The sequence below is a fragment of the Cavia porcellus genome, unplaced genomic scaffold (genome assembly GCF_034190915.1).
Source record: "Cavia porcellus strain 051 isolate PalLab524CR breed Dunkin Hartley unplaced genomic scaffold, mCavPor4.1 scaffold_25, whole genome shotgun sequence".
NCBI lineage: Eukaryota > Metazoa > Chordata > Mammalia > Rodentia > Caviidae > Cavia > Cavia porcellus.
Window position 1 is genome coordinate 19,979,360 of NW_026947508.1, and position 70,643 is coordinate 20,050,002.

Below are 70,643 nucleotides of genomic sequence, written 5' to 3' on the forward strand. Positions count from 1 at the left end.
TGTAAAAATATAAATTTTAAGGCTAAATCGTAGCACTCAGGAGGCCAAGGCAGGAGAATTGCCCTGAGTTCGGGGCCAGCCTGGGCTACACAAGGCGTTCAAGGTCAGCCTGCATTACATGGCAAGACCCTATGTCAAAATAAAACAAAAGAAAGGCTAAATCCTAAAAGGATACCTAACGAAACCTAGCTCTACGGCGCCTTCCAGCGTAAAACCTGACTGGTTAACACCTTACCCCATTTCTCTAAGTAATGTCAGCGGCCGAGAAACCACTCAACTTCTAACCGTACTTCGAGAAGGCTTCCTCCTCTCCCTACTGCGCTCCAACTGGCCCTCCTTTCCCAGTAGCCCGCACAAAGTCCGGAACGCGCACATCCGCTCCCACTAGGTCACATGATCTGGGCTTTCCCGGAGCCACGCCCACACCTTGCGGGAGCGCGCGCCAAGAGGCCGGGAACGCTCCAGTCGCTTCCCCAACCTCACCCGCAGGCGCAGGGTGGGGCTCCGCCCACTGGGTGACGGAAGGGGCGAGGTCCAGCCCCCAGAGATGACGTATTTTCCCAGCGCCACGTCGTACGGAAGTGTAGAGGCTCAGCAGCAGTTGAAATACGCCGGGCAGATCCTCCCAGGTGCTAGATCCCAGCAGATGAGAGAGGTGACAGAGAGAGGAAGAAACTGTGGGAGAGATAAAAGTAAAACTAACAATAATTAGGAGACCAATAAGGTATGAGGACACGGTTGCAACAGCTGAAGGGGTTAGTGACTGGGAATGCAGAATGTGAAGTGGCTGGTGGGGGGAAAGATTGAGAGGGAAGGTGCGGGAAATGCTCAAGAAGTAGGCACTGTGATGTGGCAGGAAGCAGACTTAGATGTTAAGTTAGTTCAGATCAGGAAAGAAAAAAGTGAAATCAAATTCCACTAAGAACGAAACAAAGACTTTTTGTCCCAAAGGTACGTTTGGCTTGTACATCTCTGGGTGGTAAAAGATTAGCGGTTTCGACCAGTATCTTTGGATTCTATTCTATTTTCCACAGTCCACGCGAATCTCTAGGAGTCAGGTGTAGTCTAGGATCTTTTTGGAAACACTGGTGATTTGTTATTTTCTGCTTTCTTTTCCAAAGTTATATCTGGCTGGTAGCTTGTTCTGCGGTGATTTTCTGACGGGATAAGAATTATGTCATGGATCAAGGAAGGAGAGCTATCACTTTGGGAGCGGTTCTGTGCCAACATCCTAAAGGTGAGTACCAGTTGTCCTTTTGATCAGCTGGGTAATTTTTATCAAAACCTGTTATTAAAGTTGAGCAATTAGTGATTTTAAGTGGAATTTAGCAAGGGAGCTAACCCTTAGAATTGTAAGGTAACTTTCATGTCTACATTTCTGGTAATTGTTCCATCTGACATTTTCAAGCAGCTCAGGGTCTCCTGATGAGCGAAATTGGGCAATATAGACTGTTAAGGCTTCCTTTTAGAGTACTGAAGTTTGTTTCCTTGGAACTTTGACCCACTGTTTCTAGTACTGTCCTCTGGGTGGTTTTGTTTGTTTGTTTGTTTAGACAGGGTCTCTGTAGTTCAGGCTGACCTTTAACTCCCTTTTACCCCAGGCTGGCCTCAAACTCCCAGCCATCCTCCTGTGTCTGCCTCCCGAGTGCTGGGCTTATTGGTAGGTGCTGCCAGTTGCCCTTCTGGGCAACTGGGTTTAAATAAAATAATCTTTATTTCAGGTGGTAGTACAACATACTGGTTAGCAGTTTGGGCCTTGGAGGCAGCCAAGCATGAGTGAAGCTCTATTATTTACTATCTGTCTGACTAAAATGTAGAGTTAGCAGGAAGATGAATTTAAACATACATGTAAACTATGAATGGAGAACAGAGTTTAAAACAGCATTTTTGGAAGAAAGATTGTACCTAGGGCCTCATGATGCTAGGCAAGTGCTCTACCTCTGCTTTGCTTTTGCAAAGGCTATCTGTGGGAGACAAAAATAAAAAATGTTAAAGAAGCATTGGGGAAACACTCAATGATTAACCCCTCCAAGTGAGGCAGGATATACTAAAGACTCAAGTTTTGCAGTGGTAGGCAACACAGAACTGCTCTGTGCCAAATAAGGAATTTTGTCTGTCTCAGAAAATACCTTCTTTTTTATTTTGAAATGGCTTCTGACATTGAATTTTTGTTTGTTTATTTTTTAAAGTTTCCCAAGATAGCTTTCAACTCTGGGGTTTGAATGATCTTCCTATTTCAGCATCCCAAGTAGCTGATACTACAGATGTGTGCCACTGTGCCTCTCAATTTTTATAAAAATCCTGATATTTGGTTTCTTGGACCATTAGAAAATTAGAATAGTATTGTGTCCCAGCTCCTGTGTGGCAGTGGTTGGCTAGAGTTAGGGAGTGAATGCCTTTTTTTTGGAGGGGGTGCCATCTGTCTAACTCTTGGCTCAAACAATCCTGCTCAGATGCCTACGCAGCTGGGACTACAGGCATATGCCACTTTTCTGGCTTGGTGCCTCTTTCATGTGGAAGATGCCCTCCTCATTTGATTCCTCTGCCAATCAATGTTCTTCCTTTTTTATCTTTCTGAGAATCTCAGGAAACCAAGATGGTAGCAAAGAGCATACTGGTGCTGGGTGTGTTGGTGTGTGTGTCATCCCAGCACTCTGAAGATTTGAGGCCAGCTTGTACTACACAGTACAGTTCAAGGCCAGCCTGAACTTCATAGTGAGATCCTTCGCAAAAAACCAAGAAGAAAAAGAGCATATTGTTGAAAGATGAGCTCAGGCTGGGGATGGTGGAGCATGCCTGTATTACCAGCATTTAGGAGGATGAGGCAGAGAGATCACAAGTTCAGGGCCAAATAGAGCTACATAGTGAGTTCAAGGCCAGTTTGTATTACATAGTGAGACCCTGTCTCAAAAGAGAAAAAGAAAGAGAGATGAACTCAGGACAGACAGACCTCAGTTTGAATCCCTGTTCTTTTCTTACAGTGCTGTGTGTAACAGTAAGTCACTTGAGCTCTCTAAGGCATAATTTTTTTTAACATATAAATGAAGATAATACTATTTACATTATAGAGTTGTATGATAAGGTGAAATATAAAAAGCCCACCATAGTATTTGGCATGTAGTAGGGCTCAGTGAACATAAATAATAAAATTCTTGCTGGGTGTTGGTGGCATACACCTGTAATCACAGCACCGAGAGGCTGAAGCAGGAGGATCCCTTTGAGTTTGAGACTAGCCTAGGTACATAGAGAGTACAAAACTAGCCTGAACTACATAGTGATACCCTGTCTCAAAGTAAATAATAAATAAATAAATAAATAAAGTCTTTAATGCTGTTGTATGGAGCCAAAAGTATAAAATATCTAATTCCTTTCCTCAGGGTTTTTATCCTATAACTGAAATCCATCAGTTTGGTTTGTAGCACCTGCTGTCTCTCATCCCTGAAGAGTATGAATTGGCTGATTATTTATCTTTTTATTTCACAGGCAGGCCCAATGCCCAAACACATTGCGTTCATAATGGATGGGAACCGACGCTATGCCAAAAAGTGCCAGGTGGAGCGGCAGGAGGGCCACTCGCAGGGCTTCAACAAGCTGGCTGAGGTGGGTTTGAGGTGGCTCAGGAGGTGGCAGAATCTGTGAAGAATTGAATTACGGCTAGAAAATGAAGCTCTGAATTTGCTGTGGTTTAAATTATTTGTTTGGTACTGGGAAACAAACTCAGGACCTTGTGCTTGCCAGGCACTATGCTGCTAAACTATATCCCTGACCTGAAAAAGTTTCTCAATTTTTTTTTTTTTTTTTTTGGTACCAGGGATTGAACTCATGACCTTGCACTTGCCAGGCAGGCTCTTATGCCACTGAGCTAAATCCCCAGCCCAAGTTTCTCAGTTTTATTACTTGTTTGCTCAGTATTGATCTCATATTGATGTTAATAAAAATAAAATTGTCCAGTGAATTGTCACAAAATACTAAAATAACAAAATTGCTGCCTCTTGCCAGCACTCGGGAGACTGAGGCAGGAAGATCATTGCAAGTTTGAGACCAACCTGGTCTATAAAATGAACTCAAGCCTGACCTAGCCTGACCTGCATAGTGAGACCCTGTCTCAAAAAGACAAAAAAAACAACCAAACAAATCAAACAACCAACCAAACAACCAAAAAATCAAAACCAAAATTGCTACCTCCTATTACCATAATAAATTATTAGTTTTTATTGTTCTATACCTCCTTCATTGCATATAGTATGTCCTATATGACAGTATTTATAGAATTGTCTCTATAGTTCAAATAATTTTATTTGACATTTTGGCAGCTATTTTTCTAAGTTGATCTATATCCTTTTTAACTATAAATTTTATCATGGTATCTGATATGATGTTCAGTAGCTCAACTGTTACGGGACATTATCAATAGATGTTGTAAATAGTGCTGATTTAAAAAAATTTGTGCTAGCTGGGTGTGGTGGTATAGGCCTCTAATCCCAGGACTCAAGAGGCTGAGGCAGGAGGATTGTTGCAAGTTTGAGACTAGCCTGGGCTACAAAGTGAGCTCAAGACCAACCTGAAACTGTAGTGAGACCCTGTCTCAAAAAGACAAAAACAAAAACCACATAGTGCAGATTTAAGATAATTTTTTTTTAGTAGTATATGTTTTTAGTAGAATAAATTTTTAGAAGTGCCATTTCTGGAGCACAGGTTGGGTGTTTACTCTTCCTACTTTGCCAGGGCTGAGGAGTTTCTCAGGATGCCATCTAGTGCTAAACTAGGGAAAGTCCCAGGCCAGCTGGGACATTAGTCTTCATAAAGGTCATGAACATTTGTTGATTTCAGTGCATATTGCATATTAGAAAATACTACATTTAACAATGAGAATGGAATATGACTGTCTTGGTGACACTTTTATTTTTCTGGTACTGGGATTGAACCCAGAGCATTGAACTATATCCCAGGTATTTGTTTGTTTGTTTGTTTGTTTATGGACAAGGTCTTGCTAAATCACTTAAACTGCCCAGGGTGGGTTTGAGTTTGTGATCTTCCCCGAATGCTGAGATTATAGGCTTGCAGCATGACATTAGTTTAAACTAACTTTTCTTTTGGTGCTGGAGATTGAGTCCAGGTCTTCATATGTGCTAAGTGCTCATTGTACTAAGAGCTATACCCCTAGCCCTTTATGAGAATAATTTTTAAGAAGAATGGAAATAGGGGCTGGAGATTTAGCTCAGTGGCATAAGCACCTGCCTTGCAAGCAGACAGTCGTGAGTTCGATCCCTGGTACCGATTAAAAAAAAAAGACCTGAGAAGAATGGAAATAAAGTCCTTAAGCACAAGAACATGCCATGATTACATGGCAGTAATATTTTTTTGCCGTAAGCAATTGGCAGACCACTTCTCTCTCGCACACTGTAGAAATCTTTAGGTTTATTAACCTCTGATTCTCTTTTGTAATTAAGAGGCAGTTTTGCCTAGAGTTTGGAAGCTTAACCTCAGAATTCATTAGTATAGACAAAGTGCTTTTTGGTGTGGTTTTTTTTTTGTTTTTTTTGTCTTTTTCATTTTTATCGGTACTGGGGATTGAACTCACGACCGCCTGCTTGCAAGGCAGGTACTTATGCCGCTGAGCTAAATCCCCAGCCCTTTTGGTGTGTTTTTGAGACAAGATTTTACTATGCAGTTTAGGCTGGCCTTGAACTCACTAAGCTGACTCCAATTTGCATTGATCCTCCTGCTTCAGCCTTCTGAGTGCTGGCATTAACAAGCATGTGCCACCATGCCTGGCTTGGACATAGTTATTAACCTCCTGTAAAGAAAAATAAAAAATGGACTCCTTACCACTTTTGCCCTGCCACTTCCTGGCTTTGTGCCTGTAGTAATATATGCCAATTCCTTTTGCCTCAGTTTCTTCATCTAATACAGTGTTGGCAACCTGTATTTTAAGAGATTAATGTAAAGATTAAGCAAGATGGCAGGATGAAAAGCATTTGGTATAGAGCTTGACATAAACAAAGTGCTCAAAAAAATTAAACTTTTGTTAGTAGCAGCGGGTTCTGACCCAGATGTGCTATTCAGAGAAGCTGCCTTACAAGGGCTGTAGAATGTGAGCTTACGCCAAGCATGGTGACACATACCTGTAATTACAGTACTCTGAGAGGTTGGGGCAGGAGAATCACAAGTTTGAGGCCAGGCTACACTGCAAGGGGAATTTAGGGCAAGCCTGGACTATATAGTGAGATGGTGTCTCAAATAGCCACACTCCCCTCCGAAAAAGCCAGTCTGTTCTATGTGTCAAGTTCTTACTGGTATTTTCCTAAGATATTAGTGGATTTGTTTCCATGCATATCTGTCTATTAAGGAATTAGAGCAGTAGCTATGAAGTTTCAGGATTTTTGTTCCACTCAAATGTCTTTTGGCCTCTGCCTTTAATCTTCAGCTCCTTAATATTGTTATTCTAGCTGGGCATGGTGGCTCATTCCTGTAATCCCAGCACTCGGGAGGCAGAGGCAGGAGGATCATTGCAAGTTCGAGACCAGCCTGGGCTACAAAGTGAGCTCAAGGCCTGCCAGAACTGCATAGAGACCCTGTCTCGAAGACAAAAAAAAAAAAAAAAATTGTTATTCTAAGATGAAGCTTCTTTGCCTAATGTTAGTGGTACTGGATTAGAACAACCCCCAAAGAACTGAGTATGAATTTCTTTTTTTTTTTTTTCCTCAGACGGAGTTAGGGATCAAACCCAAGGCCTTGCACATGATAGATAAGCCCTTTATCACTGAACAACATGCCCAGCCCAATTTTAAGTTGAAGTGTGACCTATTTCATACAGTGAAACGTAGATTTGGGGTTTGGACAGTTGCATTCGTGTGTCTAACCTATACCCATGTCGAGATACTGAACCGTTCTCCAGCAGGTTCCTTTGTGCCCCTTCACATGCAATCCCTGTTCTGCCTCCTCCCCTCACCATGTAACCATTGTCCTGATTCCTGTAACTGTAGATTTGTTTTTCCTGTTCTAGAACTTCATATAGTGAAATCATATAGTAGAGTTACAGACTTTTGGCATGATTCTTCAACTCTCAGAGCCAGTTTTATTGTCTGTAAAGTAGACATGGAACTATAATGCTACTTTTAAGTGGCTGAAAAAATCAAGTGAAGTAATGTATTTGAAAAAGCTTTACTGATTATAAATGCTACATGGCCATCCAGTTGTTGCTTATTTTTGTCACCCTTGAAGCTGGGTGTAGTGGCACATACTTCTAATCCCAGCAGACAGGACACTTGAAGCAGGAAGATCAGGAGTTGGAGGCCAGCCTGGGTTACATAGTGAGTTTATGGCTTGCCTGAACTACCCAGTGAGACCCTGTCTCAAAAACCAAACAAAAATTTGGCTACCAGACTAATGCAGTTATGCTTTAGTAATATCTTATATTTTTATATTGTTTATTAGCCACTTGGTGAGAGATGGATTGCAATAAGGAGACTTAAGCCCTAGGAGGTTAAATGATTTACCTACTGTTCCATAGCAAGTCCATGATGGGATAAGGTACTGGAACCTGTGTTTACATTCTTAGTGAAGAGTTGTTTCCCGTGAGCCACAATGTAATCGGTATAGTGGCATTCACTAAAATCACAGTTTTTAGTTTCTGCCTATTTAATTATTCTGATATAAGCACTGATGTGATCCTTGCTTCTCCCAAGTTTGGGTAGGAGAAAAGTCAGTCTTCCACCTCCAACTCTGAATAGGGTAAAAGAATCTTATTTCCTTCCCACTGTCCTTGTACCCAGCTATTCGCCTTCTCCCCTCTCAGACTCTGCGCTGGTGTTTGAACCTGGGCATCCTCGAGGTGACAGTCTACGCATTCAGCATTGAGAACTTCAAACGTTCCAAGAACGAGGTTGACGGGATACTGGATCTGGCTCGAGAGAAATTTAGCTACTTGATGAAGGAACAGTAAGATGCTGTCCCAGGAGAAAATGTTCTTCCACCACCTCCAGCAATTCTCTGGCCCTCACAGCTCTGTTATCTGGGGCTTATTTGAAACATTCTAAATCCTTTTATGTTAGAACTCTTTGGCAAGTATAAGAAATGCAAATCATTCATTCTTTGTTTTCTTTATCCCTTTCCTTTTCCTCTCTCCCTGTCTCCTCTTCTTTTCCTCTCCTTTCCCATTCCCCTACCTCCCATGCAGGGATTGAGTCCTAGGTCTCATGCTAGACAAGCTGTATACCACTGTGCTACGTCAACAGCCCTTTGTTTCCCTTTTTTTTTTTCTTTTTTTTTTTGTACGGGGGATTGAACTCACCACCTTGCACTTGCCAGGCAGGTACTGACACCGCTGAGCTAAATCCCTGGTGCTCCTTTAATTTTGAAAGAGGTTCTTGCTGACTTGCACAGGCTGGCCTCAGACTGAGTCCTCCTGCCTCGACCTGAGTAGTTGGGATTGCAGTTCTGTGCCACCACACCTGACTGACTTCTGTTTTTGTTTTGTGGTTTTTGTGTGTGTGTGTTTGTGGGAGGTACACATATTTGAGAATAGTGAGGTATTTCACAGAATTTAAGTATAGCTATCCTCAAACAAAAATAAAGTCAGGTATTAATCTGAGTCTCTTTATACATTTATTTCCTTCTATGTCTGCAGAGCAACTTTCAGAGAGACAATCCAGAGCAAACTAAATCTCTTAATTGGCCCACCTCTGTTCAGATTTCTACCCCAGAACCAATAAACTGTGGCCAGAGAAGTAGAAGCAAAGAGGGAGAAGTCATTTTCTGTTGTACAGAGATTTACTGTGCAATTACTATGCTCCTTCTGCAGTCTTGGGTAGGATGGAATGATACGTAAGAGACTCTGGGGAGGTATCAGTATCTTCCTTAGCTATAGTGTCAGCTATTGCTGTTGTTGAATATAGGCTTAACAAGCTGGGCGTGGTGGCTCATGCCTGTAATCCCAGCACTCGGGAGACTGAGGTAGGAGGATTGTTGCAAGTTTGAGACCAGCCTGGGCTATAAAGTGAGCTCAAGGCCAGCCTGCACTCTACATAGAGTGACGCTGTCTCAAAAAGACAAAAAAAAAAAAAAAAAAAAGGCTTAACGTAGGGAGCAAAGCCAGAAATGGGCAAAAGGGAATACTGATATCATTTGCCTCAAATTGTGGAGCCTTCTGTCAGAGTTACAAGTGTTAACTACCCAGCTCTTACTACAGCAGGACTAGCAAGATGACAGAACAGAGCCTAGAGTTCCACCAGAGAATGGTCTAAAAGGATACTCTGGGAAGCTGGTTCTGTCATTGCTGACCTTTTATGGGTCAGGACAGTAGGGAGGGTGGCAAGACTCCTCTATTCATAAGAGGCTAAGATTCTGAGCCACATATATTGCTCTCTGGTTCCTAGCAAAGCCCTGTGAGGCAGAGTTCATCCCAGGCAATGCACTAGAGATGTGAGGAATACTTTCAAGTGTTCAGATTCTTACCTTTTTATTTTATTTTTTGTCCTTTTGAGATAAGGGGTTCAGGCTAATCTTGGGCTCACTTTGTAGCTCAGGCTGGTCTCGACCTTGCAGTGATCCTCCTGCCTCAGCCTCCCAAGTGATGGGATTACAGGAATACAACAACACACCCAGCTTGAAAATTCTTACCTTCTTAAAGTGCACATTAATAAAAAAAAAATTTGTCATTATAGGTAATCTAAGAAAAATAGGGCCAGGGATTTAGCTCCGCAGCATAAGCACTTGCCTGGCAAGCACGAGGTCACGAGTTCAATCTCTGATACCAAAAAATAAAAGTGTACATTAGTCTTTTTGCCAGGCCTTTAGCTAAAGATATATTCTCATTTAGTAGTCATGTTATCTCATGAGAAACAGATATTAGCCCAAAATTAGGGAAGAAGAAAGTAAAAGCCAGAGAAGTTAAGGCATATTTTTTAGCTCACACAGTAATCAAAAGGGCAGAGCCACAGTGTCCACTGGGTCTTTCTGGCTCCAGAGCTGACGGCTTGTCTGCTACACTATGCACCTGGAGACAGGAAGCAAAAATTCCTCTAGGATCAAGATGTTTGGCAATAGAGATGCTACTGAGATTAGTTAGCAGTAGAGAAAATGATCTTGTCATGAAGTCCTGGCCAGAGCAAGAAGAAACCTCAGAGGTGCTTTTCTGACAGTATACCACAGAACTTCAGAGTTCTAGAGTGGACCACCCCAAACCTCACCAGCACTGGATATAAGATGCTTATTTGTTTTTACCTATTTTATGTATTAAGTTCGTGTATAGAACTGATTTAAAGAAAGAGTTTGTTAGTAAGAAGCTTGAAAATTCACTGGCCTACTTCAGTTCTTCTGCTGGGAAATTAAACACTAATGAAGAGAAGCAAAGGGCCTGCCTGAGGTCACAGCAAGCTTTGCTAGAGCCAGTTTGGGAACCCAGGTCCCCTGATCTTCCAGGCTTTAGCACCTCCCTGTCTACAGACCTCACTTAAGTACTCATCTGCATGCTCACATATTCTCACCTGACAGATGCCCATGAGGATAGTATGGCAGGGCTCATTGTCACCCTTTATTTACAGATTTGGAGGGTGGAATGGGCAGGTAGAGACTGACCTCAGGTCAAGCGTTTATGCAATGTCCACAAGTGAGGTACTAAGTCTTGAATCTAGAGTCCATTGCCTCCATTTCCCATGGAAATTGAACCCATGGCTTACATCACCTTTTTAATTTTTATTTTGTGAAGGGGTTCATGTTGCCAGGTAGTACTCAAACTTGTGATCTTCCTGCCTCAGCTTTCTGGAGTGCTGAGATTACAGGTGTGCCCTTCTTACTCAGATTTTTCCTTGGTTTAACTGTGTTTGTACACTACAGCTCCAGTGGGTTCTCAAACCTTAAATCTTCCTTCACAGCCTCTGAGCAAATGGGGTTAAGGTTATATAAAATAAAAAGATTGTGCATGTGACCTTCAGTTCTGGATGAGAGTCTTTTGGAACATACCAGAGACTATCCCATACCACATTAAATTACCACTTCCCAAACATGAAGCCTTCAGTTTCTACATAGTACTACGCACCATCCTCAGGTGAGAGAAGCTGAGTAGCAATACAGTGAATTATTCTCACTGTGTGAAGATTAGAAGTTAATTGTATGGAAGTGCTATAATGTTGTGGTTAAGAAGGCAGGTTATGTGGCCAGATTCCCCAGTTATCCATTTACCAGCGCCTCAACAGATCACCTGATTTCTCTGTGCTTTGGTGTCCTTACGTGTTAAAATAATTACAGAATGTACCTCCAGAGATTTGCCTAAGGATGGAATGTGTTAGTACATGTAAAGCACTTAGACTACTGTTTGGCACCTAGCAACAATGTTAGCTGTTACTATTTTTGCTATTTTTTGAGACAGGGTCTTAGGTTGGCCTTTGCCTTGAATTTACTATGTAACTCAAGTTGACCTCAAGCTCTTGGTGATCATCTTGGCTCAACCTCCCAAGTGCTGGATTACAATTGTGTACCACCATGAGTGGCTGTCAGCTGTTATGGAGCATAACAAAAATAATCAATAATGTAACTTCTGCCTTTGAGCAGTCTATTTTCTTGTCAAAAAGGCATAGACATACCAAAGAATTTGTACAGTGCAACCCAGCAGCAAGAATACCTGTGGTGGTATAATACGTACTTAAGGGCTTAGGTTTTCTGTTTTCTTTTTGTTGTTTGTTTGTTTGTTTTGATTTTTGAGATGGGGTCTCCCCAGGCTAGCTTCAAACTCATGGAAATCCTGCTGCCTCAGCCTCTCAAGTGCTGGGATTATGTGCACCATCACAGCCTGCAAGAGTTTACATTTTTCAAGGCAGACAGAAGTGAGGTTCAATCCAGCATAAGATGACAGTGTGATCTTAGACTGTTCCTATCTGACTGTCCTGTCTTGTCCTGTCTGAGCTCAATGTTATAGTAAAGTCCTTTTAGAGCTGTGAAGGGGAACAGAGAAATAACATGCATAATACAGCGCCAGACACAGGGATGCACTCGGAAACAGGTGATAGTTTTTTTTTTTTTGTCTTTTTGTCTTTTTCATTTTTATCGGTACCGGGGATTGTTGATTGATTTTTTTTTTTTTTTTTTTTTGGTCTTTTTCGTTTTTGTCGGTACCAGGGATCGAACTCACAACTGCCTGCTTGCAAGGCAGGCGCTTATGCCGCTGAACTAAATCCCCAGCCCCGGTGATTGGTTATTATAGGGACACCTTTCTCCAGCTGTGTCCCAATACTACCTTCATTTTCCTTACCAGGGAGAAGCTGCAGAAGTATGGAGTGTGCATCCGGGTCCTGGGAGATCTACATTTATTGCCCTTGGACCTGCAGGAATTAATTGCACAAGCTGTACGGGCCACCAAGAACTACAACAAGTAAGTTCCCAGATTCCCCTCTATCAATCTTTGACTCCTTAATAGTTTTAGCGAGCCATTCTGAACTTCCCTTGGTCTGCATTTTGTGTAATGGGCAATAAAGGAGTTGTTTGGGATGCTTGCAGAATTCCTTTTTTGCAGGGCAGACTGGAGCTCTTACTGCAGTACCATGTTATATCAAATAATAGACACAATTTCTTGTCAAACATGGTGGTACACACCTGTAATCTCCACACTAGGCAGAGGCTGGAAGATCACCATAAATTGGAGGCTAGCCCGGAATATATAGTGAGTTCAAGGCAGCCTGAACTATATAGTGAGACCCTGTCTCACAAAACCAAACCAAACAGAAATATAGCACACTTTCTCATCCTTTACCCACCCCATCCCAAAGTTGTATACACATACACACACACTGTTTTTTAACTTGACAAGGATTTAGGTGAAAATGCCATAGCCATCTTGTTTTGAAAATGGATCTCCTGAGAAATTATTTTTCTATACCACTCCTTTAACCCATGGACAGGATGACCTTTGAAGATGACACACATACAGAAAGGAATGGAATTCAGTAATCCAAGTGTGTGGTGTTAAAACATAATATGTACTCGACATTGCATTTGTTCTGTGTCAGGTCTCCTTTGTGTGTGCTGGCTTCACGGTGGACTCACACCCTCTGTGAGCTAGCTGGTTGACAGTAGAAGGAGGACAATAAAGACTGCTTGGTACAGTATTTATCTTATTAATGGCATATTTCTTCCCAAAAGTCTTAGAAATAACCAAAAATTTATAATCTCATCTTCTGGAAGTATAAAAAGTTAACATTTGGTGTGTGTGTCCTTCCAGGAAGAGGCTTCTGTGTTATCAGGGACTCCAGTGCTCAGTCCCTATGCCTGTTTGATAAACTATTCTGTTCTCCTCTCTGCAGGTGTTTCCTGAATGTTTGCTTTGCATACACGTCCCGCCATGAGATCACGAATGCTGTGAGAGAAATGGCCTGGGGAGTGGAGCAAGGCTTGCTGGAGCCCAGGTATCCTGGGTTGTTTCTTGTGGCGATTGATAGGGAGAAGAGGAATACAACAAACCGTAACACTTCCACCTTGTGCCAAATTCAAAGATGATTTTTTTCAGGAGTGCATGGACAGGATGTTGTTGCGGAGATACTTTTAGATATATCATGTTACATTTCATAAAAGATTAAGGTATTTTTCAAAAAAAAATACATATATATATAAAAAGGGGCTGGGGATTTAGCTCAGCCGCATAAGCGCCTGAGCAAGCAGGCGCTTGCTTGCAAGCAGGCAGTCGTGAGTTCGATCCCTGGTACCGATAAAAAGGAAAAAGACCCCCAAAAAATTAATAATAATAATAAGATTAAGGTATTTTTCAAAAAAGAAAAATTTTAATCATTACCAACAAAGTGGAATCCTAATAATTAGAGCTAGGAGGTAATTTATAAGTCATCTATCCATTTGTCCTTTTTATTATTACTAGTAAATCTTTAATCTTTAGTAATAATATTAGTAAACTAATAATAGCAATAGTAAAATAATACTAGCAGAAAATAACCTAGGTGATGTGTTACATTCTGGATTTTTTTTGTTGGTTTTTTTTTTTTTTTTTTTTTTTTTTTTTTTTGGTATCAGGGATCGAACTCATGATCTCACGCTTACCAAGCAGGCACTTATGCCACTGAGCTAAATCCCCAGCCCTACATTCTGTATTTTATTAATTCATTATTGTCACATGTGAGAGACTGAAGTCCTGAAATCTTGTGACCCAGGGACAGAAGGACAGACGGATGGACTGACTTTCTTTCTTTTTTGTGGTGCTGGTAATCAAACCTAGGGCCTCATGCATATAAGGCAAGAGCTCTACTACAGAGCCGCATCCCCACTTCTCTGATTCACTCTTGAATTTAATTCATTTGCCTGAAAACTAGGTTAAAGAAAACCAAGAAATTAGGGCTGAGAACACAGCACTGCAGAAAAAAGCAAGAAATTGTTAGGTGAAAATGGAAAAGTAAGAAGATAATTTTAAAGACTGTTTTATGAATGTCCCCAACAGCTGAGTGATATTTCTGTGCCATTTGGTTCATCCAGTCAATCATACTTTTCCACAATTTTTTTTTTTTTTTTTTTTGGTACTGAGGATCGAACTCATGACCTTGCACTTGCCAGGCAGGCGTTTATGCCACTGAGCTAAATCCCTGGCCTCAACAAATAATTTTAAGTACCATCTATTGGTAGGCACATTCTTGTCCATGGGACATACAGTGGTGAAAATAAGAGTGTATATTTTCTACCTCATGAAGTTCTGGTAGAAGAAACATGCTGAAATTATACAAATAGCATAAACCATGCATGTAATTCCAGCACTTGGAAAGCTTAGGTAGGAGGATTGAAAGTTTAAGGCCAACACGGACAATTTAACTTGTCTCAGAATAAAAAAATAAAAGGGCTGGAAGACACACCCTAGAGATAGAGTGCGTATCTAGTATGTGCAAGGTCCTGGATTCAATCCTTAGCACCATTAAAAGAAAAAAGCCCACAAAACTATAATGTTGATAAGTACTTCAAAGACAATGTGTGCATAGTACAATAAGAGAAAGGGACCTGTAGGAAAGACTCCCCCAACCCCAGGAATTGGTAAATACAGTCATCTAAGAAGGAAGAATAAGCAGGAATTAGAAAATATGGCTGGAATATGAGGACCTCATTGGTTAGAGAAAAACTGTTAAATAGTTCAAGTAGAATAAGTGGAAGAGAGCCTGAATTGTAATGGTACAGCAGTGGATAAAGCAGACAGCTTCAAGGGCTGTGAAGCAGGTGAAATCAGGAAGGCTCAGTGCACTCACCAGGGGAAAGGATGTGTTGAAAGTGACTCCAGAGTTTTTAGCAGTGCTCTGCACTATGGTGCTCTTCACTGCGCTTGGGATCCCCTTTAAGGAACAGAACCAGAACTCAGGTTGTAGGTCTCTTGCACATGTTGAGCAGAGATGTCAGGTCATCAGTTCAAGAGAAGATGGTGTTTTGCAAGGAAGACATGAGGACACTAAGGAAAGTTCCCTGAGAGAAGAGGGGGCCTGAGATGGAGTTTGAGAAATTGTCTTTACTGGCTGAGTAGAGTGAAGTAATCCTTACAGGAAAAAAAGACAGTGAACAACCAGAAAGGTAGAAGACCCGGGAGCCAGTGTTACAGAGTCTAGGAAAAGATGGAGTTTGGTGCAAGTGAGGGAGGGACACAGACATGGTAGCAGTGGTGTCACATGCTATAAACAGATCTGTTAAACTGCCTGAAAATTAAATGTGGGGGGGAAATTTAGGTTACCAATAAAGAGTAGGAGTGTGGACAGTCAGGAGGGTGAGGTAGAGTGGGGAGCATGTAAGTAAATGCAAGTTACTGATATTTTCTAATTTTTAGCTTGGGAATGATTTCATAGTCGTTCATTATATTGTGGTTTATAATATGTTTTAAATAATCTTTTACATGTTTAATCTATTAAAAATAAAAAAGGGTATGTGTTTATAGTAGTAAGCATAAGCAAGCTCTTTACCGAGCAGATTTAAGATGCATTCATGTCTAGGACTAGAACTCTGGTCTCAGTGCCTAACCCAGCAATCTTTACTCTCACACCACACTGTAGTGTCCACTGATCTTACCTCCTACTTCTTGTCCAGCAATTTTTCCTCATCCTTTTTCTCTGCCTTCCTTCATTTAATAACTTGCCTTTGTGGGGTTATCATGCAGACAGTGTGTGGGCTGGGCAAGATTACCAGGGTCAGGAGGCTGATGTCTCAGCCTACCAGCACCTGCAGCTTGATGTGCAGCTCAGGATGGCTCCTGAGCCTGAGGCAGTGTTCTGTACATTATTCAAATTTAGACAAATCTGCATTTATATCAGAAAGTCAGAGAGTTACTACAGTTAGGCTGTACTTAGTAGCTGGACTTTCCTATTGTCTCATTACCACCATTTGGCTCCTCCTTTTGGTTTCTGCCAGGGCATGTTTTTTTCCTTCCACATTAATAAATTGTTTTGTGAGATTGGAATTTTAAGAATGAATAAGATTGAGCCTGAAGGATAGTTAATAAACTTTCTTCCACTGCATTACATTGAACACCTCACTTGACAGGTCTCCTACAGATCTCTGTCTACCTTGTAAAACAGTAGCAACAATAAAAACAGTGACTGCCAACATTTATTGACTATTTAGGTAGTCATTTACTAAGTATTCCATGTACATTTAATCCGTAGACCTTTTACAGTACTGTTAACACCCTTTTTATCTCCATTTTAAAGATCAGAATACTTGGGGCTGGGGATTTAGCTCAGCAGCATAAGCACCTGCCTTGTAAGCAGGCGAGTGAGTTTGATCCCCGGTACCGATAAAAAGGAAAAAAAAAAAAAAAAGAGATCAGAATACTGAGAAAGGGAAAGTAATTTGTCTAACTTCACATAGTTGGCAAACTTAGCACTTATCCTGTGTTCTCAGTCATTGTGGTACACTGAATGCAGCATAGGAAAGTTGCAATTAACAGAAGGGAATCATAACAATCAAAATTAATAACATATTTACTGGATCTAATGAGGTAGGCATTCGGCCCAAAGTTTATCATTTGTGGCCTCATTTAATGTGCATGTAAAGTAGGGATTACAGGTGTGTACTCCCGGGCCTGGGGCGGGGGGCTCTGGGATAAGGCTAACATGTTATAATGGTGTCTCTTGTTTTTGACATCAACTATATGACCTTGGCAAGTTTTTTTTTTTTTTTTTTTTTTTTATGTTATTATTTTCTTTGAGCCACCGTCTTTTTATCTATAAAATAAGATGGAAACGGGGCTGGGGATTTAGCTCAGCGGCATAAGTGCCTGCCTTGCAAGCAGGCAGTCATGAGTTCAATCCCTGGTACCAATAAAAACGAAAAAGACAAAAAAAAAAAGATGGAAACACCTTATGTAGTTGAGACATTTAAAATCACTCTTGGGACTAGGAATATAGCTTAGTGGTAGAGCAATTGCCTAGCATATGTGAGGTCCTGGGTTCAGTCCCCAGAACTGCAGAAAACCAAGAAATCAAATTCTGAAAAATCATTTGCAAATTTAATAAATGTTTATAGAGAGCTTTCTCTTTACCAAGTAGTACTAGTGAGTATATTTGATACTGTTCTGTTGAGATGCGTTATGCATGAGCGTTCCCCAAAGGAATAGTGCAGAAAGAGACATATGTTTCTCTTTGTCTCCTGCTTACTCCAGTGATGTCTCTGAGTGTCTGCTTGATAAGTGCCTCTATACCCACCACTCTCCTCATCCCGACATCTTGATACGAACTTCTGGAGAAGTGCGGCTGAGTGACTTCTTGCTCTGGCAGGTAGGTGGTTTCCAAACCCTATAGTGTTTGTTTTAAGACTGAAGACTGACTGTACCTACATAGTGGTTCATCTTCACTCTCAACCATGCTGGGACCAAAGAAACTTGGGACAGGGGCTAAAATCTGGAGATAACAGTTGATTTCCCTTCCTCATCTGACCTTGGCTTTACAGACCTATATGCTTCTTATTTTCTAAAGTACAAGACATCCAACTTAGAGAAAGAATAAAGGCTTTCCAAACATGGTGAAACCTTGTAAGCTGCCGATTGTCTTAGCACCGCAGAACTGAAACCTTCCTTTCAGTTACCTGCCTCTAATTCAGAAAAAGGACCACTATCCGTGTGTGGACCATGAGGGACCTAAAGTTTTTGTACACTTTCAGGGCTTTGCTCTTAGCTCAGTTACCCCAGTGTAGGTTGTCTTCATAAAGTTCATGTGCAATTAAGTTTGTTTTTGCTTAAAAATCTCTCCTCTGTTTTCCTGGTCCCTGGATAGTATGTGACAGGGGAAAGTCCTTGTATAAGAGGTTAGCCAGAAGGTGGGCATGGTGGTGCACACTTGTAAGTCTGTCACTCAGGAATCTGGGGCAGGAGGATCACCATGAGCTCAAAGCCAGCCTGGACTATCTAATGAAAACCTGTGTCAATAAAACAAAACACAGCCAGACGTGGTGGCTTACGCCTGGAATCCCAGCACTCTGGAGGCTGAGATGGAAGGATTATTGTGAATTCGAGACCAGCCTGGGCCACAAAGTGAGCTTGAGGGCAGCCTGAACTGCATGGCAAGACCCTGTCTCAAAAAAGACCAAAAAAAAAACAAAAAACATAGAAAAACAAAAAGAGATCTAGCTAGGAGTGGTGACACATACCTGTAATCCTAGCACTGTGGTTGGCTATGGCAAAGGGACTGCAAATCAAGCCCAACCTGGGCAGCTTAACGACTTAGTGAGACTCTGTCTCACAGTTAATGAAGAGCAGGGACTGTAGCTCATTGCAAACACCCTGGGTTCAGTTCCCATTGTCACTAAAAAGGAAGAGATTGGTACCAGACTTATCTTGGATGTCTAAGTTTTAATGGGCCACAGTCTCAAAAGTGAGCTAATAATTAGCTGCTGAAGATGCTTTCAGTTGTTGGCTACATTAAAGGAAGTATAATATGCACAAAGTGATTCTTTTTTTGGACAGGAGTTGTTTTTATTGTTGTTTTGAGACAGTCTTATTATGTAGTTCATGCTGTCCTTGAACTCAGTATAAGTGCAGGATGGTCTCAAATTTATGGTGATCCTCCTGTCTCAGCCTCCCAAGTGCTGGGATTACAGGCCTACGCCACTACACCTGTCTTCACCCAGTGGTTCTGTGACTCACTGTGCCACTCAGTCACATTTGGAAAGTTTAATTTGGACACTGAGTTTAAAGAGACCACATTGGTAAACAAGAGGACTTGCTTGAAGAGGCAACTTAGCAAGGAATCACATGTCTCAGAACAAAAGAACATGTGCTAATATTGTTAATATATGTTGTACTCTGAATACTATCAAGACAATATACAATGTATTAATTAATTATTATAACTCTCCCTAACCTGTTTTGAAACTTTTATTGTTATTTTTATCTTCATTTTTATTTTTTTTTCTCTTTAAAATGAAAAAAAGATTAATGATCTGGAAAAGCTTCTTTATTGTAGAAAAAAAATGTTGAGTTCCTCCCATGTACTATAAATATGGCAGTCAGAAGTGATGCCTCCAGAGAAAACAAACTGAACAAGTCACTACAACCTTAGGGACAGGTAATAGGCAGTTCTAATCTAGCCTTCAAATATTTGAAAGAACGTCACTTGAAGAAACAAACTTGCTCAGAGAAAATACATGGGACCTTGGTGGAAATTGTGGGAAGGTGATACTGGCTGAGCACAGTAAGCTCGCTGACAACGAAGGTTACCCTCCATGAGGCACTGAATTGCTTACCACTAACAGTATCAAACAGTGGCTTTCAGTAGTGTTCCAGGGGCTAAGGCTGTAACACAGTGGGAGAGCACTTGCCTAGCATGAACGAAGCCTTAGTTTGGCCACACTGCCCAAAAAAGCGTTCCTGTGATTATTATTCAAGTTCCCTCTGCTGTGTTCTACTTTGGGTACATTTAATCTTTATAGTATCCTAAAAACTGTTATCCAATCTACACTCAAGGAAACTAAGGTCCAAAGAGGTTATATAACTTATCCCAAGTCAAATAGATGGTAAATTATAGGGCCAGAATTCAGAACCAATAACTCTGGCTCCAAAATCCATTAATTTAACCACAGGGTCCTATCACTGCTACTTAAAAATTACTAGTAGCTACCATTTGTTCATTGCTACTTGTGTCTCTCAGATGACTTAGAAGGGTCAGAAGCTAGTAGCACAGTCCAGATGTTACTTCATAGTCCTAAAATTGGTTCTGCAAAAAATCCTGGTGGAAAAATGGTCTCTTTTCATTTTAGTCCAGATTTGCCACAGGCAGGTGATCAGACTGCCCCAGGTGACCCCTCTGCCATCAGTGAGGGAGTCAGGGCTGGCTGCAGAAGCAGCTGCATTACAGAATGCCTGTACTGTCTCATTTCTGGGATTCTTCCTGCTCCTCCATTGGAGAACTGATCAACATTGTGGCCCAGAAACATGTTACTAAACTATGTATCTCTATTTTTCCCAGACCTCTCATTCCTGCCTAGTGTTCCAACCTATTCTATGGCCAGAATACACATTTTGGAACCTCTGTGAGGCCATCCTGCAGTACCAGATGAACCACAGCATGCTTCAGGTAAGAACTTCCGGTCGGCTTGACTGAATAGTATAAAATAGGAGCTTTAGCATGGATACCTTGCTGTATACCAGGTGCTTCCTGGAAAGCATAGTAATGATGACCATGGTGACAATATTTACCACTTGCAAAGCATTTGCTGTATCAGGGATTGTGAACCTGTTACACACAGAATCTCATTCAGTGCTCCCAAGAACCCAGTGAATGGTGGATGTGGAGGTACTACATCACAGTACTAGAGAGGCTGAGGCAGGAGGATCACTGTGAGTTTGAGGCCAGCCTGAACTGCGTGGTGAGACATTGTCTCAAAAAAAACTACCCAGTGAGTAGGTCTTACTAGCCTTCTTGTGCAAATGAGTAAGTGAAAGAATGACCAAGTCAAGGACATAAAACCAGTAAGAGATGGTTGAGGAAGCTGGTGAAGGTAGGTAATCCCAGCCCTCTGGGAGGCAAAAGCCAAAGGACCACAAGTTCTAGCCTCACCTAAGCAATTTAATGACTTAGTAAAACCCTGTCTCAGAATTAAAAAATAAATAAAGCTGGGCAGGGTGGTGCCCGCCTATAATCCCTGTTCAGGAGGTTGAGGCAGGAGGATTGCTATGAGTTCAAAATCAGTCTGGGCTACATAAAGATGAGAGAGATGGGAGTCAGTGTAATCTTTAATCTCTGAAAGACTCAGGAAAAGCCTCAAAGACATTGTTTTTCTTCTTTTTCATTTTGTGAGACAGGGTCTCGCTATGTAGTTAAGGCTGGCTTGAACTCAGCCCTGGGTGATCCTCCTCTTTCAGGCTCCTGAGTGCTGGGACTACAGGTGTGCCCCACCCCACACCTGGCCTGTTCATTATTTCTTTTCTTTTTTTTTTTTTTTGTACCAGGAATCGAACTCATAACTTTGAGCTTGCTAGGCAGGCACTTATGCCACTGAGCTAAATTCCTGGCTGTTCACTATTTCTTGAAGATAATAGCCTAACAAATGTTGTAGCCAGGTGGGTGGTGTGGGCTTATAGTCTCAGCTAATTAAGCTGAAGCAAGAGAACTGAAAATTAAAGGGAGCTTCGGGTAACAAAACAAGACCTTGTCTTAAAAAAAAAAAAAAAAGGCACACGGGCACACATCTGTAATCCCAGCACTCATGTAGGAGGCTCTGAGGCAGGAGGATCAGTGATTTTGAGGCCAGCCTGAACTATGGAGACACTGCCAAAAAACTATACCGATATAAAAAAAGGGGGGGATGGGAATGTAGCTCAGTGCAAAGGCCCTGAATTTAGTTCTCAGTGTTAGTAGTTGATGGTGGTAGGGATTATAGAAGTAGAAATATACAAAATCCAAGCCTCTTACTGAAAGGATTAAAGATAAAATAGTACTATCTTTTGATTTTGTAAAACTATTTTCTGCTTTCAGTTTGATTACCAAATCTTGAAACAGTTTTCGTTAGGAGGCAGTCACTTGCATCTGATGAGCATAAATAGTCATGGTGGTGTGGGTGATGTGGCTAACAGGTTGAGGGTTTACATTGGTTACTTCATGTACATTTCCTTATTTTACCCAATAATCCAGCAGGTTTAGTGTCCTCAGTTTTCAGACATGAAAACAGAAGGGCAAAGAGAATAAATGATGTTCCAAGCCCACATAATTAGGAATCTAAATCTAATATAATTTATTTTTATGTTTTTTAAATTTTGAGACAGGAGTCACCTTTTATCAATAAGTAGCCTAGGCCAGGCTCAGACTTTAGATTCTCCTTTGTCAGTTTCCCAGAGTGCTAGGATCACAGGTAGGAACCGGTAACCCTGGCTCTGAAACCTGAAGCTGCCCCACCCTTTGTCCTGGGACCTGAACCCAGGGCCTTCACTCTGAGCAGCGTCCCCTGTCCTTTTTATTTTTTGGTGTTTTTTTTTTTTTTTTTTTATCGGTACCGGGGAACGAACTCATGACCGCCTGCTTGCAAGGGAGGTACTTATGCTGCTGAGCTAAATCCCCAGCCCCATGCCCTTTTTATTTTGAGACAGGGTCTCACTAAGTTACTTAGATTGCTAAGGCCATGTAGCCTTTCTGCCTCCTCCTCCCAGAATGGCAGGATTGTAGGTGTGCACCATCATTCCCCATTGCTATTTCTTATTTCACTTTTATTTTTGCTTCAGTTTAAAGAGATAATGGCCATGAAGAAAAAATTTTGTAAGTTAGGGCTTCTCTGTCTTCTTGGTCTTAGGTTAGAATATGAGGAAACTGAAATAATGAGATTAGAACAAGTGAAAAGAAAAATAGCAAAGCTTCAGTTATCCACTGTTGGGAATGAACATCAGTTTTCCACATGATCAAAGCTACCCCTAAGAACTCAAACTTCAGAAAACTCTCTGAAATGTATCTTGTACATAATTTATCAACACCTACTCTATACCAGGTACTTGTTAATAATCATCATGATTAGAATAATCACTTCCTAATGGTGGTAATGATAATGGGACCTACCATCTTTCAACATTGCTGTGTATAGCCATGACCTTGGACTGTTTACTCCAAGTTAAATGGTCCCAAAATACCTGGCTTTAGGATGTATTTAGTTTTTTTTTCTTTTTTTTCTTTTTAAACACAGAGGACTTCACACTGAGCTGTGTTCCCCTGCCCTTTTAATTAATTAATGTTTTAAAGGCAGGGTCTAGCTAACTTGCCCAAGCAGTGCTCTAACTTGTGATCCTCTTAATCCCAGAATGCTTGGATTATAGATATTTGCCATCACACCTGGCTTTCCTATATATTTTTCTGTGTCTTCCCTCTTTCATTTCTTCCTGTTATCAATGACTAGTGGCATCCTGCCTTCTCTTCCTGTTTACTACTTCAAATCCGCAATAGCCAATTAATCAAGCATGCTAGAACTGTGTGTGTAAAGTAAGGGCACACTGGCTCTGCCTGAAACCCTGAGGACCTGGGCGTGGGCTTTTACATATAGCTGTGTATGTATATGTATATGGATAAATAATTTGCCTGCCCAAAAGTCTTATAGTAATTTCAGGTTCCTCATTTTGCACATAGTTGTCAATGGAGTCACCTCAGGTTTCATCCATTCCATAAATGTTTATTGAGTCCCTAGTATATGACTCAGGCACACTGTTAGGCACAGGAGGGTGAGCTGCTAGCCAGTCAGACAAGATCACTGCTTTCATGGAGCTTATATTTTTGGTTGAGTAGATAGTAAACAAAAAATATATAAGATAAACGGTGTGGTGGTGCACACCTGTAATCCCAGCCCTCCCGGAGGCTGAGGCAGGAGGATCATTGCAAGTTCAAGAATATTCTGGGCTACAAAGTGAGCTCAAGGCCAGCCTGAACTGCATTATCAAAACCTTGTGTAAAAAAGACCAAAAAAATTCTTATTTATAATAAGGCAATGAAATACACAGATTGATGTGCTAGAAGGTAATGAAAGAGGGCAAGGATGTTGAGATTATAAAGTTTGGATTTTGAAAGACAAAATCCTAGCATGCCTGAAGGGAAAGACAGAGGTGAGTCTGAAGAGAACAGGCTTCTTAATTCATGCAAAGCTCGTAGGTCATGGTAACAGAATTTAAAAAACTAAGTCGGGAATGGCTGGATCTGATTGGCATTTGGTAAAAATCACTTGAGAACCAGGCATTGTGGTACACAACTATAAACCCAGTTGTTCAGAAGACTGAGGCAAAAGATTGCAAGTTTGAAGCCAACCCAAGCAATTTAGTGATCTTTAAAAAAATTTTAAAAAGCACTGGAGATATAACTCAGTGGTAGATCACTTGGCCTAAATTGCCTGAGGTCCTTTAATCCCCAGTACAAAACAAAACAATCAGGCAGAGCCAAGAGACAAAACTCTTGCCATAGCCAAAGTGAGAAAGGATGTGCCTCGCGATAGGGTGGTGGTGATTGGTCAGGGTAAGGCCAAAGGTAAAGATAAATTAAATGTTAAAATAAAGGCAAATGGAACTAATTATATCAAGATAATAACATAACCCCCCAGAAAATGTAAGAAATCAGTTCAGGTTTCTTAAACATAATTCTTAGGTTGCACATTTTTAGTGAAATCTGTTCAAAGGGTAATACAAATAAAAATATAATAGGCCAAGGATATAGCTCAGTGGTATAAGCACCTGACTGGCAAGTACAAGGTCCTGAGTTTAATCCCTAGTACCAAAATAAATAAATAAATAATAGCAAATTTAAATGTCAGCCTATTGTTAGTGGTCTGTTGATAATGTAGTTTTGAAACTGTTAGCCCCCACGTGTAGTGATGCATACTTGTGATCCCAACACTCAGGAGGGTGGGTCAGGAGGATTGCTATGAATTTAAGGACAGCCTGGCTAACCTGAATTACAGAGCCAGCAAGACCTATCTCAAAAAGCCCCCCTACCCCGAATGAAATTTTATAGGTAAAGCAGGATAAAGTAGGATAGAGAAAATACATACAAACATTGACATTATTCGGAACCAAGTTTCAGCTTGAGCAGTTAGATAGGTGGTTGTGCTGTTTCCTGGAATGGGATAGAAAATGTTCTAGATCACTGTTAAGAGTATCATTTTGTAGTCAGGCATTGTGGTACACACCTGTAATCGGCACTTTGGGAGACTGAAGCAGGAGGATCAAAGTGAAACTCTGTCTCAAAAAAGACAAAAAAAAAACCAAACCCACTTGATAGGTCATTATATAGAATAAACATAGGGAGATACATTGACCTTTAGGACTTCTGTTAGCTTGAGTTTTCTGATGGTGAGTTCCTGAGAAGGAGCTGAAGCACTTCCGAGCTTGGGAGAGTAGATCCAGACCATGTGGAGAGGGGTGTATTTCCGATTCCCTCTCAAGTCACCACAGAGAAACCAGAAGTACTCAGGTCAGCTATGTGACCTGGACCAAATCTCTTCTTGGGTCTGCATCATTGTCCTTATCTATAAAATGAGGAGGCTGGAAACAGACAGTTTTAGGAGCTTTCCCAGCTCTGTCATCCTCTGGTTTCTGGCCCTCGCCTGGCACTGTCATTCTTCCTCAGTCCAGTGAGGTGTGGGTACTGTCATCTCCATTTGTAGGGTAAGATTCAGCCTTAGAGGGGTAACGATTCCTCACGCCTCAGTGCTCCAAGCAGAGCTCCTCTGGCCTAAGCAAGCTTTTCCCTTTTGCATGACTTTGCCTTTTGTTTTCCCTGTCAGAATATCTTCCTCCCTCCATACACCCCATTGGCTAAAGGGCAGCTCAAATTCTGCCTGTCTGTGAGATTTCACTGCTCCTTGTCTTTCACCAACTACAACTGCTTTCTCTTCTGAGTTTGCTTGGCTCTTCCTCTTGCCTCCTTATGACTTCTGCATTCTATCTTGGGTTATGTTACTTTTGTACAGGTGGCAGTGTCCTAATTACGGCTAGATTGCTGAGACCATGTCTTGGGCAACTCCGTAGCCCCAACAGACTTATCCATAGTACCCAGACATCATTCTGACCAAGGCCATGAAGAAGCTCTTTCGGCAAAATGGAGAACTGTGGAGCAACTGTTCATGCCTGTAGTCTTTTGTGTGTGTGTGTGGGGGGGGTCTTTTTGAGACAGGGTCTCGCTATGCAGTTCAGGCTGGCTCTGAACTCACTTTGTAGTCCAGGCTGATCTCAACTTGCAGTGATCCTCCTGCCTCAGCCTCCCGAGTGCTAGGATTACAGGTGTGTGCACCACCACATCTGTCTCACATCTGTTGTTTTAACTAGGACTACTCAGAAATGTATAGGAAGAAGAGTCTAGAATTCTTCTTTGTCATCTTCATTCATACAGTAGACTTTATTGTTAAAGAGACTTAGCAAACCATTTATCTAAACTTTCAACAGATAGGTAGCACTTCCCTTACAGCTCCATCGTGAGGATCAAGTGAAATAACACAGTGCTTGTACATTCTTTGTAGGTCATTCTTTGCTTTTGTTTTTGTTTTCATTTTTGAGACAGGGTCTCACATGCAGTTCAGGCTAGTCTTGAACTCACAGGAATCCTCCTACCTCAGCCTCAAGTTCTGGGATTACAAAAATATGCCACCATGCCCAGCATGTGGGTCATTCTTTGAAGGATGCAGACAGCTAAGGCTAATTGGGATAACTCCATGAATATAATACAGGATAAAATACGGCAAGGGTTGTTGAGGTATGGCAAACCTTTTAGAGCTTTCAGTGATATAAATTGCCCACTGCAGTGCTTGTACCAGCCCTGCTATAGGAGAACTTCATTACTCACTTAGGGTATAGGTTTGGCAGGAGTTCTCATGCAAAGGCTCTGTGGGCCAGACAGACTGATACACAGCCAGGTTCTGGTTCTGCTCCAAAGTTAATTTCCCCCTTGTCTGCCTACACACCCAACCTTACCCCCTGGGATCACAAGATGAAGCAACTGAGTATTTCCTGTGTACAAGGTGTCCCAAGTGCGTCAGGACAAAGCAGTCTCTGTCCTTTAGGAGTTTATGGTTGGTCTGAAGACACCGAAGGTCTGAGAAGTGCTGGCAGGGTCAGTATGATAGCCACCTGATGTCAGAGCTTGTTCCAGGCACCCTTCAAGGGCCATGAGGGGGGTGTACTGGGGGTTCAATGGAGGGCTTTTGTCCTTTTGTCCTGAACTATGTCTGTAGTCTTTATTTACTTATTTTTATTTTTTTAAATTTTGAGATAGGGCCTCACTATGCAATACAGACTGGCATTGAGCTCACTTTGTAGCTCAGACTGTGTCAAATTTGCTACAGCCTCTTGCCTTCGCCTTCCAGGTGCTGGGATTACAGCCACCATGCCCAGCTTCTTTTTCATTTTTTCAGACAAGATCTCACTGTGTACTTGAATTTATACCAACTCTCCTGCCTCAGCTCCCAAATTCTGAGAATACAGGCATGTGCCATGATACCTGACTCCCAATCCTTTTTTTATAGTAGGATTTTGTTTTTGTTTGGGTGTTGGGGGTCTTTTTGAGGTAGGGTTTTGCTATGCAGTTCAGGCTCACCTCAGAGCTAGGCTGTCCTCAGACTTCAGTGGTCCTCCTCCCTCAGCCTCTGTACCACCATGTCCAGTCTCCAAACTTTTCAAAAATCTCTTTTTCCCCTGAAATTTTGAGGCAGAATTTTAGTAAGTCTCCCAGGATGGGCTCAAATTTATGTTTCTCCTGCCTTAGCCTCCCAGAGTGTTGAAGTGACACGTGTACACTGCCACAACCAGTAAAGTCTTCTTTTCTAATAGAAAAAGTAGACTGGACACACTAACATCTGTGGTAGACAGATACAGTAAGTGGTTTAAGAGAGCTGAACCTCTTAGTGTGTTCATGAGAGTGTCCTTTGCTCCAAGAGTCATTTATCTCCATGCAGGACATAGATTGGAGCTGAACCCTAAAAAATAATTTAGGGAGGTGGAAGGATAAGTATCCTCAGAGTAACCTGGGAGAGCACAAGATCTGATGAATAGTGCCCCAGACAGAAATAGGACCTTTCTTGCAGCAGACGCTAGACAATAATAATATGTGAAATTGCTGTTTTTGTCTAAGAGCCTGCTAATATGCTAGAGAGGATTTTGCATATATTATCTCTAATCCTTAAAACCACTCTTGAAGGTAGTGCAACCCCCACTTTACAAGTGAAGAAATGAGGTTAGGAGAGGATTTGCCTAAAGCCATGTAGCTAGTTGGTAGGGAAATCAGAACTCAGACCCACATTTACATGCCTCCCTTCCAAGTGTAAGGCTGAGAAAAACTGTAAGGGATCAAGATGCTTCCACACAAAACTAACCAAGATGAACCCACAACTGCCACTGCCATGTCTGTACAAGATGAACACCACCTGGTGCACCCCTACCTCCAAACCTTTGCAAAATTGGTACAAACTCTCTTTCATTGACCCACCCCGTGCCCCACCTCTATCTCCTCCATCTATTCTATCCACACCTAAAATGATTTCCCTACCCCAAACTCCACTTTTCTCTAGCAGAAGGCCAGAGACATGTATGCAGAGGAGCGGAAGAGGCACCAGCTGGAGAGGGACCAGGCTGCAGTGACAGAACAGCTGCTTCGAGAAGGGCTCCAGGCCAGTGGGGATGCCCAGCTCCGACGGACACGCTTGCACAAACTCTCAGCCAGACGAGAAGAGCGAGTCCAAGGCTTCCTACAGGCCTTGGAACTCAAGCGGGCTGACTGGCTGGCACGTCTGGGCACTGCATCAGCCTGAGTGAGGCTGGCCACATGCCACTTTGCCCTGCCCTCTGCCTCCAGGGCCCCACTCCCCTTTCTTTTCTTGATGAGAGGCACGTACCCTCTTAATGATGAATTATGCTCCCCTGCTTGGCAGGGGAGTCCCCAAGGTCAGATCTGCTGGCCATAGATTTGTTTGGGCTGCCTGTGGCCCCTGGGCAGGACTGAGGGTGAGAATTTTTCACAAGCACACTAACTGTGGCCACCAGTTGTTTTTTCTGAGGGGGGCACAACTGATTGGCTTCCTGTTCCAGCTGCCTTTGCCACCCCGCCTTGTGCCCCTAGGTGTACTTTCTCTTTCCACTAGCACGTCCTTCAGCATGCGGAATTGCAGGGAAGAAGTCTCCTCAAAGCCTACACCTTCACCCTTCGTCTTCGTCTTCCACCTGACTTTCACAAAAGATTTGGCTCTACCTTAAATCTGCTGGTAAATAGCAAATAGGCAGCCAACATTATTTGGGCAAGAAAGAAAGGGCCGGGAGAGGCAGAAGAAAATTTGCCCATCTGCTGCTCCTCCTCTTGGCTCTCCACCTGGGATTTGCTATTGAGTCTCTATCCCTCCCACCATGCAGTACTGATTGCTCACTGAAAGGCTGGGCGCCCCCAGTGGTGCTCAGAAGCCAGGCCGGTGATTACAATCCAATTACCTATTGTTGACTCAGCCCACACAAGCTTTTCTCCGCCTCTTGCAAGGCTTGGAGCCAGGCTCCACTCCCCAGTGAGACTGGCCCCTTCCATGGCTACAGGGTAATATTGGGGCCTATTGGTCCTGGTGGTCTAGTGGAACACAGGCCTCTTTCCCTGTGACACATCAAGACCGCGTAGAACCAAGCACTTAACCATCTCAAACACTTCCAGTCTTCAAGGCTTCTCTCAGCTCTCTGACCTGGCTCCCTAAGTGGGCCTTGAGACAATTTAGTCTCAGCATGGCAAAACTTGTTCCAGGCCTTCTCTGCCAGTGAGGGCCAAGACTTCCCAGCAGGAAAGTGAGGGTAGAGTCAAGGCTGTGTCCTTTCCCTTACCTCCCCCTGCCAGGCATCCATGCAGAGTTGCTGAGAGGATTAGTGCCTTTGAAGCCTGTCTGCCTGAGCAACTCTGCTTCAGGTGCTCCACAGCAGCAAGTACCGGTCAGTAATACCAACCAAATGCTACTCTTCAGTTTTCTCATTTTACTTTGTACCGTCTGCCCAGCAACTCCCTCGGGAGAGAGGTGGGACCTTAGCAAGCTGTGTTGAGTGTACTCTTCAGACCTGTAACTTTTCTATGCCCTAGTATCTTCCTCCCTTTCTGTGCTTGGATACCTGGCACTAGAGACCCTTTGGCCATCATTCCTGCTTAAAGAATCAAGCACAAATGCCAGCCGCTGTGATTGCAAAGCCAATCAGCACACCCTTTGGCAAAGCCCCCTACACACCTGGCACTCCCCACTACCAATCCCTGGCACAGGGTTCCCAGAGAGCAGGTGCTGTACATTTTCCAGCTTTACAATGGGGCTGTTGACAGCCTTAATTAGGGAGGCATGAATTATTCGGCTATAATGCAGAGCCCTACAATTAAGGCGGGAATGAGGGGCTGCAGGCAGTAAACGGAATGTGCCCTGTGAGCAAGGCTGTTGGGTCGTCTTTCTGCAAGTCCCTTGTGATGAGGGTACAGTAGAGGTGATTAATGGGACTGGCATCTCTGGCCTGAGGTCCTGTATTCTGGGAAAGGTGCTCCGGGTGGAGTAGGGAGGAGCTGCCCCAGGAGACACTGCAGGGAGTGGAAGGGGAGAAGGTCCAGTGTTGTCCAGGAGCAAGAACTGCAAAATACTTGCTCTAAACTCCTACTTTGCTTTCAGCTTCTACCCTTGCCTAGTGAAGTCAGGGGAAAACCTATTTATATGTCCTCCCACCTGTAAACCAAACCCCCTCTTGATATTTATCCTGTTCTTGTGCTCCCCTTGGCCTCAAATAGAATTTTTTAAATTGTTAGCTTTGTTTGCTAATTGCAACGGGAAAACACTTTTTTTACTGCTGCAATTGCTTAGCTTTTCTCGGTGTATTTGGTTAGCTCCAGGATCCCATGGGTTTGAAGTGGGGGACACTGTAAGAGCCCTTTTGCCATCACACCTGTTTCTCTACTTGTTTCCTAATCCCCGGGCGCTATCCTCCACCCTCTTCCTCGCGCAAGTAAAAGGAAGCCAGTCTGACAGGATAGAAGGAGGGATTTCACCAGCTGCGGTGTCTGCAGCGCCCCAGCTTGGTGGCCGTGTCTGGTGGGGGCAGCGAGGCTAGCTGCATCAACATCGATAGTGCTAGGGGGAGGGGAGTAATCAGGCCTCTTGGAGGCCCCTCTCCATCGTTCCGTTACGGGGTCCTTGGGTCCAGGCATGCAGGGACCTAAGGGAGCCACCCAACACGCTTTGGGGGGCTTCATTAGCCTTTGGGGAGGAGGCTGTGCAACGGGTGCTGAAAGGACAGCTCCTACCTGCCCCGCAGTACCCGAAAGGCACCTCTACGTGTGAAGTCTCCCTAGCAAGCCCCGACCCCACCTCAAGCGGACCGCCATCCAGGTGAGGCGCACGAAAGGCTTCCCTCGGAGTGGCAGCTTGGAAGGATGCACGTCCAGCTGTGCCAAGCTGGCCTCCCCGCTCTTATCCCACTCGAACGTCAGGCTTGGCCTCGGTCGCTGCAGCCTTTGCCTCGACTGGCGTGCTCCTCCCGCCCGCAACGGAGCAGAGCAGCGCGGCCAGGCCTCCCAAACCCCTCTTCTGGGGCCCCAAGCGGGAGCGGGAAGGAAAACCGCCGAGATGCGCCCTAAGTGTCGTACGGCTTAGAGAAGTGGGCAGTTTGGTTGCATAAGGTGGAAGGAACTTAGTTTGCAAAAGCTAGCTCTCGGCGGGAGCGAAAGCCGGAGCCCGCCGACTCCGCACCCCTCCTCATTTATTGCTGCTGACGCGCGCCTCCCCCACTGCGCCCCCACCCCCTCGGCGCGCCGCCGTCTCGCTCTCCCTCCCCCCCTACTCCCCTCCTCACTCCCTCCAGAGGAGGTGAGTTTAAACCCCGCCCACGTGACCCCAACTGGGCCAATGAGCGGCGGCGGGAGGTGAAATCCGGTTCTAACCGGTCCGGGGCTCCCAGCGCTATAAAAACTTTATAAACCCCCCGGAGCCTGAGCAGTGTGAAGAAGAGGCGAGAACGACCCCCGGACCGACCAAAGCTGCGCGCCGCTGCATCTCGCGTCCAGCGCCTGCGTCCCGCTGCCGCCACCACCATGCCCAAGAGAAAGGTACGTGGCGCGAGGGCCGCAAGCAGCGGGTCGCCGCTGCTCCCTCACTGCCTCCGCCGCCGTCTCTCAGCTCCGGGCGCGAGAGTCGGCGCGGGCCGAGCATGCCGTCAGCTCGGGGCTCAAGGCGGGGTCGGCGGCCTCAGGCTACCCCTGCGTGGCGCGGCTGCCCGCGGGCGCCAGAAGCCATGTTGGAGGAGCGGCGGCCGCGGCGGGAGGAGCCATGTTGGTGGCTGTTTATCCTGCTCCCCTCGGGCTCGTCGCTCCCGCCCTGTGCCCCCTCCCCCACGGCCAGGCGCTCTCCCGCCCCTCCCGGCGGGCGGGCGATTCAAACCCGAAAGGGCGGGAAGGCGGCGCTCGGGGTTGGAGGGCGGGGGAATGCGCTGCCGCCAAAAAACCGCCGCCGCGAGGGGGCGTGGCCGGCACGGTGTGGCCCCGCCTCCGCCCGCCCACGCTCCCTGCGCTGGAGACGCGCGCCGCCGCCGCCGCCCACGAGTTGAGTCGCGCGCGCTCCCTTGGCCCCCTCCACGGCTGCCATGGCAACCGCGCTCGACTCCGCCTCCAGAGGGTTTGTTTGCACCAGCTGCAGCTGTTGCTCCAGGCTGGCGCGATGGCGCGGCCGGCCTCCAGCTTAGCGCGCGCGGGCTGGGTCCTCCGTGCGCGCCTTCTGCGCTGAGGCCGAGCCTGCGGCGTCCTAGGTGCTGTGGCTGCTTGCTGGACGCTGGGTGTGCGTGTATTACAAAAACTGTCGTTTCTAAATTTTGTCTTAACACCTCAAGTTTGGGGACTCAACTGAGGATTCCCTCAGAAGCTACAGGTTTTTTTGCCTTTGTATTTTCTAGGCTGAAGGGGATGCTAAAGGTGATAAAGCCAAGGTGAAGGACGAAGTAAGTCTCTCGAGGGTTGTAAAGAGCTTTGGACAGTAAGGATGACAGGATTCTGTTGGTGGGAATTAATCGAAGCCTGAGTTTACCTAAAGCGACACTGCGTCCTCTTCTTGTAGTCTAGAAAATATTGGTATAAAACTTGCTTGTTTTTCTAACTTTCTTGGTTTTTATTTAATAGCCACAGAGAAGATCTGCAAGATTGTCTGCTGTAAGTGTGTATGCTTAAATTTTTTTATATTCATCCTTGAAACTGAAAGACATTGGAAAACATAATCTTACTTTGTGTGGATTGATTAGAGGGTTAATTTGAGTGTCTACCTCAGGCTATATCGCTCATGTGGAGTTAAGGGTTCTGAAATTCTGATGACCAGCCAAGGCAGGACACTTACATGTTACATTTCTAGAAGGAAGCTAGCCTTAAGAACTCTGACAAGTAGAAAATTCTAAGCTGTTAGTATTGTGGCCTGGTTGTGGGTGGTTATCTTTGGGTCATTGTATTAATATTCTCATCTTTTCTGCCTGCCAAAATAAGAAACCAGCTCCTCCAAAGCCAGAGCCCAAGCCTAAAAAGGCCCCTGCAAAGGTAAGTAAAACAGAGACAAATGTACTAACACTGGAATTGATATTTTTCACAGAAAAATTGTCTTTTTGAGGGTTGGGGCCCTTTAACCCAGCACAAGGGAGGCTGAGGCAAGAGGATCATGAGCTTGAGGCTAGTCTAGGCTACATAGTGAATTCACAGTAGCCTGAACTGTGAGACTTTGTCCTGAAAAACTCTTTTAACTAGTTAATCAGGCATATGGTGTAAGCCTGTAATCCCAGCATTTAAGAGGCAGAGGCAGAAGGATCGCTGTGAGTTCTAGACCGCCCCTGAACTTGTCTCAAAAAAACAAAAATCTTTTTCACTACCCTAACAATTCAGCATATTTATCAGCCCTGTAAAGTGGTTTTTTGGGGGTTTTTTGTTTTGTTTTTTGTCTTTTTCGTTTTTATCGGTACCAGGGATCGAACTCAGGACTGCCTGCTTGCAAGGCAGGCGCTTATGCCGCTGAGCTAAATTCCCAGCCCCACATTTACTTTCTAATCAAGAGTTTTGTCATTTTAAAGAAAACTTTGCCTTAAAATCTTAGGGGTTTGGTTTTATTCTGTTAGTTATACTTTTGAACTTTTCTATACAGAAGACCACATAAAAAGAACAATTTAATACAGTTTTAACATGTCTTAGAAAATATAAACAAAAACCTTGTGCAGAACTTTGCATGCATATGCTAGTAATATAAAAGGAGGAGAAACAGTTCTGTTTTTCCTCACTTTTAGAAGGGAGAGAAGGTACCCAAAGGAAAAAAGGGAAAAGCTGATGCCAGCAAGGATGGGAATAACCCTGCAGAGAATGGAGATGCCAAAACAGACCAGGTATGGTTGTGTTTATGTATGGTTATTCAATTGGTTACTGACCCTAAAAACTTCTTACTGCCCTTTCCTTTTATCTACATCACTGTAGATGTGTTATAATTTTACTGTTAACATAGGATTCTTCAAAAACTTGATTCTTAATCTGTGCTTTTACTTTTAAGGTACTGTTTTGTCCTGTCCTAAGGTACTACATTCATAGTACACTGCACCATAGAGTTTTTAAATTGGGAATGATCTCAGGTAGTCTTGTGCTCTTTTTTTCCTCAGTTCTGTAGTAAGATGTGGCCAGGAGAGGTACCTTAGCAAAGTTGCCCAGCAAGGTCATTCTCAAGAGAAGCAGAGTCTTGGTATTTTAAGTACTCCAAACCTGAGTTTTGGCTTAGGAACAGAATGATGCTATAAGTGAAATGTGGACAAAGTTTTAAAATCTACAAGTGTTAATGTGGTTTGTTTGTTTTGTTTTGTTTTGTTTTGTTTTTTTCTTTTAGGCACAAAAAGCTGAAGGTGCTGGAGATGCCAAGTGAAGTGTGTGCATTTTTGATAACTGTGTACTTCTGGTGACTGTACAGTTTGAAATACTATTTTTTATCAAGTTTTATAAAAATGCAGAATTTTGTTTTACTTTTTTTTTTAAGCTATGTTGTTAGCACACAGAACACTTCATTGTTGTTTTGGGGAAAGGAACATATGTCACTAATACAATGTCTCCAAAGCTGAATCGATGTGCGGAAAGCACCTTTCCCTGCTAGTTTTGAGAGACTTCCTCTTGGCTCCCAGGAGGGAGGGGTTCCCTGATGTTGACACATGTAGCCACCTTGGCATAAATGCCTTGTGGTATGGGACAACACCCAGTTCATTTTATGTCCCCCTTTCCTCTGCCATCAGCATAGACTTAACTCCCTTAAGCCCAGAGACCTGTCGCGACCTGATTCCCAAAAATTGATGTTACCAGTGTGTCTGGCAGTCTGGACTTGCCAGTGACATTGAGGTGGTGTCCCACAAGAGCAGTGATTTCCTTTTCTAGATTGTGGATCTTCAGATTGATAATTCTGCCATTTTCATTTCCTGAAAGTCAGGGTCGGCTTGTGAAAAGTTGTTAAACAACATGGAAAATGTGAAATGTCAACCCTCACTCTAAACCTTCCCTACTTCAGAGCCTCAAATGAAGACTTCATTGGATTTTATAGTGGCTTTCTGATTTTTGGTAGTCCATCTTAAGAAGGGAGTTTGAAAGTTATTGTATACTGTTAACGATTGTGTGCCCATGTCCTGCCTGAAATACCATGATTGTTTACGAAAAGTATCTTTAATAAAGCTGGATACAGTTTGGCTTGGAATACTGCCTCTGATCTTTTCCAACCCATATGAAGAACCTGGCTTTCTGTGTCTCCAGATTGGATGCATTCAGGTGTAAGGAATAGAAGTTCCATTGTGAAATACAGGGACCCTGTAATCCTTCATTGATGTATAGTTGGTCTTCAAGTTGGGAAGGATTCCAAGAGCAGACTGGTATTGATAGTCTGGGAATGGAGAAGTGGTTTCTGTATGTGGTTATGCAGCATCCCTGAAGTTTATTTTCTGACAGGAAAATTTCCACTGCATTCACAGTGACAGCTTCTAAAGTTGGATTAAAGGAAGCTATTATAGCTCTGTCTGATGTCCCTGAGTGTGAATGTAAGCTGCGTGTGGTGTATGACACTAGGCTCCTGGGGAGATTTACAAACATGTTAATGGGAACTGTTAAAGAATCTATAGAGAAAAAAATTTGGAGACCTGTTTATGGTAAAAGCTTGACTTAGCATATGAAACTTCATAAATTCATAGTTGCAATTTAAGAGCTTTAACAGGCTATCTGGTTGTAGGTTTGGGAAGGGAGTTAGTAAATTATAGACTACAAAACTGCCTTGTCCTGTGTCACAAAGGTACAACACTTGGCCCGTCATGCACAAAGCCCTGGGTTTCATCTCCCATGCCCTCCCAGTCCAAAGAAAACCACCTAGTTAGCCTCATTCTTTTTTTAAGGCTCATTCTTGAAAGTTTTTTGTGTTCTAGTTTACTGTCAGGCAGACTTGATCCATGTGTCACACATTTTATGGGTTAGAAAACATTGAGGAAAGTTAGGTTGTTTGGACATCTGTGAGCAGCAAGTTTATAAGGCTACTCAGAATTCAAACTCTCAAATAGCCAAAAGCATTGAAAGCATCTATTAGGGGAGTCAATACAATACCGTTTCATCTAGGCTGCTTTTCATTATTGCTGAAGCCCTGTGTAATGTTTCCTATTTGTGAGGCAGTGTCATCTTCTAGTATTAATAGTCTGGAAACTGTGGTGGTGCATGGTTGTAATCCCAGCACTGGGGAGGATGAAGCAGGAGGATTGCTTTAAATTTGAAGCCAGCCTGAGCTGCATAGCAAGACCCTGCCTCAACAACAAAAAACTCCAAAAGATGTCTTGGAATGGCTAGGGCTAAGGTAGATTTGTCCAAGCAAAAATTTGAGACTTTTCAAGATTTCAGATTGAATAAATGAGCCATGGACTGCTAGTAGGTGTTGGTGTGTTCCTAGTCTATCTTAGGGCTATGAGACAGCCTTACCCCACTTTTGTAACTCACATGGTATGACTGGTCAAGATTAAGCCTGGTATTAACCTGTGGTGGCCTTTGGGGGGTTTTGTTTGTTGTGTTTTTGGTACTGGGAATCAAAGTCAGGACCTTGCACTTGCCAGCCCAGGCACTGTGCCTCTAAGCTGTATCCCCAATTATTTAACCTGTTTTTTGTCAGAACAAGGAATCTTAACTCCAACCCTGCCACTTGCTAGGCAAGCTGTGTATCCAACCTGTAACTTTCATGGTTACATGAAAGATGACAAGTGAACAATGAATATGATGAATTTGAACCTTTTCTTTCTGGAACATATGTACTGATTTGACCAGCTTTGAGCCGGTAAAAATAATATCAAAACATAGCAAGAACTTTAACTAACAGTTATAGTGTGATTGGTCCCAGCCTTGTCCTGAACTATAAAATCTGTACATAGATAATGTAAAAGTGCAAGCCAAGCATGGTGGCACATTCCTATAATCCCAACACTCGGAAGATCACCAAGAGATCAAGGTTAGCCTGAACTACATTGTGAGACTGTCTCAAAAAAAAAAAAAAAAATTATAGTGGACTTTTAGCCCTGTGGCCATGTCAGTTTTAACCAATCCTGTAGTCACCAGTTACTTGTATTTGGCCTATAAGAAGGAAAAGTAGGGGATTAAGCTCAGTGGCTCAAACACTTGCCTAGTAAGTGCAAGGCATGAGTTCTATCCCTGGTATTTAAAAAAAAAAAAAGGAAAAGTAGTTCTGCGATACAGCTCAGTGACACACTGCCTGCCCAGCAAATGCAAGGTCCTGAGTTAGTTTTCCAGTACCAAAAAAAGTAAAATCGAGGACGAGGGCTGGGTTAGGTGGTTCATGCCTGTGACCCCAGTACTCAGGAGGCTGCGGCCAGGATTGCCATGAGTTTGAGACCAGCCTGAACTACATAGTGAGATCCTGTCTCTGAAAGTTAAAAAAGGATGTCAGATGTGGTGCATACCTGTAATCCTAGCACTTGCAAGGTTGAGGCAGGATGGTGGCAAGTTCAAGAATGGCTTGCACTACGAAGCGAGCTCAAGGCCAGCCTTGAACTGCATTAGCGAGATCCTGTCTCAAAAAGACAGGCTTCCATGGCTTCCCTCACAATAGCACACTCTGTGTCTTTGAGATTATAATTTTATCTTTTCCTTCTTTCACTTGGTCCAAGCTTGCTCTGTAGAGCCAGTTTCTCCCTTCTTCTCTTTGAAGTGAACTTTGTCATTTTGCTTATTTAATTCTTTGGTCAAGACGAGAACAACCAGGTATCCAACTCCAGGAGACTCCATCTCTAAAACCCCATAATGTTTATTTGGCCAGCCACTTTTAGTAGGAGGCTACCTGCTAACATTACCATCTTTTGAGTGTGTACAGTAATGCAGTGGCATTAAATACATTCTAAATGTGTAACCATAACCATGACCTATTTCTAGGAACTCTTCATCATCCTGAGCAGAAATTCTGTATCCATTTTTTAAAAAAAGCCACCAGGTAGGGTGCTATATGGAACTAGCTGACTCTGGACTGCACTCAGCTATTGTCCAACCACTTGGCTTCCAAGAAGTTTGTTTTAGGCATTGCAATTTTACATGCTAGAGGTAGCCAGGCTTACTTTTTCTCTTAAGAACTACCATCCAGAAAACTCTGTAGCAGCCTGCCCACTCTGTTTCAAGACAAGGTCTCACTGTATAGTTCAGGCTTGAGCTCACTACATAGGCCCAGGCTGTCCTTGAACTTGTAGTAATGTTTTCCTGCCTCAGTCTCCCGAGTGCTAGGACTACAGGTGTGGACAAGCATGCTCAGTTGACCTGCACTATTTTTTTTCTTTTTGATTTTTTGAAACAGTCTCATCATGTTGCCCAGACTACCTTGCCCTGGCCTCCCAAGTGCTGGGGTTACCAATGTGTAATATCATGTCCTGCTGCCCATTTCTAAACAGGGATGAAATCTTACACCTGTCAGGATCACTGGAGTTAAAGGAAGGTGACAGCAGGAGAGAGAAGGGCTGTCGGGTAGACAGTTCTTGCACTTAGATCCTGTACACTTGGCCTCACCTGGCTGCACTGCACCACGTGACATGCTGACCGGAACCTGTTCCCTTTTTCATGGTACATATACCACCATATTCACCATTTTAGTCTTAACTACTGAGCATTGAAGCCAGGGCCTTCACAATCAGGTTTTTTTTGGTTTTTTAGACAGCTTCTTGCTGTGTAATTAAGGCTGATGTTGAACTCACTATATTATGTAGTCTATGCTGGCCTCAAGGTCTTAGTGGTCTTCCTGCAGAGCCTCCCAAGGGCCAAAATTACAGTCATGCACAATCATTGCCTGCCAAATTCACCATTGTAACATATAAAGTTCAGTGGGTTTTAGTATAGTCACCATGTTGTGCAATAATCACTTCTAATTCAGAATATTTTTGTTAATCTCCCCCCAAAGCCATATGCTCATTAGCAGTTAATTCCCTATTCCTCCCTTCTCCAGTCCTAAGCTATCACTAATCTTTCTTGTTGCTATAGATTTACCTGTTCTGGACATTATAATAGAATCAAATAATCTGATTTCTGTAAAAAGGTTATTTGATACAATGTTTCCAAGGTCCATCTGCCTGTGGCATATTCTTCATTGCTGTTATTATTCACAGGTAATATTCTGTCGTGTGCCTATTCACATATTAGGGGATAGAAGACATTTGAGTTTCACCTTTTTGGTAATTAGCAATATTCTGTGGAAGTGTATGGTAATGTTTTCAGTTCATTTGGGTATATATGCAAGAATGGGATTGCTAGGTTGTAAGGTGACTCTAATCTTTTGAGAAATTGCCAGACTGTCACAATGGCTACAAATTTACATTTCTACCAGCAATCTACGAAGGATCCAATTTCTCCACATACTTAACACCTTCACCCCATTCCCCCCACAGATGCCCTTGGAATCAAACCCAGGGCCTCATACATGCTAAATAAGCACTCTACCACTGAGTCACATCCTTAACATTCCTCCCGTTTTTTGAGAATGGGTCTTATTAACTCACCAAAGCTGGCCTTGTAATCCTCCTGCCTTAGCCTCATGAGTATCTAGGATGACAGGTGTGTGCCCGGTCCCACACTTCTCTCCTCCCTTCCCCACTCCTTTTCTTTCTTAATTTTGAAACAGTCTAACTAAATTACCTAGATTGACCTTGAATCTATGATTCTCCTACCACAGCCTGTGAAGGACCTGGGATTATAGGCCTGTACTCTTATGGCCTATGTTCAACCATTTTAATTTCCTTTTTTATTATATGTATCCTAATAGGAAATGGTATTTTCCTTGTGGTTTTGATTTACATTTCCTTAATGGATGGGATATTGAACATCTTTTTGTATTTATTGATCATTTGTATATTTTTTAAATGTTCAGATGCTGTTCATAAACCTTTAAACTTTTTTTATTGTAGAGGTACAAGAGGTCTTTACATATTCTAGATATTAAATCCTTTTTTTTTTTTTTTTGTCTTTTTCCTTTTTATCGGTACCAGGGATCGAACTCACGACTGCCTGCTTGCAAGGCAGGCGCTTAGGCCGCTGAGCTAAATCTCCAGCCCCAGATATTAAATCCTTATACAATTTATATTTTGAAAAAAAAAGAATCAATTTAAATTTTGGGTCAGGAATATAGCTCAGCAGTACAGCATCTGCCTGGCAAGCCCAAGGTCCTGAGTTCCAGTCCCTGTACCCAAAACAAAATGATAAAACAGAATCTGTATTTCATTCTGTAGGTTGTCTTCACTTGCTCTGTGGTATCCTTTGATAAAAGTTTTTAATTTTGACAGTACAATTCGTTTTTGTTTCTTGTTCCTTTAGTACCTAAGAAATCATTGTCTAGTTATGAAGACTTATATCTGTTTATTCCAAGAGTGTTAAATATTTTTTAGCTCTAAAAAAATTTTAAAAAATATTTTTAGCTCTTAAATTTGGATTTTTGGACTGGGCATGGTGTTGCATGCCTATAATCCCAGCACTTGGGAGGCTGAAGCAGGAGAATCACTATGAGGCTGAGGTCAGTCTGGGCTACAGTGAGACCCTGTCTCAAAAATAAATAAAAAATAAAATAATTTGGATTTTTAAAATCTATTTTGAGTTAATTTTGTGTATCGTATGAGATAGGAGCTGAAGTACTCTATCATATGTAAAACTGTCCTAGACAACTTTCTAGTCTCGCAGTTTCCAAGACCCTGTTCCTCCAACTCCTTTTGGGATCCCTGCTATAGTCTCCCTGTGACATCATGTGGTGACTCACATTTTCGTCTGCTCTCATCTCTCGAGGTCCTTATTTTCACCAACCCACGTGCAGTCTTACATACCACAGGCCTCCAAATTCAACGTGAGCAAAAGGAGACTTGCCCTGCTCTTTACAAACCACTCCCTACTTAGCCTCAATCTGGTAACAGCATGAGGTATCCCTAGTAGAGCTCTTGTCAAGTATGAAGGTGCAATCCTCAGCACTCCCCAAACAAAAGACCATCACATCCCTCAAACAGGAAACCAGAAAGTGACAGATCGCTCCCTCATTCCCCATCCAGGCACATTTCCAGTAGGTGTACAGTCCTGGTGACTTTGAAAAAAATTGTTTTAAGCCAGAAACAGTGGTGTTCTCCCACAGTCCTAGCACTTAGGGTGCTAAGGAACGAAGATCACAAGCTCAAGATCAGCCTGAGCAACACAGACCCTGTTTCAAAAAATATAAAGGCTCAGTGGTAGAGTACCTGTGTTTTCTAGCCTCTCCAAAAAGATGGAAAGTTCAAATAAGTGTAAAAGTTTTTTAAAAAAAATTCTATAATGTTATGAAATACCCAAGTTCTAATTACCTAAGTATTTGAATTGTGAGTTCAAACTGTTTGAATTACTGTCTGCACAGGGACCAGAGACTGAGTAGCTTACATATCTCTTCAATCTCTGGACCTATAGGTTCCCTCTTCTGTGTTTTCCACAGGGTGGATTTTGATGATTACATCCCCAAGGTGTCATGTCTAACAGGTTTTTCTGTCCTTTGTAGTTTATGTTAATTAAGACAGTCTAGAGGAGTGATGGGATTTAGATTTATGGCAAGAAAACCTCCTAGGGTGTTTTTTGTTTTTTCCCTATCTGATTGTCTCTCAAGTGTTGTAAAATGGCAGTATTTTAATCCTGCCACTTCTTTATATAATACTTATGATACCTCTATAAAAAGAAATTTTTGAACCGAGTGTGGTGGTGCACTCCTATAATCCTAGCACTCAGAAGCCGGGCGTGGTGGCTCACATCTGTAGTCCCAGCACTCGGGAAGCTGAGGCAGGAGGATCGCTGCGAGTTTGAGACCAGCCAGAAAGAGAGAAAGAGAGAGAGAGAGAAAGAAGAAAGAAAAAAGAAAGAAAGAAAGGAAGGAAGGAAGGAAGACATTTTCACTCAATATACTTTTTGGTTACTGAGTTTTAGACCATACTGAGAAAAGAAGATAAACGCCCAAATCTCATTTTGCCAGTTTTCAAAATTAGCTTACTAACACCTTCCAAAATTTACCAGTGGGTGGTTTTTTAGTACTTTTAGTGTCATGATTACTACACTAAACACATTCTGTCTTAGTAGTATAGACTTGCCTATCATACAAGGCCCTGGGTTTGACCCCTGGGGACACACATAGTCACCTGAAAAATAGTAAATTTAAAAATTGACTTCTAAGCTGGGCGTGGTGGTACACTCCTGTAAATCCAGCATTTGCGAAGCTGAGTCAGGAGAATCCTTGCAAGTTCGAGACCAGCTTGAGCTACAAAATGAACCCAAGACTAACCTGAACTGCATAGTGAGACCTTGTCTCAAAAAGACAAAAAAAAAAAAAAAAAAAAGACAAAAAAAAAAAAAAAAAAAAATTGACTTCTGAATCCTTTTCACACAGCTCTAGCAGTGGTTGATAACTTCCTTTCCTTTCTTGTCTAGAATGATGGAATATTCTGGAATTATTTTGTGTATTTCTTGCTCCAAAGCTGGAGTCACCTACATCTAGGAGAAAACAAGACTGCAGGGCCAGGGGTTTAGCTCAGCAGCACAGGTGCCTGCTGGGCAGGCGCAAGGTCTTGAGTTCGAACCCTGGTACCAAAAAAAGTAAAGAAGACAGCAAAAACCCAGCTTTCCCTTAGTGGTGAAGGGCATTGCATGACTGAAATCTAAACCCTAGAATGGCATTGGTGTTGTGTTGGTCATTGTTTCTAAACTTCTTGGGTGGACACAGCTTATGGCACATGTTTTAAGATAAAATACCAGTTTTAAGCCCTACTGATACTTTCAATTCAAATTCAAGACTTCAGAGCTTTTAAGAATCTTCTGTGTATCTTTTCAACACTCTTTGAATCCCAGTTCTCAGTAACACCCTTGATTATAAAATTAGAATTTCACAGTTAGTTGTTTTACCCTGTATTACACAACAGAATTTTATAAAAAGGTTTTTTAGGGGGTTCATTTAGTTCTTGATTATTGCCTATTAGGCATGGATAGCTGACTGTCAGTACGAATCTGTTATTGAATGGATATACATCTGTGTTAACCTGTTTGTTTTTCCATTTTTAGGAAGTCCTTTTCGTTAAACTAATTATGTAAAATATTGAGAGAGCTCTAAGTGTAGTCAAACATGATACATTCAGTGTTGTAGCTCAGTGGCAAAGCAGTGTGTGGAGTTTGAAACCCAGCATCAAAGAAAAGAGATATTCAAAGAAGTCCAGTTTCTCCTGGGCACACACCTGTAATCCCAGTACTCAGGAGGCTGAGGCAGGTGGACTGACATGAGCTTGCAGCCAGCCTGGGGTACATAGTGAGTTCAAGGCCAGCTTCTACTGCATAGGGAGACCCTGTCTTTTTTTTTTTTTTTTTTTTTGTCTTTTTCCTTTTTTATTGGTACCAGGGATCGGATCGAACTCACGACTGCCTGCTTGCAAGTCAGGCACTTATGCCACTGAGCTAAATCCCCAGCCCCTGGGAGACCCTGTCTTAAAACAAGACCTTCCCCCAAAGTATATATGTATATATAAGGGTATATATATATATATGCAAATATTTTATACACCCCCCTTTTTTTCTTTGATTGTCAGTCCTCCTGGCTCTGCCCCCAAGTGCTGGGATTACAGGGTTGATCACCATGCCTGGCTCCCTTTTCTATATAATGATAGCACATAAAACCTTACATATTCACTTAATATAGTTCTGAACATACAGAGATCCTGCAATCCTTTTTTTTTTTTTTTTTTTTTTTTTTGGTTCTATGACTCTGCTTGGGAGTCTAGATAATGCTCCAGGCTGGTCTTGAACTTGAGAGTCTCCTGCCTGAGCCTCCAGAGTAGCTGGGATTACACGCATGCACCTGCCCCTGGCTGTGCAGTCCTTTTCACAGCAAGTCTCAGATGATGGATGTGTCAGGTCTCCACTCCATCACGTTATTGATGTTAGGTTACTGTTATGGTTTAGATATAAAATGTGCCCCCAAAGCCTCACGTGTTCAGAAGTGGGGTTTTTAGAAGGAGACTAAACCATCATGGGGGCACCATATCCACCAGCGAGTTCAGAGCTGAATGTGCCCTTAGGAAATGGGCTGTTGGAAGAGGCCGGGCACGAGGGGTGTGACCTGGGAAAGCCTATGTGGGTCCCTTGCTCCTCCTTTCTCGCTCTTCTTCCTGGCAGCCAGAGGGTGGGCAGCAGTCCCGAGCCCAGGCCTTCCCACCATGCCCTTTCTGCCTGGGAGCCAGGTGTCTGTGAACTGGAGCTGAGCCAAAATAAACCTTTCCTCCTTTTAAGGTGTAAGTGTTGAGTATTTTGTCTCAGCGATGAGGAAAATGACTACAGACACAGTTGTGTGTGTGCTCTTGCAGATGACAGTTCTTACATGCAGTCTCTTGTTTCCTGATTTCTTCCAGCTGTGTGGGTTTGGTCTTTGGGAAAGTCCATGCTTTGTCCAGTGGCTGCCAGGTGAATATGCAGCAGAGCACCACTGCTCCTGCTCATCCAATCTCCTGGCTCATGATTTAACTAGGATTCAAAAGGACCTCCCACTCCTCATGGTCCACTCTCCCAGAATGCTCAGCCGCCCTGCTTTCCACAGCCTGTCCTTCATCCGGTCTTCTCTGTCCACCCCGCCGTCTTTACCCTCCCCTGAGCCCCTCGTGTTTCCTAGTGATAGGAGGTGCAATCCGAAGGCACCCTCCACCCACCCGCCGCCGTCCTCCCCTCCTCTGCCAGCTCCTGTGTCATGGCACACAGTGTCCCTCCTGTGGGGGAAACCCTCTCTCTGAGGCCAAACCTGTGACTTCTGATCCCCACCCAGCCCTTTCTGTAAGAGTAAACACTCACGGGCAGGTGTTTCCTTCTCTCTTCCCCATTCCTTTCTTCCCGGATCCTTCCTGTCTACAGACGCACCAGGTGTTTATTGCACCCTCCCCTGGTTCTCCTGAGCTTCCACCCCGGCTGTCTGCTCCCCTTTTCAGCAAAGCCCCTTGAGGCTGTCTCTGTTCCCCATCACCACTTCCTCTCTTCTGTTCTTTCCTCCAATCGGGTGAGGAGATTTGGCATCACTTGCTAAGCAGAGCACCAGTGGTGTTCGCTGCGCTCGGTGAAAAAGGCTGCTGCCTCGTTGGTCCTCTCCTCTCTTCTCACCCAGTTTCTTAGTTCTCCACAGCCAGTGCTCTAACTTCCCCTCTCTGAGTGACGATTCCTCCCTTTATCTTCAGCCTCTACCCTCACCTCTGAACTTAAATCCACGTAAGCATCTAAAGAGAAATCTAGATTTCCCCAAGGCAGTGCAACCAAAATTTCTATTAATTTTCCTCTCGAAACAAATTCTTCTTAACTATATTTTCCCCCATTTTAGTAAATTTTACCATCATATATCAAAATTTCCCTCTTTCCCTCATACACTATGATCAACCCATCAACAAAGCCACTGGTTCTGTTTTCAGATTCTGTTTTGGATACAAGAAATTATCAAGGCCTTCATTACACATCCTGAAATGCCACAAGCCCTAGGAGTTAACTTAGATTCTTCAGCTGTCTCTCTTGCTTCCCTTTGGCACCCAACCTACACCATTTTACCTGTCTACTTTCAGATATGAATAAAAAGCCATTCCATCCCCAGCACTGCCCCTGAAAACAAAACACAAGAACAAGCCAGCTGGTGCAGTGGTGCATGCTTACCAGCACTCAGGAGGCCAAGGCATCGGGAGGGTAGTGAGTTCCAGTCCAGCCTGAACTACATGTGAGATGCTGCCTACAAACAAAGCCTGGAGGTGTGAGTTCTTGCCCGTCACTGTCCCTCATCCCGTGATCTCCTTGCAGTCCTTCCCGAAAACTCTCTAGGGTGAGCAAATATACTGATGGCAGTTTGCTAGGGAAGGGCAGCCAGTGCACAGCATGCCACAGTTCATCGCTTTATATTTTCCTTCCTCCCCTCCTTCCTCCCTCTCAGCCACTGCCTGGCCTTGCATTTTCCAGGTAAACCATCAGCATCTGAGTCCTTTCCTCAGCAGCCTCAAAAGCCAGGGTGACAGCAAGGTAGGACACAACCTCAGTCCATGTCACCATGGGCCCTCATAGGTGCCAGCGCATCTCCGTACCTGTGAACCTGTCAGCAGAGCAGGTTTTGGCCTTCAGACTCATAACGTAGAACCCTTGGATGGAGCTCAGCACTCAGCTCTTCAAGGTTGTCCAGGTGATTTTTATGCCTACTAAAGTTTGGCCTAGCATTTTTGCTTTCTTTTTTTTTTTTTCTTTTGGTTTTTTAAGACAAAGTCTCACTGTGTAGTCCAGGGTGCCCCTGAATTCACTGTGTAGTCCAGGCTGATCTCAAACTCACAGTGATCTTCCTGCTTCAGCCTCCCAAGTACAGAGACTATAGTATACACCATCGTGACCCATGCAAGTTTTTTTCTTTAGGGCAAATTTTTGTTTCAAGGGTTGTTTGTCTGTTTTGATTATTTTTTGTTTTATTTTGGGTTTGGTTTAATCTCACTATATAGTCTGCCCTGGCCTAAATACTCATGATTCTCCTGCTTCAGCCTCCTGAGGGCTGCGAGTACAGGTGTACGCCACCACCCCTGGCAGGAAAAGGTTTCTAGAGGATGAAAACATGTTGCTTTCTACCCCCTTAGGTGCTGCTTGGGGTGTTGTTTATCAGGATGTAAAGCTGGAGCTGGGGTGATTGTCTGGTGATCATAAGGCTTGTGTCAATATAACGAGGACAGCAGACAAAGAAAGAGCCTGAGACGGCACTGAGCTACAGGGCCGGCTTTAGCACTACCCATCTGCAGATGCTTATGTGAGATAATAAAATGCTGTCTCAGTCCCTTTTCTGTTGCTGGGACAAAATACCCAACACCCACAGTTTAAAGGTTTATTTGGGTTCATGGTTTGCATCCATGGCGCTGCAGCAAAGGCCACAGCAGGATGCTAGGGACAATTCAGGCTTCCGGTGTGTCCCAGTGACCCACCTCCAACAGCCCTCCCCCGCAGTGCATTCAGCTGCTGATGGAGGAGGCCCCTGGGAGGCTAGCACCTCCCCCCCCAGATCAGTCACTGTCCACACACGTGAGAATTTGGGGGGACACTTTAGTTTTTTTTGGTACTGGGAGTCGAACTCAGGACTTTGCACTTGCCAGGTAGGCACTTGTGTCACTGAGCTATAGCCCCAGCCCAACATTTTAGACTGAAACTATGACAAATGTCATTACTATTTTTGTCAGGTATTAACTGGCGGCTGAAGAGACAGTAGTCCTAGCCAATGCCACGGGGTTTTCCAGTTAATTTCCCCCTCCGCCCTGAGGAAACGGGAATTTGTCCACTTACAGGAACCTGGGTCTTGGGAAGGTGGGAGGCCTCGAAGGCCAACTGTGCTGTAATCGCCCAGCAAGGGGTCCAAACCCATCTGGCTCTGGAGCCTGTTTAAAGCACTGCTGACAGACAACAGAAATATCCCTTTCACATCCCACAAAAATTGCAGGTGGGAGAAAATGTCTTCTCAGTTATTCAAAAGCGCTGTAGCTTTCAGGGCTAGAGAGAGAACTGAGCAGAGAGACCAGTCTTCAGCTGTCCTCTAAGAAGTCTAAATTTCTCCTCCTGCTGCAGTGCTAGGCATGGAACCCAGGGTTTTACACAGGGTAGGCGAAGACTCTGCCACTGAGCTACAATCCCGAACTGATGACTGCTTATTTATTCTGAGAAAGAGTCTTATTAAATTGCTAAGATGGGGGCTGGGGGTTTAGCTCAGTGGTATAAGCACCTGCCTTGCAAGCAGGCGGTCGTGAGTTTGATCCCCGGTACCGATAAAAATGAAAAAGACAAATAAATAAATAAATAAATTGCTAAGATGCTCACATTGAGCTCAGACTTTCAATCCTCCTGCCTCGGCCTACTAGATTTTAGGCATGTGCCAGCACACCTGGCTGCCTGACTTTAAAAAAAACTTTATTAGGGGGCTGGGGAAGCGCCTGCCTTGCAAGCAGACAGTCGTGAGTTTGATGCCCGGTACCGATAAAAAGGAAAAAGACAAAAAAAAAAACCCAAACTTTATTAGTTTATATTGCTCACATTCATCATAGGAAATTTGTACCTGTACATAATTATATCTTGGGGCTGGGGGTTTAGCTCAGCGGCATAAGCTCCTGCTTTGCAAGCAGGCAGTCGTGAGTTCGATCCCCGGTACCGATAAAAAGGAAAAAGACAAAAAAAAAAAAAAAAAAAAAACCATAATTATATCTTAATTCTTTTTTTCTCATTCCTTTTCCTCCCTTCAGCCCTTCTTCCCTTCACCATTTACAGTAGATTTGTTTCCATTTTTTCCCTCCCATTCTTTGTTTTTTTAACCCCTTTCCCCTTCCTCCCTGCTGATTTTTAAAACTAAACAGATATCTCTCATCATATACTAAACTAGAATCAAAATGGGTCAAAGATCTAAATATTAAAGTAAAAACAATCTGCCGGAAGGTAAAACAGGCAAACTTTTTAAAGACATAGTTAAGGCAAGCACTATGCATTACCTTCAGTGCTGTAGGCATTATGACGTGCACCTCTCTGGTGCTTCCTCAGCAGGGCTGTGTTCCCAGCACAGCCCCCAAGTTGAGCCGAGAACCCAAGGCCTGCTGCAGGACCCATGTCAAAACAAGGACACTTCAGTCCAGATAAGGTGGTACGAGATTTTAATCCCAGCACCCTGGATGCTGAGGCAGGAGGATTGTCATGTGTTTGAGACCAGCCTGGGCTACACATTGTGTTTAAGGCCAGCCTGAACTACAGACCAGGACCCTATCTCAAAAGCAACAACAACAACAACAAATCTAAAACAATGACAACAAAACCACACAAGGGTACTTCAGGCATAGAGTTGAAGGGGCCTTGAAGTAGCCTTTTTTTTTTTTTTTTTTTTTTGTAGTTTTGTTTGTTTTAAATGGGAATTTTACTGTATTTATTTATTTGGGGGGCATTGAGACAGGATCTCACTACAGAATTTAGGGTGGCTCTGAACTTACTGTGTAGCCCAGGCTACCCTTGAACCCCCTGTGATTCTCCTGTCTCAGCCTCCTAAGTACCTGCTTTACAAATGTGCACCACTACACTCGGCTGAAGCAGCCTTTTTGACCATTTTGGGCCGGGACAAATTGGCAAGACCTTGTCAGACCTCGGGTCAACCCAAAGGACAGGCATTTCCCAGAGCTCAGTCGTGACTGAGGAGCAGTAGCTGCTGGACAGTGAATTTCCTGCTTCTACTTATCCCCATAAATTCACATTTGCCGCAGTAACTGTGTATTCCTTGTGGAGCAGAGTGGTCCATAAAAAAGTTTTAACATTTTAAAATAATTCATATGATCCAAACATATAGAGAATAATAGTGAGTTATTTTCTTATTTTTTGAGACAGGGTATCTTGACTTAATCCAAGCTAGCTTTGAATTTGTGATCCTCCTGCCTCAGCCTCCACAGTGCTGGGATTATAGGAGTGAACCCCCAAGCCTGGCAGAAGTGAAAAAAAATGTTTTTTTAATTTTAAAGGGGGTAAAATTAAACACAACAAAACAGAACAAAATAACATAAAAAGACATAAGAAAGCAACATAAGAGATATAAATTTCCTGGGGGCTGGGGATTTAGCTCAGTGGCATAAGCGCCTGTCTTGCAAGCAGGCAGTCATGAGTTCAATGCCTGGTACCGATAAAAAGAAAAAAAAAAAAAAAAAAAGAGAGAGAGAGAGATAAATTTCAAAGCTAGAGATCTTCACTGTCTATCATATTGTCTCTTATTTTCTTCCAAAGAGTTGTCCATGTCTTCACACACCGAGAATTCATACAAAACAACATAGTATAAAAATGATCTGAACAGAATCAGGAAGATGTTTTAGGTCTTCAAAATCAGACAATAGGAAAGTCACTAATGGCTGTCGTGCAGTCTCTCATTCTCTTCAAAACAGATGTTCATACTTTTATGTATTTTGAAGTTCAACAAAACAAAACAGGCAGGCGGGCAGAAGTTGCTTGGTTTCCCGGGGCCCCAGGTCCCAGCATGGTGCGGGTCTCAGTAAACACCAGAAGTGAAAATCTGCATCTCTTCTAACACACTCTTCTCCCAGAGGCAACATTGATCAGACTGTTCCAGGTTTCCAGGCATTGATGAGCACAGAGGCATGCGAGCATGTTCTGAGCCCCTTTTGCCTCTTGAAATGTAGCTGAGAGGCTGAAGTTGGCTCAAACCCCTATCTCCATGCACTACAAAAAAATCTGTCACCTGCAGATTTCTCTGAGTCCCGAGAAAGCATTACCAGACCCAAGGTGACAGGGAGTTGACTTTATTCAATGTCCAGCAGGTCCACAAGAAGGAGGACCCTTGTCCAGAGTCCATCTTGCGGGAAAGCTGATTCAGGCCTGGTTTACACAGGTGTTTCAGGCTCGCCCCACCCCAAGACAGCGGGCTTCTTCCGTGCGTGCTGAGTAATGGCACACTTGTTGGTAGCTTCTCACAGCCGGTGTGCCAGATGTTGTCCATTGGACCCCTCAGCCTTTTCTCCAGATGCTTTTCAGTGCTGCACACGGTAAGATGATCATTTCCTCGGACTGTCTTGTCACTGCTTAACCCTCCCATGCCAGTTCCTGACATTCCCAAGGGACAGGCTAGAGGCGGGGCTGCCCTAAGGGCCTCTTGCTGATGTCCACATCCACAGTCAAGAGAGAAAACATACTTACCCGGAGGCTGTAGAAGATGAGGGCCAGGTGAGGGTAAAGAGAGGGTTGCACTGAGGTCTGGTCTCATGCTCAGCTTCAAAGCTGAGGCTCCACCCCGCACCTCTGTGCTGGATAATGGCTCGCAAACTCCCATAGTGCCAACGCTTGGGAGGCTAAGGCAAGGTTACCGTGAGCTCCAGGCCACCCTGGACTATAGAGCAAGACCCACTCTCAAAAAATAATAAGCTGAGTCCCTAGAAAGACAGGAGTGGGGCTGGTGTAGTCTCCTCAACCTCTAGACCAGTGAGGGTGAACCTTCTAGAGCCTTCAGCGATAGAACAGCCCACTGCAGCACACGTGCCGTAAATTTGCCATCACTGGTCTAGACTCCTGCCTCTGCCCTTGCAGTCTCTCTTTTTGACCTAAATGAGAAGGTGCCACTTGCTAGATTCCACCCTCAAATGGGAACAGTAGAGAGTCAAACAGATTTCATGTAAGGTTCAGAGGTCCCTCGAAGTATCCTCACTGTACCCACAGAGCACAGTTTTAAGTGACTACTTTGGGATGGCTTCAAGGTTCTTTTAGCTATCTCCCATAAGTGAAAGGAGTGTCCCCTCATCGTGTCCCTCCTCTCTTACCCTTCACTCTCTGCATCATCCTCTCCTTCCCTGACTCAAGAAATTTAGGTCTGGCCAGGTATGATGTCACATCGCTGGGCATGGTAATCCCACCACTTGGGAGGCTGAGGCAGGAGGATCACTGTGAGTTTGAAGCTGGTCTTGACCACATAATGAATCCAACGCCAGCTCAAACTACATACCAAGACGTGTCTCAAATAAGCAATAATAGAAATTCAGGGCTGAAGATAGTGTTTGCCTAACATGCCTGAATCTGTGAATTTGATTCCACCACAGTAAATAAATAAATAAATGAAATTCAAATTCTCCTCCTTTATTTGCCCAAATGATTCAGTTTCCTGGCTAGCCCGTTCTCCAGACTCCTTAAAGAGGTAAACTGAAAGGCAAAGAAGCTCCTGCTTATGTGTGTCTGTGTCTGTCGGTATTTCACATATTTAGCTGACGCAGATATTCAGGGCAGGTGTTTTGTTTCAGCGATGCTGAGGACGGAACCCAGTGTGCGAGGTTTTTAAGTAGAGTCCTAGCATATAGTGTTCATCACATTCTTGTTCCATTTAACCTGAGGCACAGACTTATTTCCATATCGCCAATGCTGATAGATAAGCTTTATTGAGAACTTGCCTCGTGTGAGGCTCTTCATGCCTGCACTGTCCCACCTTTATAACCACGTGTGGCTCACTAAACCCTTGAAATGTGATTAGTGTTACTAGGGAACTACATCTTTAATTTTATTTTCTTTAATTTAAAACAAATGCTTTCTGTTAAACACCCGTTATGTCTTGGCAGAAATATGTTTCACTTTACCATGTCTCGTAAGATATTGTTGGGGCTGGGATGTTGTTCAGGGGTAGAGCATTCCCTTAGGATGTGTAAGGCCCTGGATTCCACCTGAAGATCTAAAAAAATTTTTTTCTTTGAGATGAGTCTCACTGTGTTGTTCACTCTGTCTGAATTCCTAGCTCAAGCTATCCTCCTTCCTCACCCTCCCAAGTGCCAGGATTACAGGTATGGGCCACCACACCTAGCTAAAGACACTGTATATGTTCTTAGAGGAATGTACTCTTGGTGTAAAATAGACCTGGATTTGAAGATTTTGTAGGAGAAAATGAGTGGAATTATTTCACTAATAACTTTTATGTTGATTTCATGTTGCAATGATACTACTTTATTTTTTGTTGTTGTTGGTTTTTTTTTTAATTTTTTTTTTTAGCAGTGGCCAAGTTAATTCAAGAAAAATAAAAGGGAAGAGTGGGGGAGAAACTGACTCTGCAGAGCAAGCTTGGGCTGAATAGAGAAAAAGAGGGTACAAGCAAAAATAAAAGTACATGGTGGACCTGAGAAACATTATGGGATGCTACACGGTTAGGGTAGCCACAGTGATATTATTTTGGATACAATTATTTTAATTGTTAAAATGTATTATTTTTCCAGAAGTGTCATGCTGTTGTCCAGGTTGGTAGGGGGACAGAGAGGAGAGAGAAGACGCCAGGAAATGACACTCCTGCCGCTTTCAGTCTCCAGACCAGAGCAGAGTGGGACCTCATACCCTGGCGTGCGCTTAGAAACAGTGGGTCCTGACTGGGCAGAGGGGCTTCGGGAAGAAGACTAACGACAAGCAGCAGTGTTCTATTTGCTTTGCTTTGCTTTGATCTGACACAGGGTCTCTCTTTTTCTGTAGTCCCAAACGAATGCCTTGAGCTCATGGCAGTCCTGCCTCAATCTCCTGAGTGTTGGGATTATGGGCATGTGCCACCATGCCCAGCCGGGTCTCCTTCTCCACCCCCTCCTCCCCCTCCCCCTTCCCCTCCCTTCCCCCCTCCTCCTCTTCCCCCCCTCCTCCCCCTCTTCCTCCTTCTCCCCCTCCTCCCTTTCCTCATTCCCCACCTCCTCCTCCCCCACCTCCTCCCCCACCTCCTCCTCTCCCTCTTCCTTCCTCTTTTTTTTTTTTTTTTTTTGTGGTCCTGGTGTGCCATGACCATGTAGCTCTTGAAGTTCTTGGGGTGAAGGACTATGAGAGGATGAAAAAATAAAGAAGAGACAGAAGCTGGGGTCCAGTGGAGCCCTTACCCTCCTGGTAGAAGGAAAGGAACTGCGCAGCCACTGTAGCACTTTTATTTATGCACTCAGAAGGATGATGTCAATTTCAGCCCTGCTACCTAGCTTGGATTGTCTAGAGGCTTATGTTTTTCTGGGCTGAAGCAGCTTCCTCTCGAGGCTTGCCCCAGGTCCTTGGGAAGGCCCTGCCCCAGCCATGCTGCAGCCTTGCACATGGGGTCAATTTCCAGCTTCACTGGCTCCTGACACTGAGGATTAAAGGCCCAGAGCCTTCTCATCCTCAGCCCTTTAAAAAAAAACAAAACACAAACAACAAACTGTCTTTTTTGAGACAAGGTCCCCACTAATGCTAGTTCACTAATTCGCTAATTGACTAATTTGCTCAGGTTTGGTTCAGAATTTGTGATCCTCCAGCCCCAGCCTCACAAAATGCTGAGATTACAGGCATGCACCACCATGTCCAGACAGTGTGTTCCAAATGCCTCGTTAATCTGAACAATAACCCTCTCAGGTAAATACCCTCATCATCCCATTTTTGCACAGGCAAAATTGAGATATAGGATATAGCAAAATTGAGACTTGATCCTGAGCACTCTGGCTCCTGCGTCTGTACTTAAACCTCTACACTAAGTTATCCCTGATGTCCCCACAAGTCCTGGTCTGTGCCTCAAGAGCCCCACCTAGGCACTCAAAACAGCACTGTGGATGGGCCAGCAGTCCCATCTCCTGAGCTCCTGCTGGTTGCCGAGCTTTGGGGCTCAGTGAGAAGAGTGGGTGTTAAAATTGGCAGATTCAGATCAGCTTCAGAACTGGGGGAAATCACTTTGCCTCTATGTGCCTTGATTTCCCCTTCTTTAAAGTGTGGGCTGTTAACCTGGCCCAGTGGAACAGAAGGAGGCTCAGCAATTTAGCAAGATCTTCTCAAATAAAAAGTAAAAACAAAAGAGCTGGAGCCAGGCGTGGTGGTACACACCTGTAGGCAGTCCCAGCACTCAGGAGACCGAGGCAGGAGAATATCTGTGAGTTCGAGGCTAGCCTGGGCTACTCAGTGAGACCCTGTCTCAAAAAAAGAAAAAAAAAAAAAAAAAAAAAAGGAGGGGTGTATTGGGGTGTAGCTCAGTAGTAGGGCTTCTGGATTCACTGTCCCAGTTCCCTCTCCCCAACAAAAACTGGGCCCCAGGGTCAAACACAAGAGAGAGCTCAGTAAGTGGCTCATATGGCAACTCCTGGGGGACATCATGTGGCGCTGAATGAGGAAAATAGTTTCCTAGGTGGAAAACATGTTAGGGACAGGCTGGCAGGAAGGTGAGCAGTGTGGTGACCAACAAGAGGAGACCAGCTTGTCCCTGGGGTGCAGAGCAGCTGGCTGGGGACAGTCACATGTGCAGGCTCTCACCCCCAGAGCCTTTGTGGTGCCCCAAAACCCTGGATGCTGACTGGCATCCCCTCCTCCTGGCATGTCCTCTTCAACCCTCAAGTCCGTCTCCGGGCACCCTCCTCCAGGCTGATGCCCTCCCTGAGTGGACATGCCCCCAGCACGCTCAGTGCTGACCACACACACACACTCGACTCTGCAGAGTTCCTCAGGGTAGGCCCGGGCCCAGCACAAGGCAAAGCCTACAGCCCACCAGGCATCAAAACCCACCTTTTCCTCTCGGACCCCTGACTCACCTGCGCCCAGGCTGTGTCTTCTCAGGCCTCCTCTGTGGTCTCCCCTTCCACCTTGGTCCTGTCCTACAGTTCCTGGGGCAGGAGCTGAGGTTAACCCTGTGCCCCTGATGGCCATGAGAACTCCCCAGAACAGGAGCATGGAGTCAGGTCCTGACCACCTGCAGCTGAGTGAAGGGGGACAGAGGGGACAAAGGGAGTTGAAGGCAGAGGTAGCTGCCAGGGCACAAGAGGCTATAGTGGCTAGAGTGGAGAGTGGTAAGGGACAGGCCAGAAAGAGGGGGCTTGCGACAGTGTGAGGCCAGTCCCTGTTCCCAGGTTATCTGTAGCCCCTTATAGTGGGCCTTCAAGCTCAGCACTAGGAGAAATGTGGATGTGCATCTCCAGCTCCCAGTGCCTGGGTCCATTCAAGAAATGTTTGTTTTTTGGTACTAGAGTTTGAACACAGGGCCTTTGCACCAGCATGCATCCGCAGCCCTTTTGTTTATTTATTTGAGACACATTAGTCTGCAGAGCCCCCGGTACACATGCAGGGAGGAAGGTCACTGTGGTGCCTGCCCTCGCTCTGTGTCTGCTACTTTCTTATCCACCCTGTCGCTACCTGGCCTCCGTGCTGGGCCCGGATAACCTCTTCTCTAGGCCGCAGTGACAGGCCTTTGTCAGTCCAAGTCCTGCCGCCCCTTCCCATCTTGGCCCCGTGCTTGTTCCCTGTGCTCTCACCATCTGTAACCATGAATCTGTTGCTGCTGTAGGTGAGAATCTAAAAAGTATGGCTGACAGAACATCTGATTTTACTGCCTCCCAGAATCTTACTAAACCACCAAGAAAAGCCGACTGAGGGAGAACACATGGCTGGGTGGAAACCATACAGCAACCCAAGAAAACAACCCTAAACTGGGAGAGAAGCAGCCCCAAAAGACCCAGTGTCTCCCTAAAAGGGGTACAGAGACATCAAATAAGGCGAAGAACAGAGAGCTGTTTAAGGACCAAGACTCAGGTCCTTGGGCCACTTCCCCAATCCAGCAAGATTAGAGGCTTATTCTCTGGAGGGAAGAAAACAGGATCCCTGGGACAGGAGACACAGGCAGAGCCAAGGCCTGGGTGTCCTCCCTAACTAGGTGACTGTATGAGTTTATTCGGCGTGGATGATGGGACACCCCCAGCCCTGTGGCTCAGTTCTGTCCCAGAAAGCTGGCAGTCATGGTTTTGCTCCCTAATTATATCAGACTTTTCAGAGCAAACAAGATCTGGCCAAGCGGAAGGACCTGTTGTTACCTCTTTAGAGAGATAAGAGATCCTGCACCCCTGATGCAAGAGCATGATGATGCGGGAGGGGCAGTGGTTGAGTTAGGCTCTCACTATGTAGTTCAGGCTGGCCTTGAACTCACTGTGTAGCCCAGCCTGGGCTCAAACTCATCATGATCCTCCTGCTTCAGCCTCCCAGATCCTGGGATTACTGGCATGTGCCACCACAACTGGCTTAGTGTGTTTTCACATAATTTGTACCCAGTTAATTTCCTCTTCTATAACGGGGGTTGAACCTAAGACCTCATGTGTTGGGCAGGCACATCCCCACCCTTTTTTATTTTCATCTTGCCATCCTCATGCCTCAGCCTTCTATTAGCTGGGAGCACAGGTGAGTGCCATGGCACCCAGTTCTCCCAGACAATTTTTTTTTTACCCAGCCAAATTATGAAGGGCAAAGATAGAATGACGTTTTCAGATATGCCAGGTCTCAGAACTGTCGGCATCCACACTATCCCAAGAAACTATTTGTACAGGCGCTCCACCCAAGGGATGGATAAATCTACGAAGATGCAACCCTAAGGAAAGCCAGCAGAGGGGGGAGGAGAGAGAAATCCCTAGCAGGGTGCGAAGTAGAGGCAACCATACTGGGTGCTCCAAGAGCTTCAGAGGCCAGCTGAGGGTTACAGGTAGATGGAAGCTGGGCTGCAATCAGGCCAATCTCTGTTGAGTTGTCCAAAGAGATCTCAGAAGGAGTTCTGGTCTCCAAGGCTTCTGAAGCTCCAGTGAGTAACAGCTTATTATTTTGGGATGCTAGGGATTGAACCCAGGGTCTCGAACATGCTAGCAAGTGCTGTACCACTGAGCTGTATCCACAGTCTCTTATTGCTTTATCAGTCTTAACAAATTATACTTTGATCTTGATGTGGTGGCACATAGCTATAATCCCAGTACTTCAGAGGCTGAGACAGGAAGATCACTGAGAGTTTGAACTCAGCCTGGGCTACACAGTGAGTTCAAGAGCAGCCTGAAATACATAGCAAAACCCTGTCTCAAAAAACCAAAAAGCAAACACAAAAACTACACCAATTATGCAGGGTGTGGTGGTACACCTGTAATCCCAGTACTCTGGAAGCTGAGGCAGTAGGATCGTTGTAAATTCAAAACCAGCCTGGGCTACAAAGTGAGCTCAAGGCCAGCCTGAACTGCATAGTGAGACCCTGTCTCAAAAAGACAAAAACAAAAACAGAACTTCCTTGAACGTAATCATTATATACTGCAAAGATGTACCAATAAGAAATTTTATAAAGTTCTAAAAAAAATCTGTGCTTTTATACTTTGAACCTTTTTTAAAAAGTCCCAAAGATTATACAATAAGCTTTGGACCCTATAAAATCTGGACGCTTCCTTGTCCAGAATAACACTGTTCACTGGGTGTAAAGGGCAAGCATTTCAGACTGCAGAACAGACCACACCAGGCAGCAGCTAAAGGTGGGCTGGAAGGAGCAGTGCCAAGGGCTGGGGATACAGCTCAGTGGCACAGCGCCTCCCTGGCATGTACAAGGCCCTGAGTTCGATTCCTGATAACATTAAAAAAAGAAGCAGCAGCTGTGTCAAGGCAGCTGTGTATATTTGCCTCCTAGACCCCCTTGTGAGGAAGGGCTGGCTGCCCAGCTGCAGGGAGTTTGGACAGCACATATCCCCAGGTGTCAGCCCCTTCATGGTGGATTGCCATAAGTTTGAAGACAGTCTGGGCTACTACATAGTGAGACCCTATCTCAAAAAAAAAACAAAAAACAAAAAACAAAAAAACTTCATGTTTCCTATTTCCTTCTCACTCTATCGGTCCACATGGGAGACAGAGCCAAAAGGAGTGGAGAGAGGCCCTGCGACTCCAGCTTGGCTTCAGAACTGTTGGCAGGGGGCTCCAGAGGGTGTGCGCTTTGCTAGGCCGCCCTGCAGCCTGACTTGTCTGCAGTCCTGCTTCTTCCATGTTCTGTAACAGTGTGGATGCTCAGTGAACATCTCTGCTTCCAGAAACACCAATCCAGACAGGTGTATGCCTCAACATCTTGAGAAGAGATTTAGGCTTAGGTAGAGGAAGGAATACGTAAACACTGGGCAAGTGACAAAACAGGGCAATTATGACCTCCAGGAAAAATAAAGTTGTACCGGAAAGGAAATCCATAGCTTTTATATAATAATATAAATATCAAATTCACCAAAAAAGTTGGTGGGTTGTTTTTTTTGTTTTGTTTTGTTTTGTTTTTTTTGTCTTTTTGAGATAGGGTTTCATTTTGTAGCCCAGGCTGGCCTTGAACTCATGGCAATCCTCCTGCCTCAGCCTCCCAAGTGCAAAGATTACAGGTGTGCACCACCATGCCCAGCTCACCAAAATTGTTTTGGTATTTTGGGGAGATGAGGATTACATGTGTGGTAGGGAAGTAGATTTCTATCTTCCAGAAGAAAATCAAAGGCCACACATGGTGGAGCATGCCTGTAATCCTAGCACTTAGGAGGCTGAGGCAAGACGACTGGGGAGGTTGAGGCCAACCTGGGCTACAGAGTGTGTTCAAATCCAGGTAAAGTGATACCCTGTCTCAAAAACATCAATGACAAAGACAGGAAAAAAGGGGCTGGGGATTTAGCTCAGCGGCATAAGCGCCTGCCTTGCAATCAGGCAGTCGTGAGTTCGATCCCTGGTACCAATAAAAAGGAAAAAGACAACAACAACAAAAAAAAACAGGAAAAAAATTGAAACGATATTGTCTAAAACTGAAGTATGAAGAATTGGTAAAACAAGCATATTTATGTAGACATAAGGAGATAAATATAAAATACAGACAATGAAAACAGCTGAAAATGGGTGTACTGGGGAAAGTAGAAACGGGGAACCGCCTTCATAGATGTCATCTTACTTGTAATCTCTTTGAACTGTGTACACGAGGTTGGTTAAAAGGGAAAGATGAGAAGCTTCCTGATGGCAGAGAACGGCAGAGTCACCAGCGCTCTACCTGGAGCAGGTGCTCCAGTGATTGTCAGGTTCAAACCTGCAGAAGCTTCCCACAGTGCCCAGCACTGAGACCAGAGTGTGGTGCTGCCCCAGCAAACACCTCCCCCAGCTCTTCCTCACGCCTTTCCAACCAGTGCATCAGAATCCTTCCCGTCCCAGACACTGCACATATTGTTCCTTCCACCTAGAAAGCTTTTCACTACCACCAACCAGTGGTCTGTTTCAGCTCAAATGTCACCTCTAGAAGTCCCTCACGGCCTGGCATGGTGGTGCACACCCATAATTCCCAGGAGGCTGAGGCAGGTGGATTGCCATAAGTTTGAAGCCAGTCTGGGCTACTACATAGTGAGACCCTATCTCAAAAAAAAAAAAAAAAAAAAAAACCTTTATATTTTCTGTTTCCTTCTCACTCTATTCCCCAGGCTGATGAGGCCTTACAGGTCATATTAAGGCACCGGCATCTGCTTTGTTATCTGCAAGAAAACAGAGCCACTAAAGTCTTGCTAACAAGAACGTTTAAGATCAGGTATTCTGGTAGGTCTCATGCCTCCTGCTTGAGACACAGATAAACAGTGGGCTCATCCTGAAGTAGGACAGAATAAAAGAAAGGAGACAAGGAAATCATAACCACAAATTGTACTTTTTTTGGTTATTCAGATAACCAAAGGGGTCTCACTACGCAGTTTGGGCTGGCCTTGAACTCATGGTTCAACTCATGAACTCAATCCTCCTGGTGTACCTCCAAAGGGCTGGGATTAAAGGCATGTGTCACTATGCCTAGCCAAAAATTGTACTGTACTTTAAGAATGTAGCCAGACGTGGTGGTACATGCCTGTAATTCCAGCACTTGGGAGGCTGAGGCAGGAGGATCGCCAAGAGTTAAGAGGCCAGCCTGAACTACACTGGGAAAGCCCGTCTTAAAAAAAAAAAAAAGAAAAAAAGAAGAAGAGGAAGGAGGAGGAGGGGAGGGGAAGAAAGCAACTTCTGGGCCTCCGCTGAAGACCTAAGGCAACCCATATCAGCATAGCCTTGGTCACTTTTATGCTCCTTTCCTACCACAGCCATCAGTCCTCAAATTCCTCGGGAATACTGAAAGTTCATAGATTGGCTTGAGAAAGTAAGGAGCAAGAGCCTGACCTTAAGCTGAAGGACAGGTTGAGAGCATCCAAAGAAGAAAAAAGGAAAGCAAAAATCAGTGGGCCCACACTGTACAATGGCCTAGTCCCCTTGGCCACCTTCTCCAGAGTTCCCATCCCTTCAGGAGAAGCATAAATGTTCCCTGTTCTAGGAAATTCTATGTCTCCTTTCTGAGCACCGGCACTTCATCCGAGTGTGTCCTAGATCCCGCCCTAATAAATCCTTCCTGTGCCTCGTATTTTTTCTATCACAGGAGTCATCGAGGCCACAAACTTATTCTACAAAAGGGTGGGTTAGGTTCCTTATTTCACCATAGGGACCTCTACAGCCTCAGCCCAGGGACAGTCCTGCCTCCCCAGGCACCAGCAGGAACTCCCTTAGGGTAGAAGTTTCCAGAGTGAAGTATGACTACCACTGGGGCCTGAGAGGTTTTAATGGTGTATAAGCAAACAGTTGTTACTAGTTACATATTTCTTTCCATGGGTTTTCAAAAACAATGCCCGCACAGCAAACCCATGATTTTATAGCTTTCATTGTGTAGGACAAATTTTATGAGGTTGATATTGGACCATAATTTGGGAAGTCCTGCTCCAGTTAAAGTCACCAAATATCCCTTTTTTTAATTTTAAAGAGAATAAAACAAGACAAAGCAAACCAAAACAGAACAAAGTAGAGCAGAGCAAACACTGCAAATAACACAAGATTTCAGAAAAAAGACAGCAGGAAATCAACGGTGGCTGTCCTAATGTCTCTTGTTTTCTTCAAAACAGTTGCCCATACCTTCACATGTAATAAGTTAATACAAATCAAAATAGCATAAAAGCAATCAAAACACAGGAATGAGAGCCTTAAGGGCTTTCAAGGACCAGACACTAGGAAATCAGCTTGTTTTCTTCAAAATAGCTGTCCATACCTTCATACATATTAGAATCAAATAATTGAAAACACACTAAAACCAATCAAAACCAAGAATAAAAGCATTACTGACTTTCAATCAAAATGATAGGAAATCATCAATGGCTACCATGATGTCTCATTTTCTTCAGTGTGGCTGTTCATACCATCACACATGCTAAAATCAATTCTTATAAACTCTTCAGGTGAATTTCTAAGCATACATAAGCATACACATGTACATCTATTCTTTCTGTATTAGAGAAAAAAAACAACAAATAACTATATCTAAGAGTCAAAAACAATACGAATGTAGGCTTTAAAAACAAGGTGGTAGGGGGCTGGGGATTTAGCTCAGCAGCATAAGCGCCTGCCTTGCAGGCAGTCGTGAGTTCAATCCCCGGTACTGAAAAAGACAAAAAAAAAAAACCAAAAAAAACAAAAAAAAACAAGGTGGTAGGAACACAGCAATTTTTGTTGTTTTGCATAATTACCCTCATAAGTCTTATTTGAATTACCAGATATAATCATGCAAAATTGATCTAATCCTATGGATGTTATCTGTTTACCAAATACCCTTTAAAGCTCATCTTTTTTTTGTTAAGCCAACACATATTTACACAATACACTGCATAGACATGGACAGGCACGTGCACACATGTGTGCAAATATATGCACGCTTAACACATACACATACATGTTTGCATAAAGAAAGCTGTATGCATCCATAAGCACTTTTTCATTTTGAGTCAGGGTCTCACTATATAGCTCAGGCTGAACTTGAACTTGCTATGTAGCCCTGGCTGGCTTCAAACTCACTTGAAGCCTGTCTCAGCCTCTCGAGTGCTGGGATCACAGTTATATGCCACCATGCTTGGCTCTTCTGGAAGGAAAATGTGGCCACTGGCTGTCAGGAAGGACATAAGGGACAAACAGGGTGGGATGGCACATTGTATTTTCCACTGTACAGTTTGAATGTCTAACACTCTTCATATCTTATTTTTGAATGCCTGCAAGGGCTATTTTGGCTTATGGGTCACTTTTTTTTTTTCTCTTTCTAGTGCTGGGGATGAACCCAAGGATTCGTACATGTTACACCAGTGCTCCACCTATACCTCCAAGCTCCCACATCTCTATATATATAATTCTCCTGCTGGAATGCCCTTCCACTCCATCCACCTACACACTCTTCAAAGTCACTGACACGGTGATGAACATACCAGGGCTTAGGAATTAAATCCTTACCTAACTGGTGTGTGATTTTGATCAATTTAACCACTCTGAAATTAAAAAAAAATTTTTGAAACAGTCTTGCCATTTAGCCCAGGCTGGCCTCGAATTTGTGGCAATCCTCCTGCCTCAGCCTCCCTAGTACTGGGATTACAGGCATGTGGCACCACTCCCAGAAAGCACTCTTAATAGTCTTTAACTTTGGGTGGGAATAATTATAGCTCCCATTCTTAGCAGACGATTATGGCAAGAATGTTTTGTCATGTGTACAGAAGCACTCAGTAAACGGCTGGCATGTTAGTTCCATTAACTGCAAATGAGGACTTTTCCTATTTGTTATCTTGGTTATGCTGGGCAGTTTTGCTCATTTGTTTTGTTTCTCAGTACTGTGGCTCAAATCCCGGAAAGGTTTACTACCGAACTACATCCCTAGCCTTTTTTATTTACTTAGCAGTACTGGGGATTGAGCTCAGGGCCTTCCCACTGAGCAGTATCCCCAACTATTTTAAATTTTCAATTCTGAGATAAGAGTTTCACCAAGTTAAATTGCCCAGCCTAGACTTCAGTTTGTGATCCTCCTGCCTCAGCCTCTCAGAAAGCTGGGATTACAAACATGAACCACCATTCTGAAAGAGAATCTTGCTAAATTGCCCAGGCAGTACTCAATCTTTCTATCTTTCCACCTCATTTCTCCTGGGTGCTGGAATTACAGACTTGCACCCAGGCATCAGGCTTAATTATTGACCTTTTACGGTTCCTTTGGAAAAGTCTGCTCTACACCCAGTTACCATGTAGGGAAAGCTCATAGTTGGAGGCCTTCCTGCTTTGGGAAGGAGCACCTTTATCCACAGATTTTTCAGCAAGGAAGGTGAAAAGGAACGCTGGACGTCCATATCCAGGACCGCTTTCGAGGTCCTGAGCATGATTCCGGGTGGCCAAAGGAAGGGACTAGGTCTGCTCCGCCGTTGCCATGGTAACTTCAATCCCACCTCCCGGACCTCCTTAGCAAGGGGGCGGGGTCTTGAAACGGATTACTCCGAGGGCGTCGCGTGCCTCGGTCTCATCCCGCCCTGCGACGTCCAAGTCGCCAGGCAGGCGCCTGTCTCTAAAGCCACACGGTGGCGATGCAGAGCCGAGCTCCGGGCCCCACTAGGGTGGAAGGACGCGTGGGTCTGGTCTCTTGGGTTGTGCTTCCCGGCCCGCCCCGGAGCAGCGGCGCCCGAGACAGGTCCATCCATGAGGCTCGTCGCCGAGCCCACGCTGCACCACTCCGCAAGCTCCCGAGACTCGCCCTCCACCCACGACAGCCTCTCCGGGGCGCCCGCTCCTCCCGCGCGCAGGCCCGAGGTCGTGCCTGCTCCCAGCTGCGCCAGCCGGAGAGGAAAGGGGCGAGGTGGCGTCGCCTTCCAGGGCCTGCCCGCTTCAGCTTCCGCTTTCCGCGGTGCGCGCCCCGGCTTCTCTCTGGTGCGGGACTGAGAGTCGCCCGACCCGCCCTAGAGGCGCAGGGAGCGCGCGCGCACGTGCCCGGACGGGGCGGGGCCTTTCCGCGGAGGGGCGGGGCATCGCGGGGCGGGGCTGGCTGCTCGGGTCGGCGCGGGCCGGGAGAACCACGAGCGGCGCGGGAGACGGAGGAGGGGTGGGGGAGCCGCAGCTCGCGGAGGGCGGGCCGAGCGCCGGGGAATGAGCTGCGAGTGCAGCGCGGGGCTGCTGCGGGATTTGGTGCCCAAGTGGGAGACAGGCCCGAGGGCGGGGGAGGAGCCGGAGACAGGAACCCCGCCCACTTTCCGGGCTAGGTTCTTGAAACAGGCCAGGAAATCCTGGGACTCAAATCTGGGTCTGGATCTGGATCTGGAGCCTTGATTTTAATCTGGACGGAGGGACTGGGCCCCTCGGACGGTCGTCTCACGCGTTACCCCTACATCCCAACACCTGCCCGGGCGCGGAGAGTGTTTGGCTCTCTCCACCCGCTGAGAACGCGGCTGAGCAGTGAGGGCCCTCCGAGCCCCACCTTAAGTTTCACCGAAATCGCTTGTGGGAGCGAAGCCCTGGGACCACCTCCATGGCTCTCCGGATCCCCTGCGCCGTCTATTCCCCTCTCCCTCCCGGTGGCTCTCGTGGCTCCATTCGCAGGGGGATGGGAGTACCCTCAGCTGGCTCCTTTCCAGCAGTCTTTGCCCTTCCAGCCCAAGAGCTGAGAGGGCTCCAGCTGCGCAGGGCTGGAACTGAGAGGTTCAGGACCCTTGAGTCCTTTTCTTTCAGCCACTTTCTGTTCTGGCCTGGATATACCAGGATACCCATCCTGCCTATTTTCCCTTCCCTTCCCAAATTTTAAATATAAAAGTAATGCATACATCTTATTTTTAATAAATTAAGTCTTACAAAAGTATAGGTTTGGCTGGTCCGAAGGTAGTGAGTTATCTCAATTGATTGTTCACAGTCAGTACAGATTGAACTCCTTGTTCTACTCTTTCCCCCCTTCTCACTACTGCACTTGACTAGTCTTAAAAAAAAAGAATAATAAGAAAAAAAATAATAATAAAAAAAAGTATAGGTTTTAAAAAAGGGATACCTTCGTCATCTTCATTACTGACATAACGGGTATTTTTAAAGAAAAATAAAACAGAAAAAAGGGTAGAAATAATAATACAGAATTTCAAAAAAACATCACTAGTTGATAAATTACGTATTGTTATCTTAGAAGTAGTTGTTCAAGTTACAAAATCAAAGCATAAAGAGTGGACAATCAGTGACAGTACAAAATAGTTTGTGCTGTCATTAATGACGATTTTGAGCTATGTGTTTGTTCACATGCTTAAAGTTGTACATGTAAATATACAAAGGGACCATACTACACGTTTTTTAAAGACAAAGTCTGGCTGTGCAGTTCAGGTTGGCTTTGGATTCAACATGCAGCCCAGCCTGGCCTTGAACTTATGACAATTCCCCTGCCTTAGCCCCTGAGTGTTAGGATTACAGTTGTACTCTACCAAACCTGGTTTAGGCCTGTTGTTTTCAATTTGCCTTTCTGCCTCCCACCACTCAGTACTGGGGAATGAACCCAGGGCCTTTGCACTGAGCTACATCCTCAACTGATTTATTTTTAAAAATATATTGATTTTTTGAACTCTTTTGTTGTTTTGTTTTCATTTTCTTCTCTTCCTTTTTTTGTTTGGTTTGGTTTGTTTGCTTTATTTGGGAATTGAATTTAAGACCTTTTGATTGCCAGGCAAGTGCTTGTACCACTGAGTTATAGCCCTTACCCGAACTCTTATTTTGAACAGGGTCTCTGGCTGGGTTTGGTGTCACACACCTATAATCCCAGCACTCAGAAGATTGAGAGGATTGCTGGGAGTTGGAGACCAGTCTGAATCACATAGTGAGACTTTTTGTCTCAAAAAAAGTCTCACTAAATTGCTGCCAGCCATGGTGGTGTACACTTGGAATCCCAGCACTCAGGCTGACAGGAGGATCTCTTGAGTTCAAGGCCAGTGTAGGGTACATAAGGGAGTTCAAGTAGCCTGCCTTGAAAACAACAAAAACCCTAAATTGCAAAAACAACAAAAGCCCTAAATTGCAAAACTGCTCAGGTGGGGCTTGAATTTGTGATCCACCTGTCTCAGCCTCCCAGAGTTCTGGAACTACAGATATGTGCCAATATACCTGGCTAGAACTCATCTTTAAAGAGTTACTATTCCAAGAATATGGATACCTACAATTCATTTAGTCCTATCCTGATGAACATTTAGTTTATCCCTATGTTTATAATCTTTTCTTTTTTTTTGTTTGTTTTTTTGAGACAGAGACTTGCTGTCCTTGGCTGGCCTTGAACTTGAGACCATCCTCCCTCAGCCTCTCCAGTGCTGGGATCATAGGTGTGTGATGCCCTGTGCCTGGTTGTCTATAACCTTTACAGTGTTCTTACCCTTTTTTTTTTTAAGACAGCATCTCTCTTTTCTATTCCAGGCTGCCCTTGAACTCACCATGTAGCCCAGGCTGGCCTCAAACTCATAACCATCCTCCTGCCACAGCCTTCCAAGTGTTGGGATTATAGCTGTGTACCACCATGCCTAGGCTCTATAGTGTTTTTATTTTAAATTACAAATAATGTGTTCATTATAAAAAATTTTAAGAAAATATCAGTAGAGTAAAAAAATTGATACAGGCCAAATTCATCATATTCCTACCAACTAGAGCTGATTCTTTTATTTTGTAAGTTCTACTCCACGCAGTGCTTACTGTACGCCAGAGACCATGCTAAGTTGTTAATGGAATGAACGGAAGGCTGAGGGTTGGAGCAGTATCTGCAGCGAGCCTGCCCAAGGTCGCACAGCTAGAAAGTATAGCACAGCCAGGAACCGGGCCCAACTTTATCTGACTCCAAGGCTATGCTGGTCTCTTGCAGTTAACATTCTAGTTAGCATCCTGGCTTCTTCCCATCCTTTCTTCTATGCAACAGAAAAGCATATTTACACGTACAATTCATAGATATCTTCTCCTCCAGTCTTAGTTTTCAGGTGTCCTATGAAGAGGGCAGAGGAAGAGGCACTGATGGATCTTCCTAAACTGTTTGGGAAAAAGCCAGCTATTTACTTCTGCCTGGTCCCACCCAGGGAAAGCTGCTGGGAGACAAGCTGGAAGGTGACCTGGCAGAGCCTGGGTTGAGAATCTGGAGAAGAGAAAGCAAGAAAGGGGTTGGAGCTCCGCCAAAAGCCTGGAACTTTAAGGAAGATTTAGTTTTGAAAGGACGTCTTGCTACAGGATTGTGCTGTGCAAAACCTTCCCCAAATTCTGCTTTAGTAAAAGGGGTTTGCTCCCTATCAGTGCTTTTTGAGTAGCATCAGTTTCAACGAAGGAAAAAGGACCAACTGTATCTAGGGTCATATGAATTCTTTTTTAATGTAGTCCAGGGTAGTTTTGAAGTAATTTTTTTATTTTTTTTATTTTTTTTACCGGTACCGGGGATTAAACTCACAACCGCCTGCTTGCAAGGTGCTGAGCTAAATTCCCAGCCCCTCCAGGATGATTTTGAACTGACTGTGTAGCCCAGGTTGGCCTGGAACTTGTGATTTTTCCTGCTTCAGCATCCCAAATGCTGGGGTTAGAGGTATGTGCCACTATACCCAGCTTGCATATTTTTTCTATTAGGAAAAGAAAACAATCTTTCTGTCCTGGTCATTCTGTTCCCTTCACCTAGATTATCTTTCCTCCACCCCAACCTGGTCCTCTAAAGTTCACCTCTCTTCTCCCATCTCCTTCTGTTCCTTTTGTTTTCTTTCATTTCTGTTTTTGTTTTGAAACAGTGTGTCACTATGTAGTTCAGGATAGCCTTGAATTCACTTATGTAGTCAAGCTGGCCTTGATTTTGTGTTCCTCCTGCCTCAGCTTCCCAAATGCTGAGATTATAGATGTTTGCACCACCACCATCTCCTTCTGTTGTTCTTTTTCATTTCCTCACCCTGGCCACATTAGAATAGTTGACGAGCCAGGTTTGGTGGGGCACACCTGTAATCCCACCATTCGGGGAGACTGAGTAGCAAATGTGAGCCCAGCTTGGGCAGTAATGTGACTCAGCAAGACCTTGTCTCAAAATCAAATACTGTAACTAAATAAAAGGACTAAGGATGCAGCTCAGTGCAGAAGCACTTGGTTCTATTATAAGTGCCACAAAAAAAGCATCCCGTGGGTTCACTTGTTAGTGACCACTTAAGAGACCATTTAATTTTGCTACCACTGGACTCTTTTTGGTCATCAGAAATCATGCTGGTTATTTTGGTTTTATAAATCTTTTGTCCACAGTGACTTGTGTTTCTTTCTTTGCTCTCACTGCTAAGAAGCTTGAACTTTGCTCTTTTTTTGTCTTTTTGAGGCAGTTAAGGCTGGCCTTGAGCTCACTTTGTAGTCCAAACTGGCCTTGAAACTCACAGTGATCCTCATGTCTCAGTCTTCTGAATTCTGGGTTTACAGGCATTTTTCCTCCATTTTCTTTTTCTTTTATCTTCTTTTCTCTTTCTTCCCCCCTTTTTTTTTTTTTTTGACAGAGTCTCACTACTGTAGACCAAAATGGTCTCAAATTTGTGGTGATTCTCCTGCCTCAGCCTCCCGTACTGGGATTACGTGTGTGCACCACCATACCTGCCTCTTAAGTAACCTTTAGTCTATGACAATTCTACTTTCTTTTCTTTTTTATGCTATTTATTTGAAATAGGCTCCAGAGCAGTTGTCCTGTGAAAATTTCCACTGTCTAGAAGATTTGGCTGGTTGCCTCCTGGTGGTAGAGCTGAACTTGTTCTTCTGTCTCGTGTTTCCAGTAAACTGTAAATTAGATGTAAACTTGATTAGGTTCAGGTTTAATGTTTTTGGCAAGAACACGATTGGTGAATGTGCTGTGTACTTGCGATTATATCATAACTGGAGGCAAGCAATGTTTAGCTGAAACATTTTTAATTCCATCTTCATTATCAAATTCTCCACCATTTGCCTTTTGGTTTTTTCCCCTAACCAAGGTTTTCTCACTTTGTTTTTTTTTTTTTTTTTCCTGATAACTGGCAGTCGAACTCAGGACCTTGTGCTTGCCGGGTGGGCACTATGCGGCTGAGCTATATCCCCTGCCCCCTTGCTTCATTGTATAAAACAAAGAAAGAAGAAGAAAAAAAAAACAAAAACAAAGAAAGAAAGAAAAGAAAATTTCCTAATCAAATAGAATAAATCAAATAGAATAAATACAATGAGTTACTACACTGCATAGTATTATCTTCAAAGTAGTTACTCAGGAGCCCAGGGTAACCTCAAGTTTGTAGTGATCCCCCTACCTCAGCCTATCCAAGTGGAGCCTAAGATTACAGGTGTGTGCCACCCCGCCTCACTTTATCTGTTAGTTTTAGCATCCACTAACGAACCTTCACTTTATTAGGTATTGCGAAGGGTAATTTTCTAATTTTATTATTCTCTTTGCTTCATTATCTGGAATTCTCCCATAAAGAAGCATTGTTTTCATATATTATTTTATTCTCCTGAAATACAGTTTATATCAGATAGGGTAAAACCTGGGCAACTTTTCTATGCCTTAGTTTCCTTAACTGGAAAGTGATGTTACTGATTCCCAACTTCTCTAGACTAAAGTCATGGCCAGACTTAATCAGGCAGTTCCTCATAGAGGAAGTAAAAAAAAGTATTAGCCAGGCACGGTGGCACACACATATGATCCCAGTACTCAGGAGGCTGAGGTAGGAGGATCACCGTGAGTTTCAAGACCAACCTGAGCTATGACATAGTGAGTTCAAGATCAGCCTGAATTGCAAAGCAAGACCTTGTCTCACACACAAAAAAAATTAACTGGGAAAATTTAGAGAATGAAGACAAATACAAAGAAGTGTTATAGAACTTGTTTAGCACTTGGCTGGCACTTGAGCCCAGGGAGTGGTGAGCTCCATCCCCAGCCATTTGTGTTACTCTATTTTGAGATAGGGTCTCACTATGTGGCCTAAATTGGTTTTGAACTTGAGATCCTCCCACAGAGCTGGGACTACCAGTTGAATCTATATGCACAGCTCAGTGGTTATCCTTTTCCAATCCCTGCTTGGCTCTTGGGCTACCCTGTCTCAGAATCTTCCTAGAAAAAAAAAAAGGAAATTTAATCCAGGAAAA

At 44.1% G+C, this 70,643-nt stretch overlaps 2 protein-coding genes and 1 long non-coding RNA gene across 5 annotated transcripts; 2 read left to right on the forward strand and 1 right to left on the reverse strand.

The window, feature by feature from the left end:
• Positions 1-531: 531 nt before the first annotated feature.
• On the forward strand, positions 532-30,706 carry Dhdds (dehydrodolichyl diphosphate synthase subunit). 3 transcript variants are annotated; one of them, XM_003471304.5, is made up of 9 exons: positions 532-724; positions 1,122-1,237; positions 3,484-3,600; positions 7,799-7,941; positions 12,251-12,367; positions 13,296-13,397; positions 17,621-17,735; positions 20,421-20,528; positions 28,474-30,706. In XM_003471304.5, the coding sequence occupies exons 2-9, from the start codon at positions 1,175-1,177 to the stop codon at positions 28,711-28,713; spliced, it is 1,005 nt and encodes a 334-aa protein (XP_003471352.1). In that variant the 5' UTR covers positions 532-724; positions 1,122-1,174; the 3' UTR covers positions 28,714-30,706. The 3 variants fall into 3 exon arrangements, with proteins under 3 accessions (XP_003471352.1, XP_013009466.1, XP_005004327.1); XM_013154012.3 differs by having other exon boundaries at positions 28,477-30,706; XM_005004270.4 differs by lacking the exon at positions 532-724 and adding an exon at positions 744-951.
• On the reverse strand, positions 22,402-31,646 carry LOC134472967 (uncharacterized). The gene is made up of 2 exons (XR_010043031.1): positions 31,267-31,646; positions 22,402-27,601 (listed from the first exon to the last, which is right to left on the reverse strand). It is a non-coding gene; the product is annotated as an uncharacterized LOC134472967 (long non-coding RNA).
• A 148-nt stretch (positions 31,647-31,794) lies between these two features.
• Hmgn2 (high mobility group nucleosomal binding domain 2) lies at positions 31,795-35,637 on the forward strand. The gene is made up of 6 exons (XM_013154013.3): positions 31,795-32,003; positions 32,843-32,887; positions 33,066-33,095; positions 33,420-33,470; positions 34,205-34,300; positions 34,789-35,637. The coding sequence occupies exons 1-6, from the start codon at positions 31,989-31,991 to the stop codon at positions 34,822-34,824; spliced, it is 273 nt and encodes a 90-aa protein (XP_013009467.1). The 5' UTR covers positions 31,795-31,988; the 3' UTR covers positions 34,825-35,637.
• Positions 35,638-70,643: the final 35,006 nt, after the last annotated feature.

Bases quoted from the DNA above. Each gene is read 5' to 3' on its own strand.
- Dhdds (XM_003471304.5), top strand. From the start codon at position 1,175: ATGTCATGGATCAAGGAAGGAGAGCTATCACTTTGGGAGCGGTTCTGT. The intron at 7,942-12,250 runs GTAAGATGCTGT...TTTCCTTACCAG, and splicing joins AGCTACTTGATGAAGGAACA to GGAGAAGCTGCAGAAGTATG. The intron at 17,736-20,420 runs GTAGGTGGTTTC...TATTTTTCCCAG, and splicing joins GTGACTTCTTGCTCTGGCAG to ACCTCTCATTCCTGCCTAGT.
- Hmgn2 (XM_013154013.3), top strand. The intron at 32,888-33,065 runs GTAAGTCTCTCG...TTTATTTAATAG, and splicing joins AAGCCAAGGTGAAGGACGAA to CCACAGAGAAGATCTGCAAG. The intron at 34,301-34,788 runs GTATGGTTGTGT...TTTTTCTTTTAG, and splicing joins GAGATGCCAAAACAGACCAG to GCACAAAAAGCTGAAGGTGC.